At 42.0% G+C, this 60,948-nt stretch overlaps 1 protein-coding gene across 2 annotated transcripts; it reads right to left on the bottom strand.

Moving 5' to 3' along the window:
• Nucleotides 1–15,818: 15,818 nt before the first annotated feature.
• Nucleotides 15,819–56,435, bottom strand: LOC122646633 (factor of DNA methylation 1-like). 2 transcript variants are annotated; one of them, XM_043840222.1, is made up of 8 exons: nucleotides 56,380–56,435; nucleotides 41,943–42,852; nucleotides 41,664–41,845; nucleotides 40,744–40,833; nucleotides 40,346–40,633; nucleotides 39,012–39,224; nucleotides 38,570–38,807; nucleotides 15,819–16,129 (listed from the first exon to the last, which is right to left on the bottom strand). In XM_043840222.1, exons 2-7 carry the CDS (start codon nucleotides 42,844–42,846, stop codon nucleotides 38,580–38,582), a joined length of 1,905 nt encoding a protein of 634 aa, XP_043696157.1. In that variant the 5' UTR covers nucleotides 42,847–42,852; nucleotides 56,380–56,435; the 3' UTR covers nucleotides 15,819–16,129; nucleotides 38,570–38,579. The 2 variants fall into 2 exon arrangements, with proteins under 2 accessions (XP_043696157.1, XP_043696158.1); XM_043840223.1 differs by lacking the exons at nucleotides 15,819–16,129; nucleotides 56,380–56,435 and adding an exon at nucleotides 30,116–30,128 and having other exon boundaries at nucleotides 41,943–42,876.
• Between the last annotated feature and the right edge of the window lie 4,513 nt (nucleotides 56,436–60,948).

The following is a 60,948-nucleotide window of genomic DNA, read 5'->3' on the forward strand; positions in this document are numbered from 1 at the left end:
GTCGATACCATATGGGTTGTCGTTGATGATTGACAAAGACGGCTCACTTCATCCCCATGAAGATTACCTATTCGATGGACAAGTGGCTCACTTTGTACATTGATAATGTAGTTCGTCTACACGGAGTTCCTCACAAGATCATCTCCGATCGGGATCCCGATTTACATCTAAGTTCGGGGGGTTTTGAAGGCAATGGGTACATGTTGAGTTTTAGTACAGCCTTCCACCCTCAAACCGATGGATCGGAGAGGACTATTCGGACATTGGAAGATATGCTCCGAGCTTGTGCCATTGATATGCAGTGGCAGCGGGACGAGCATCTCTCACATATTGAGTTTGCTTACAATATGATTACCGAGTGCTACTATAGGCATGGCACCGTTTGAGGCTCGGTATGGGAAGAAGTGGCGGACACCGTTATATTGGGACGAAGTAGGTGAACGCGTATTCTTGGACCCGAGTTGATTCAGCAACATGCGAGAAGGTGGACTTGATTCGTGAGCGGATCAAGGCGGCTCACCCAAGCGATGGGTTATGCAGACTTGAGGCGGAAAGACCTTGAGTTCACTATCGGCGATAAAGTGTTCCTTAAGGTATCACCCTCCAAAGGGGTGATGCGTCACAAGAAGGGCAAGCCGAGTCCGAGATTTATAGGGCCTTTTGAGATCCTTGCACCGATTGGACGGTGGCATATCGTTAGCACTCCCTCCATCTTTAGAAGGTGTGCACGACGTCTTCCACGTGTCCATGATCCAAGCCATGTATTGACGCATGAACCACCAGAACTTGCGGTCGACATGTCCTATAAAGAGTGCCGAAAAGATTTTTGGACAGCAAGGTTGTTCATCTTCGCAACCGGCCCATTCATTATGTGAAGATAAAATGGTGCAACCATCCGGAAGAGGAAGCTTCTTGGGAGGCAGAGGTAGAGATGCGGGCGAAATACCCTTTTCTTGCCTATCTACGGTACGTCAAATTTCGAGGACGAAATTTCTTATAAGGTGGGGGGATGTTATACCCGCACCAGGGATATAATTAAATATCATTTCTTCTCGTGACGTGTAGATACCCATGCCATGTATGCTTGGTGACCTATTCTCCATGATGGTCAAACCTAGCTACAAAATCGTTGACCACAACACGGGTTTGCCTGTGGAGGAAAGATTCCTCAACCGCTAGTGGGGAAAGTTCGTTGACGGCGACCGTCGACTACCCTCCAAGTACCAGCCCGGAGCGAGGAGTTCGAGAGAGCATCCTGGACCGCTCACCCAGCTGGATAATTTGTTCGGTGATGAGCTTAGCATTGCCGTGGTGAAGCTGTTCGGGGTCATGGGTAATAAACCATGACGGGGAAAAGTAAGTTCTAGCCTCAAGACTTATTAATTATTCTTCCCTTGGTAACCTCGAAGTACGGGTCCGGGCTTGAACCGCTCGAGCTATTTCATGAGAGAAGGGAATAATTTAAGTTCGGATCCCACGTACCTTTAGGAAGTACATTGGGGACTTATACCCATCTCTTATGAACCCATCTAAGAATGGGCTTTTCCCTAATTAAGGTTGTGGGCAGGCCCATTTAACCTATTGACCCAATGATGGGTTATTCCATCCACTTACCCACATAGGACTAATGGGTTGACCCATTAGGCCTCATGACCCATTTGTCTAGAGGTACCCAAATACCCATTTATTATAAATGAGTCCATGAGGGCGAGAGAGAACATTACTTCTCCTTCATCATTCTCTTCTACCCTAAATCGTGGAGGAGAGAAAGAGGAGAGAAAGAGGAAGAGGAAGGTGAAGAGGCTTGGAGGAAGGTGGAGACCCCATCTCTTGGGCCATAAATCATGGAGCTCTCTCATCTTGGGGGTAGGTAAGCTATTGAAGCTTCTTCCTTCTTCTATTTTGGATTTTAAAGGGGGTTGGGTAATGGGAGAGATTGACCTAGATCTCTCTTGGAACCTAGGGAGTCGATGGAGCATTAAAGCCCAAGCTATGGTGGAGTTATTTCACTCCATTATGAACTCTAATGTAAGGGTTCTCATTGCCATTTGAGAGATTTAAGGTTGGACCCTAATGAGCTTAGGATGGAGTTTCCTAGAAGTTCTTGTGCTTTAAAACCACTTGAAAATGGGGTCCTTGGAGGGGAATCCTTGGATTTTGGACTGAAGGTGTGAGTGTTTACATGTGGTTTCGGACTGCAAGAAACCACCTGAAATTACCTTCCCGAGAAGGCCCCCTGAAGCTCGGATTTACACTCGGTTTCAGTTTTGAAACCACATCTCGCATCCGACCTTGACTAAAACGTCCCGAACCCCGGTTTTCTAGGATTTACATGTGGTTGCGAGAATTTGGGCATGAAACCACTCCGCAACCACTTTGTTTCGAAACCTTATACTAAGTGATTATGGGAGACCTTTTGGGAATCCTTTCCTTCGCTCGTTTAACCTTATTTCACTCTTTGTATAGGTTAATATATTCATTTTTGTGGCTTATTGCTTGATCGAGGCGACAACGATAATCGTGGTGCTTGGCGTATACGTAGTGAGTGGGTTTGGTCGTTTGGGCCTGTTATTATTATTGCATTATATATTATGTAATCATTATAATTAATAAGCATGTTGCGCATATTGCATACTCTTATATACAATTGTTATAATGTTGATCGGTAATGTTGTACCTTGATGGGTCGGTGCGGTGGTACGGTGCGGAACCCCGAACACTATATACATTTATGAAGAAATTATGTTGAATGTCATGTTGAATCTGTATGCGCCGTGCGTCGCGATCTTAGGCACTAAACCAGATGAAAAGTTGATGCGCCCGGATTACCTCTCGGGACGATAGGACTTGCATGTAGTATATTGTGGCTAGGATTTCACACCCTTATGCTACGACCCTTACCAACGGGGTTTAGGTGTTGGGTAATCAGTACACGGATTCGTGGAGGTGGGAGAGGCCGATCATGGTAGTATTGGTTATCGGGGTCTGCCACCGAGTGGTCTTGGAGGCTTCGATCGGCGTAGGTCCCACGTGACAATTGAGGTTTCATTGTGGCGATAAATTAAGTGACCCCAGTGTCTCCCGAGTTGTCACGATAGCATATGCCATTGACTTAGTTGTTTGTTAGGTGGAAAAATGGACTTAACATGTGCATGCATCATTGGACTATGTGAATTACGTGTTTGTGCATCCCCATCCCCTCAGGCTCGATGGAGCTAACCCCTCGTGCGCACACTTTTTAGATTATGATGCAGGTGACGGATATCTCGCGGGACTTGGAGTGCAGCCCTCGGGGTACGATGAGATTGGTGAGGAGGAACCGGAGGCCGTGTTTGAGGAACATGGCGACGGGTGTCCTTGCGATGATTGTGCCTACGGGCCGTGAGGATATTCGGGACTCGATCCCTTTTTGATTTACTTTTGAGGCTAAGGCCTATGTTGAAATACTTATTGTTATACCATTTTTGATAGTTATTAGATGGTCATTGGAAATGTAACTAATTACTGTATTTATCATCTAGCCTTTGAACATCTTGTAACTATTCGATTTATACGCTTCCGCAATACTACTGATCCTTGGAATGTAATATTCCTCTTTTTCTGCATTCTAATATTATATTGTGTTAACATTGGTTATGACTGTGCGTTGGGACACTGTGTCAGTGATCCGGGCGGTTTAGTAGGATGACACGCGTCGTCCTAGTCACCCTTTATATGATATTATATTCCTTGTCTGGAATAGGGGCGTGACATATAGAAAACAGAATATCACTTCAATGATCATAAGGGAAAGAATTACTTCAAAGTTGTGCCATGGACATGGATGAGTAGTTGTAAAAGTATCGAATAAGGCCTACCAAATTATAGACCGATGTCCCCCTAAAACCAAAGCAAGACATGAACTTCAGAGAGAAACTAAAATTACAAAATAAGTAACAACCTGTGACAAGATGATGAGTCTGCATAGAGCTTCTCCTGTTTCATCATATCCAAATTCTTGGCGGTGAACTGCTACATTGTGATACAACATGTACAGTATATAAATATGCAATAACTTATAAATGAACAACATTCAAAAGGGGAATATTGGGAAGGGATCAAATTGAAGAGTCAACTAATACAATAGTTGGGAACAAAAAAATTCAAGAAATGTATAAATATACCACTTAGAGAAAGTCAACAGAGACAAATATCAAAATGTTAAATGGGTTCTTCAAAAATCTTGGTTGCTCGATATTGGATAGTAGGGAATGGGACTTGTTATTACCATAAAATGGCCACCCAATGATAGCAAGACATGTGGCATTAATAAAGAGACCCGGTCGAGGGTATCTGAGAGATCTCACCCACGCAGGATTTATCCCTGAGGTTCAAACAACCACCTAGCAGATCGAGAGACAACTAACTAACTTGATGGATAAACTATCCTGGTCAAAGCAAATCTCCATGCCTTGACACATCATTACCCACTTAGTATGGTTATCCAATAAAGGCCTTGGCACATCATTGCCCACTAAGTATGGTTATCCAACAAAGGAAGCCATATCCCACGCCACAATAGCATTAATGAGCATTTAAGGATGCTCACCAAACAAGGCTCCCAGACATGTTAGAGACCTTATCAGATAGGGACTTTCTATAACCTGATAAACAGGAACACTCCACCTCTTGACACCCAAGAGGGCCCTAACGTTTGTCAAATCAGGATCTTCTCGTTACCACATCAATCACATTGATCCAACTATATAAAATGGAAGGTAACACACCATGCAAGGGGATCACACTCTTGAAACTCATACTGTTTCATCTGTTTGCTGGAGAAATCTAACTTAGGCATTAGAGAGTCCACCTTTGGTACCCAATCGACACTCATCTCCTTTGTCTGTATGTCCCTCTGTGCAAGTTCCACCCTTGGAGGGCCCACCGGAGGTTTCTTGATGCAGCAGATTGCCGATATCTGTGGGAATAGTTCTTGCAAGCTAACCCACTTGATCATCCTCTACCAATGGTTGGGACGACTCTGAACTTGCAACCCAGTTCCTCTCATGGAAGAGGTACCAAACGTCCTCCCCAGGGAAACACTAGCAGGATTAGTTGCTCTGGGAGGATAGCTTCACAAGTGGAGCAACAAGTGAACTGGGAGAATCTGGCTACGGAGCCAATAACACCACTTCCGCCAACCTCGCTGGTGGACATGTTGAGAGAGCGGTGGAAGAGCTTCCACCACCACCTATCCATACTATGATGATAACAGAAACTCTTGATCCCAAAGCGCCAACAACTCATGCTCAAGTCCGGGATCTGCAACTCCAGGTCATGCAGGCCAACGCCTTCCTCAAACTCTTTATCAGGCAGGTTAACCCTGCCAGGCTTCCGATGCCATCTTCAATGGCACCCTCACAGAAGATACTATCTTTAGTCCAAAACCCACAAATACCTTTGTCACGGGCCACTACTATAGCCTGAAGATCTAAAAGTTGTGTGGGATCATCACAACCGTTCTGTCACGAAGTGGCAGTCCCCACTATCCGAACGGGAGCCCTTCCTACCCGCTCCCCCCCACACGAGTCCATCATAAAGCGCATGAGACCCACGAGTCAGCCTTAGCACAGCTCAAGACTGAAAGATCCTTGTCTAGAGAGCAACACGTAGAGAGTCAGCCCATGCAGAAGAACAAGGTGTGACATGAGGAGCGCAATGGAGACCACACCCAGTACGATCCACCGAATGGTCATAGGAGGACGAATGATCAAAGTTTTAGGCCAAGTCAACAAATTTTTGTGTCAAGTAGATTGACGAATCTGGACCTCGAGCGGAGGATACATGACCTTGATGCATGGTTCAAGAGTCTAGACAAGCCGACACTATTACCAGGACATTCCCTACGAGGAGACCATCTATTTTTCAGTGGAGATCATGAGCGCCATGTTGCCACACATATTTAAGCCATCGAACTTTGTGTCATACAATGGGACGAAAAATCTAAATGACCATATCAACTATTTCAACTCCATGATGACCATCTATGGCGGCGGCGACGTTGTTTCCTATAGGGCCTTCCCCTGATCATTGAAGGGAGCGGTCACCACCTGATTCTCGTGTCTAAAGTCTGGCTCCATCAAAAGTTTCGTGGAGCTTGAGAAAGCCTTTGTCTTGTGCTTCCAAAGCAGCATAAAGTAGAAGAAGACAGTCGCAAACCTTCTGGCGGTAAGACAAAGAGATGATGAGCCAATCTGTGTTAAGAATAATAGTTTCAGGGGTATACTTGTACATATCCCCATGTTTTTATGTTTTTTTTTATGTTATTTGTATAAGGCTAGGGGCCTCTCTATAATTATTCATTCTTTTGAATATAAACCTGTTAGTCTCTATTTTGAGACATAACACATAATCCCCAACATCGTGTTTGCTCTCTTAGAGCTTCTTCTCTCTTATCTCTTATTCTCCTTCCATTCTAAAACCATACATGGTATCAGAGCATCTTGCTCTTGGAGTTTGAAGGTGGTAGAAGGCTGTTTGGAAGGTGAAGAACAGTTCCTTTGAAGGAAAACCTAGCATACCTTCTTAGATCGATTTCTCTCTTGTTTACAATCCGAATGATGAGTGACCAAGTGCTCTAGTTTCGTTTGGAAGTGCTCTTTCTTTCCCTTGTATCCTCTCAAGCATCTTGGAAGCTCCTAAGGATCGAACTACATCTCGGCCAAGCCATTTTTGTAATTTTTTCCGCGAGGGATCGATTCGAAAGAACTCTTTAATAGAGCTTGATTTGAGAGTTTTTTGGGCTATACCCTGTCGTTTCTTGGTAAGGAAGGTTCTTCTTCTTTGCCCAACTACTGTTTGATGATTGTTTAAAGTTCTACAAGCTGTTTCAAGGTTTTCTGTCCTGGTTTGTATCTGTTTTTTGCTGCTGTCTCTTGAGAACCCACTGTGTTTACTTGTGGTGCTGTTGTTTGGCTCCCAACTGTTTGCTTTGAAGTCACAATGGGTGGAAAAAATGGAGACACAATCATACCTCCATCTGAAATATCTGAGACATCTGAGTTTCCCACTGTTACAGCAGCTTTACCTTTCATCCCTTCACCTTCATATGAGCATCCCAATGTTCAGCTCCCCATTGTCAGACTGGTCATGGTCTATGAAGCTCATTCTTCGGAGTAGAGGGAAGTTGGGGTACATATCTGGGAGCTTTAAGGCTCCTCCCTCCATTGATCCAAGTTACTCCAAATGGGAAACAGAGAACTCCCTTGTGATGACTTGGCTTATTTTTTCGATGAAGTCAGAGATTGGAAGAAGGTTTATGAGCAAGGAGACTGCCGAAGACATTTGGGATAGTGTTGCTCGTATTTTTGATAAAGTGGGAGACTCTACCAAGGTTTATCAACTTCTCCAACAGATTGTTAGCTTGCGCCAGGGTGACAAAAGTATCTCTGAATACTATAGTCTGGTCATAGGACTATGGGAGGAGTATGATTACTATAGAGATCTCCAGTTGTGCCTTGTCGATGAGCCTAAAGTGCATCGGTTGTTTGAGAAGGAGAGGGTCCTGTTCCTCCTTGGAGGTCTTAACCCTGAATTTGAACCTTTAAGGGTCCAGATCCTTTGCCAACCAAGTCTCCCCTCCCTGGAGGAGGTGTGTGGTTATCTACAGAGTGAGGAGACTCGTAGGAGTGCTATGGAGACCACTCCCACTGTTGAGTGCTCTGCTCTTGTTTCTTCCACTCCTCAGGATCGTCCTCCCCTCACCAAGGGGTTTGGTAGGGGTCGATTCTCCTGTGACTATTATGGCAAGTCTGGACATAAGAAGGAGTTTTGTTGGGATCTTCATGGAAAACCATCCTCTGCTTCATCTGGGGGACAGAAAGGACAGAAGAAGAATGGGCCTAAGGCTCACGTTGGAGTTCATGAGCCTGATCCATCCTCTCTCTCTAAGGAAGACATAGTTGCATTTTGCCGGATTGTAGCCCACTTGGATGGTTCCTCCTCTACTGCTACCATTACTTCCACTGCTCTACAGGTCTCTACCTCTTTTGGCACCACTCCCTGGGTCATTGACTCCGGAGCCACAAATCATGACTGGTAGGTCTCAACTTTATAATTCCTACTCTGTTTGTTCTGGGAAAGATAAGGTAAAAATTGCTGATGGTTCCCTTTCTTCCATTTTGGGTAAGGGAGATGTCCAAGTCACTCCACTTATCCCTTTGAAGTCTGTCTTTCATGTTCCCAACTTTACTACTAATCTTTTTTCAGTTAGCCAATTGACTAAATCTTTGAACTGTTTTGTCACTTTCTTTCCTACCCATTGTCTCTTTCAGGATTTAGTGACGAAGAGGGTGATTGGCAGTGGACGTGAAGCTGATGGCTTATATGCTTTGGACACTTGTGCTTCCCCTGTTGCGAAAGCTCAATCTTACGTGTGTGGGCAAGATGGCGGATGTACACAGGAGGATATTTTGCTTTGGCATCGTCATTTGGGATACCCCTCTTTTTTTGTTATGAGAAAACTGTTGCCACATTTATTTACCTCTTTTCCTGTCAATCATGTTTTCCATTGTGAACCTTGTCTTTTTACAAAAAGTTGTAAGACAATTTATCCATCTACTAATAATAGATCTATCTCACCTTTTCACATTGTTCACACTAATGTTTGGGGTCCTTCCCCCGTTACTTCTTTACGTGGCTTCTGCTACTTTGTCTCTTTCATTGATGATTTCTCTTGGGTTACTTGGGTTTACCTCTTGAAACAAAAGAGTGATGTCTATGCTGCGTTTAAAATTTTTTATGAGTTGGTGTATACTTAGTTTCAAACTCATATTCAGATTGTCCGTTCCGATAAAGGTGGAGAGTATATGTATGGTGGTTTGGAAACCTTTTTTTCTGACCATGGCATTGTCCATCAGGTGGCTTGTGTTGATACCCCCCAACAAAATGGGGTTGCTGAGCCAAAAAATTGTCACTTGTTGGAAGTGGCTCGGTCTCTTTGGTTTACAATGCATGTTCCAAAAACTTTTTGGTCTGATGCCTTACTCACTGATGTCTTTCTTATTAATCATATGCCCTCCAGTGTCTTAAACTTCAGAGTCCCTCTTGATGTATTACCCTCACTTTCTTCTTTTTTTTTTTCTCTTCCTCCAAAAGTGTTTGGTTGTATTTGTTATGTCCATATTAGCAAATCTGCTCGCACTAAATTGGACCCTAAGGCCTTGAAGTGTCTCTTTCTTGGGTATTCCTCTACCGCCAAAGGATACAAATGTTATCACTCTCCTACCCGTCGGTGGCTTCTCTCCAAAGATGTCCATTTTTTTGAAACTATTCCGTATTTTCAGTCACCTCTTCAGGGGGAGAGTTCATCCCTTGGTGGTGCGGTTAAAGAGGTTCCTGAGCTTGTTTCCTTTCTCTTACCCTCTCTTGTTCCTATTCCCCCTTTTCAGATTGACAAAGGAAAAAAAAGTTATGTGGATACTCTTGTTGAGGGGGAGAGTTCTATAGATGCTATTATTGAGAAGGAGCCACCTTGTGCACAGGTGAATAGAGAACAAGGGGAGCTACTGGTGTATACAAAGAAGGATGGCAGCCAAAATCCTTCCTCATGGTTTCTCATAAAGAAGACCTGCCAAAACCCCCTTTCGTCTCCTCATCCTGGATCTACATCCATTGAGACAGGTATACCTTCCTCTAGTTCCACATCCTCAGACTTAGATCTCCCCATTGCACATCGCAAGGGAGCACAGGCATGTACTAATCCCATTGCCAAGTTTGTCTCCTATGATTCTATCTCCCCTATAGGTGTTGCCTTCACTGTGGCTATCTCCTCCATACCTATTCCTAAGAACGTAGCAGGGGCTATGGCTGATCCAAAATGGAGAGAAGCAATGAATACAGAGATGGTGGCTCTTGAGAAGAATCACACTTGGGATCTTATTGAACTCCCACAGGGGAGAATTCTTATTGGTTGCAGATGGGTATTTACAGTCAAGTTCAAGTCTGATGGTACTGTGGAGAGCTCTAAGGTAAGACTGGTTGCCAAGGGATATACACAGGTGTATGGCATTGATTATCAGGAAACCTTTGCTCCAGTGGCCAAGCATAATTCCATTCGGGTACTTCTCTCAATGGCTGCAAATCTTGATTGGACATTTTACCAGCTTGATGTAAAGAATGCATTCTTGCATGGTGACTTAGAAGAAGATGTCTATATGCACTCTCCTCCTGGGTTCAAACATCCTAGTAGCAATGGAAAAGTATGTCGTCTTAGGAAGGCTCTTTATGGCCTCAAACAATCTCCTAAGGCTTGGTTTGAGAGGTTTAGACAAGCTATCCTACAGAATGGATACACCCAAAGTCAAGCTGATCACACCTTGTTTATACAAAAGAAGGGCAACACTATTACAACCCTCATTGTATATGTTGATGACATTGTGGTCACGGGAAACAGTGAGGCTGAAATCTCAAAGCTTAAACTTTACTTGGCTCGACAGTTTGAGATCAAAGATCTTGGTCCTTTGAAGTATTTCCTGGGGATTGAAGTTTCAAGATCCAAGCAAGGGATCAATGTTTGTCAAAGGAAGTTTTTCCTTGATCTGCTTATAGAGATAGGATACTTAAGATGTAAACCAGTCTCCTCCCCTATTGAACAAAATCACAAACTAGGGGAAGATTGTGGTGAACCTCTTGTAGATGCTGAGAAATATCAGAGATTAGTAGGCAAGCTGATCTATCTTTCCCTTACCCGACCTGACGTAGCCTATGCTGTTGGAGTGGTAAGTCAGTTTATGCATGCACCCAAAATTGGACATCTTGATGTAGTTTACAGAATTCTTAGATATTTAAAGTCATGCCCTGGAAAAGGTCTTCTCTTCTCTAGGAATGGTCACTTGAGGATAGAAGCATACACTGATGCTGACTGGGCTGGATCTATTTCTGATTGAAGATCTACTTCAGGATATTGTACGTCTGTTGGTGGAAATTTGGTTACTTGGAGAAGTAAGAAGCAACTTGTGGTGGCTAGATCGAGTGTTGAGGCAGAATTTAGAGTCATGGCTCATGGAGTGTGTGAAATCTTGTGGTTGAAGAAACTTGTCCAAGAGTTGGGATTTGAGACTGTTAAACCTATGAGTTTATATTGTGATAACGAGGCAGCCATAAGTATTGCCCACAACCCAGTGCAACATGATAGGACAAAGCATGTTGAGGTTGATAGACATTTTATCAAGGAAAAGATTGAATCAAAGATAATCTGCACTCCTTTTGTGAAGACAAATGAACAAGTGGCCGACATCTTCACCAAAGGCCTTAGCTCTCATCATTTTGACTGTTTGTTGACCAAGCTGGGTATGTATGACATATACCACCCAGCTTGAGGGGGAGTATTAAGAATAGTAGTTTCAAGGGTATACTTGTACATATCTCCATGTTTTTATGTTTTTTTTATGTTATTTGTATAAGGCTAGGGGCCTCTCTATAATTATTCATTCTTTTGAATATAAACTTGTTAGTCTCTAGTTTGAGACATAACACATAATCCCCAACATCGTGCTTGCTCTCTTAGAGCTTCTTCTCCTTCCATTATAAAACCTAACAATCTGTGACTATGTCACTCGGTTTACCAAGGAGTCTTTGGACATCAAGGACTTGGATGACACTATAGCGTACAATGCCTTATACACTGACATAATAGAGAAAGAGCTTGTCAAATCCCTAGCTTTGGAGCACCCCAACAACATGGTTGAGTTGTTAGAAAGGTGTTACCAGTTTGCAAACATGGCGAATAACCTGAAGGCAAGAAAAATAGTCGATTAGGAGATCTAGGAGAAGAAGAGATCGTCACACGAGAAAGGCGACTGCAAAAATGGAGAGAAAAGCAAAGGTCTGAGCAACCAAGTGACAAATCAAGGGCCTGGAGCCCTGATTACATTTCACTGAACACCTCTAGAACGGAGATCCTTATGCAGATCCACAATCGAGGGCTCCTTCAGTGGCCGAAGCCAATGTATTCATAGCCTAGAGAAAGGAACTCAAAGTAATATTGTCGTTTTCACAAAGACAACGGGCATGATACGGAGGACTGCTAGCAGTTGAAGAAGGAGCTCGAGGAGCTGATTCAAGCTGGCCGCCTCCGATGGATTGTGAAAGATGACAAGCAAGCTGCTCAGTGGGCGACGGAGAAAGAACTCAGAAGAAAAGGGAAGAACCAAGAGATTAAAGAGCAGATCAGGAGAACCCTAAAAGGAGAATTGAAGAGTGTCGTTCGGACGCAGAAGCCAATTGACTAGCCAGAGTTGATATTCTCACCATCTTTGATGGACCGGACCAAGAGTCGATTAGAAAAGCAAAAGCCCGTGCCAGGTTCGTTCGCATGGCAGAAGTATAAACAAGAAAGCAAAGAAAAACCTCGTCATCACCTTCACGGATGAAAATTTGGAGGGACTAAACTTCCCCCATGATGATGCAGTAATCATACATGCGGTGATTTCTAAGCGCACCGTGCACCGAGTGCTCGTCGACACGGCGACATTGGTTGACATACTATCGTGCGATGCATATAAGCAGTATGGGTATGGAGATGACAAGCTCCAACGCGAAAATACATCTTTGTATGAATTTTCAGGTTCAATGGCAACCATCGAAGGGTTAATCGAACTACCCATCACTGTGGGGGAGTCTCCTATAGATCTTACTATCATGGTTAACTTCATGGTAGTCAAAGTCAACACAAATTTCAACGCCATTATAGGGTGACTGAGCCTCAACAAGATGGAAGCAGGAGATTTGTGCGTCTTTCTTACATACACTCTGCTACTAATTTGGATCCTCCAGAAGTGAGATTTGGTTGACTCATGCTTGATTTACCAAGAGAGAACAAAGGAGTTTCAAGAAGAGCAGTGGGTCACTCGGTTGGAGATGAAGTTTGAAAGAATGAAGAACATGATGAGTTCGAAGAGATGAAGGGTTTTAAACGCAAGAGTTTAAGTTTTTGGTAGTAAGGATCATAATTATACCTAGGGAAACAGTGAGAAAGTCTACCAAGGATTATGACTGGCAAAGAGGGTGAAGACAAGTGGCACTGATGATGTATTCGCGTCTAATACATCACGTCAAGTACAAAATCCCTTTTTGAAGATATTTTGTGGACCCTGGCCGGCTTATACACAATCTTCAAGAACTTTTTGACCCCGTTCCTGAAGATTGTGAAGGGCATTGTTTACCCTCTAATTTTACTTGTTCTTCAAAAGTGAGTCAAGGAAGATGTAGTACAAGGTCAAGACAATAAAATAAGGCCGCCCGGTTCATCTTAAACCAGGCTAGGCAGTTATCGATTATGACAATTATATCCTAATGCAGTAGTTGTGATTGGTCAAGAAGTTATAGCCGATTCTGACACCTAGAATAGATAGTTATGATCAGTTAAGTAGTTATAACTAGATATTTGAAACCGATTAGGGAAACAACTGCTCTAGTTTAAATAGAAGAAGAGAAGAAAGGAGAGGGACCTTTCGTTAAATCAAATAAACCTGCACTTTTATGTTTCTTAGGAGTAGGAGTAATTTAGGTTAGAGTAGTTCATCCAATGGAAACTCTCCCTTTAAGGGATCATATGCTTTGTGTTCTATCATGTAATCAAATCGGGTTTGGACCCGAGGCCCATATCCACGCCCACTTGAGGTACCTGTTGGTCAAGAGGGCCCACTAGGGTTAGGGTTGGAGGAAGGGGGCCACATGGTGGTCCCTCCATTCTATTTATATAATGAGTGAGGGGGTTGGAAATAAGAACTTCAGCCACAGCTCCTCTCCTTCCCTAATTCCCACGTCTATCTCCTATCTCGGTTCTCACTCTTTCTCTCCCTTTTGTGTGTGAGTGTGTATCCCTAGAGGATTCCATCTTTGCCTCTGGTCTTGGAGTGTGGAGGATTGAGTTATCACAATCACTTGACGAGAACAATACCACCGCGAAGGAGATTGTTCGCTCTCTCGCTGCTCGTGATGTAATCATGCGATTGTTGATCAAGAACGTCATGATCCGTCTTCCGTTGCGTTGTGGATATGATGCTATGAAGGTAATGATTAATATCCCCTCTATATTGTTTTAATATATCATTTTTCCTTATTCCCTGTATATTGAAAAGCCCTTGGAGCAACCGAGGAAGGAGTACAATCAATTATGGCCTAAGAGAAGTTGAAGCAAATCCTTTGATCAAGGCATATCTCTGAGTCACGAAGACTTGGGCATGCTTGCTCATCAAAAACGGTCTTGAGACCGAAAATAGTGGAAACACAATCTCTATTTATTTGGATTGTAAGTAACAGCAAATTCTGGTCTGCTCTATTCCTCTTCTTAAAGGCATCTTGCTTCTCTACTTTATTGTTTAAATCTGACTTACCACATTGGGAACGCTATTCCTATATCACTTACCTGATTAGTCATATTAGTCTTATTAATTGTGAGGGAGAGAATAAGAATATAACCCCTCAAACTACATTAGGATGGAACGTAGTGACTGAATCATGCACTGGAGTAGGATAGAATTGATGGACCATCAAGTTACGAAAGCCCGAAATTTTGGAACATGATGATCATGCCTTTGTATTTGTTGTGATAATTAAAAGCATTCTCAATAGGTACGTAACATTCTCTGACCCTTTTTTTTCAGTTTAAACAGAGATTTCATTCCCCCCCCCCCCCTCTCCTCTTTCTGCTATTTCTCTACATGTAGTTTTCACTTCATACCTACATTTTGCATTAAAGATATGGTCATCTTTTCCACTTTTTGGTAATTAATTATATGGTCCTCTCAAGTAATGGTTCAACAAATTAGTAAAGTAAATGGCATCTATGTAAGACAATAGATGGTATTTAAGAAGTTTTTGTAATTTTATAATACTACTTCAATCTTTTTTTCTAATTTCATTTCATCAAAAAAGATGGTATTTAAGAAGAGAACAAAGAAGATTGCCTTTTTCTTGTAAGTCAAGGGGAAGTGGTCGCATTGAGAACTCAACTCAACTCAGCCTTATCCCAACTAAATGGTGTCGACAAAGTGATCACATTTAAAACAATAAAGATAATTCTAGAAAGCACAATTTTTCCTCTCATCAGAGGCTTGGTCTGAGGTTGCATCCATGAATATCTCAATCCAATGGAATCCCAAACAGCACTTAAGAGCTAAACTTATGATAGACAGCTCTCCATTTAATCATCAATTTTTTGGCAACCAAATTGAGAGGACTAACCCCAAGAGAGGTCACAACCCATGCTGAATCACCACTTATACACAAAAGCCAGATGGTACCAAAAGACCACATGGCAAAAGGCAAGCTTGGGTAATTAGACGATGCCGCTGTGGTCTCACATGCCAATAGAAATAAAAGGAACAAAATGGCAGATCTCTCTAGTAAATATGGTAATCACTGTGAAAATTTTGCCAACATAAGAGAAAGGCCAGTGATTTGGCATCACATGGCAACTGGAGCCAAAACTTACTAGGTAGGAAAGACATGCTGAAAAGAGTGGCAGAGTGCTATATGGACCATTTTGACAGTTTTGGACAAAAGCTTTTAACTGATGTGGTGAACCAATTCTATACTGAAAAGCTAATTTTGGCAGTTAAATGTACCCATTTATTGGCCAAAAATAGGGGTAGTATACTAAATGAAACACATGATAGTTGACTCAGAAATGATAAAGTTTTGCATCTAACGAGAGGAAAAAAAAAGTTAGTTGGATCAGTTCATATTAGAGTTTTCAACTATTCAAAATATATGTCCTCTGAGCATATCAGTTCAGTCATTACATAAAGCAGCAGTGTATAAACAAATAGCTCGGCAACTAGTGTCATCCAGACAAGTCAAACTGGATTAAGGAAACAAAGGAGAAAAGAAGAAGAAGAAATGACAAAATGTTCAGTGACTTCCTTTAAATCAGTGTAGGTTTATGCTGCAAAGGACGGACCTAGAACTTGTTCCCTAGATAATGCTCCAAACTTCATCATTGTTTTTCTTCCATCTTTTCCTTCGATATAAATTGTGGATAATCCCTCGCTCTAAAAATTCACGTCATTAGTAATTTCGATGTTACCATTGAAGCTTTTTGGTCCACCAGTGGGTAAACTCACAGCCATCATATCTCTTAGAGCATCTGAAAATTGTATATCAGAATGCCTGGAATTTAGAGATATAATTTAGAGATATGAAGACAATTGCAAAACAAAAAGCACAGAGAAACCCTCTACATACTAACCTCTCGTGAGAAACAAAAAGGACATACAATAGAATATTGACATCATCCAATTATGAACCTAATTACTAATAGTCAGCTAATTAAGCGTACAAAACCAGAGTATCTACCTCTAGTTTATCAATAACAAACCCAAATTTAAAATTAGTCACCAGTTTAAATGAAAATTTGGAGTGGGGAATGGACAGGAATAAGTTCCTCATGCATAACCATAAGATACTAAAAAGAAAAACTAAATTCATAGGAATAAGTTCCTCATGAAAGTTGTTTGGATGTTGCCCAACATGAGTGAGGTGTGATTGTAACTGTGTGATTCCCTACTATTCTGAGTTCATTCTCAGATTTCTCCCTCCTCTCTAACCGGCCCTCCACCAAGGTGTCCAAGGATGAGTGAGGCATTGAGAAGGATTGAAGAGATTGAGGAAAAGAGCAGCAAAAGTGACAAGAAATGAAGCACAAAACCTCAAAAAGAGAATTCTTGATCATGGGAGAGAGTGAGATCCTAATTACTAATTTAACTATGCTAATCAAATAATTAACTAATATTAAGCAACTAATTAACCGATTAATAAAACTAATTAACTAAAATATAAACCAATTATTTAAAGTAACTAAGCGTTAATTAACTGCTACTAACTAATTAAAACTTAACTAAAAGAAAAGGAAAGAGAATTACCTTAATTAACTCAAGATTAGGGCCAAGAGGGGTGGGCCCTTCGCTCCAAAAGGAGAACCGATAGACCGATTTAGTCTCCCTGCTCAAAGGGGAGCTTAATTCACTCTTTTTCTCACTCTTGGAGAAATCCTGAGTATGGGACTACCTTAGTGGAAATCCTCTTACAAATCAGATTTTAATCTCAATTATGGGGCCTACTCATTCATGGCAACCCTCGTACAAATTGGACTATTTCTCCCAATTCTTGGACTCTGTTTTTGTACGGGAAGGGTCCTATATATAGCAATGTTCGAAGGGGAAAAAATTCATCTTGTTCCATGTGGGACTAAGGCACTCTTTGGTATCATTTTTCAGTTTCATTTTGGCCTATTTAAAAATAAAATCATTACTAAAAACCATCTTGATCAAAAATGAAAAATTGTTTGGTAACTACTAAACATAATAGATTGTAGAATGAAAATAAGTTTGGTAACTACCTATGAGTAAATAATTTTTATTACATTTTTGAACAAATGGGTGAAGAAATTCTCTCATCACCTATCTTCTTTCCCAAATCAACTCTAAATGGTGTAGAATGCAACAATATGACAAAAATCAAAATGGGAGGAACCACCCTCCACTCAATCATTATGATCACCCAGTAGGATAAATTTGGCTAAGAAACCCTCCTAACGATTATTGATCAATTGGAACCCTAAGAATTCGAGGTGTTATCAAGGGTTGCAACTACAGTCTTTACTCTTTAGGTTAGGGAACACTAATATCAAGTGTTAAGGGTCTCAATAACCTACCATCTTCTCTCCACATCACTACACAAAATGCAACAGATCCTATTCAGAAGGTTAACAATGAAACTGTTAATCCCATTATACCGCAAACCAAGAACAACACACCTTTCTTAAGTGCTTCCGGTGATGGCTCCATAGTCTCTACAGTAAAAGGAATGAACGCCAGCTTGTGCCGAGAAATCGAGTCATTGACCTCCTCCATTATTTCCCTCACCGAAACGAACTTATCCGCAGAATTCGTTAGAATTTCTCCACCTTGAATAATAGCAGTGGCATCGACAACAGCAACTGCGATACCTTTGCTCGATTTACAGCCCTCGAAGACTCGAGTCGCAGCACTTTCTTGCTGCTTCAGAGGCGGCTCCTTCTTAACAATATTGCTCCAACAAGGTGTCGATGACAGGACCTCCATTGCTGGACCAGAACTATGTACCTTATAAAGAGAAGTGAACACAGTAAAATAGCTACACCTGTGCAGAATATAATCTGAAACTTAGACGAGAGAATCCAGAGATAGTAGGAGAGAGAGAGAGGGGCGGGTAAGCCGCTTACCTGCAAACGTGCAGTGAAGGTTCCATCTCTCTCTCTCTCTCTCTGTGTTTCAAAAAATGAACACCACCAGAGTTCTCGTTGCAGGAAGAAGAAGGGTGTCACACCCCCAACCACCCCTTGGGAGGATTAGATAGGTGACCCGAATTGCACGGTAGCAATCCGCCAAACCCCAAGGATCCAGAAGCTGTTAATACCATTCACAAACACACACACACCCACAACAATGAACAAGATAGAACACAGAGTGCTGCGGAAGCTAATATTTACATTAAAAATCAAAATAAATATTTACATAATGTTTTTGTTCTTGCTCTCTCTCTCTCTCTCATACACCGGCAGTCCCAACTCTTCCAACCAAAACTTTACAAAATAACAAAAGGGGCAAGACAACCTAGGCCCCGAATAAAGCTATACAAAAGGGGATTGGTTAGTAGATTTCTATCTACAACAAAAGAATCCCGAGGTTAGAAGAAAAGTCAGCTGCCCTCCCATTACGGGTCATCATCTACAATCACTGAAAACACCCGTACCAGAGGAAGGACCTCTGTCCGGCTCCAAACCCACACAGTCATAATAATCATGGCCCGCCTGCGCGAGATGAGCTTCCCCGCTATTGTAACATCCACCTGCAATATCATCTAACAGAAAGACATATACAAGAGTGTGAGCTCCACCGAGCCCGTGAATGAAATATAACCATGCATGCACATGCAAGCACAACCAAACGACTCTTATATGCAATGCAATCCATTTTATTAATTAGCCACCTAACATTACAACTAAGGCAGATAAAAGTGCTATTAAAATCTCCAATACATGTATCCCTGGTGCGGGCTTCTAACCCCTTCCCGCGATACACCCATTGAGTTGTCGGAGATGACCAATCAACTCCCGCATCAATCACCAAGGTCAGCCCGACCAGCCCTCTGGGATTAGTCTTTGTAGTCACCTATCACCATTCCGGTATAACATTTTCTTTCTCTGGCATTTAGCCACAAAATCACCTTTTTGGTGTAACATAATTCTATTCCTTTTTCTCTTTTATATAGGTACTCCCACAGACATCCAACACCTTAACCCCTGTTGGCAAGGGTTCGTAGCACTGGTGATAATACTCTAGCCCAATGCATTCTATATGGCATAGTATGAGTCGAGTGGTGTCAACCGCATCCCATTCTACGGGCTACCACAGGCCTCATTTCCAAGCCGGCTACGGCATCTAATCTAGCAATTCCACATACAAGCATCATTATCCATTCTCAATATTCATCAGACAAGATTCCAGCATTTAGACAGAACATAAGGCAAGTAAAGTAATTGAACACAGTAAATAATGTTGTTGTAATTATCATGACTCATTAGTTATATTACATTTACACACATGGTGTAATTCAACTCACCTTGTTCTAGTCCCGCTTGCTCTGCAGTCAGCTCGGTCCCGGCCGGTATCTGACACTGCACCTCGAGCTCGGGGTCAAAACCTAAGTTAACCGGATCATTAAAGTATGTTAAACAAAGTTCAAAAGTATGTTAATGTATTTTTACATCAAGGTTTGCCTATGTATGGCCCTTTCAATCCCATACAACAGTACCAAGGTTCCCAACCTATGTTGGGCTAGTCTGTGTGTGGGTTCCTGGCTCTGTGGGGCCCACTTGAGCATCCAAGGTGTGGATGACAGCAAGGACCAATGGGGTAGGGTTTCCAGGTCATTTTCATTCTCTCCAGACTGTTCTAGACCTGTTGGTGAAGGTCCAAAAGGCTGGAAACAAATCTGAGCCCAAACCGCACCACTGGGCGTTTGACTGGGTGTTTGGGTCAATCGCCAAGTGCATCGCCCAGTGCCTGTTAAACATGAGTTTTGACTCCAAAACTTGGATTTGGTTGTTGGTTTGGCCAAGATTTCGATCAGGGATGTCCTCAGGAGGATTATGGCCCTAAAATGAAGCTAAATGGACTAGGTTTAAGGGATCCAAGGTTTGGTTATCCAATTGGGAGTTGATTTGGGTTCTGTCAACACAGAGAATGACCTGTCATGGCTATGCTCAGGCTTTGAATTCGAAGTTGACTGCATGCAAGGCATGGATCACCTATGTTTACCTACAACAGGCCTAGTTTTAAGCTAAGACATGAAGAAAACCATATGCATGCAAAGATCTATGCCTACACTGCATGATCAGGGTGTAAATCTGTAGTTTAGCTCATCTCTGAGACTGATTTCTACAGTAACAGATTTGAATCCCATTTTAATAGCTAGATCATGCATGCAGGATCCAGAGCTCCTCTAGGCACCTAGGTGTTGTTCTTAGTACTACTGGTCAGAAACTCGACTTATAGACACAAGAATCAGGTGCAACATTGGATGGACAGCAGTGTTATGAGCTAAAACATATTACCTTCAAGCAATGAGGGTGCTCAATCCAAGCCCAGATCCAATCCCTTACTCCTTCCTTCCTTTCTTCTCTTTCCTTCTCTTCTTCTTCCTTCTCCTTCTCCTTCTCTTTCTTTCTCTCTTTATTGTAGGAACAGTAGAAACGACATAGAGAGGCTGGGCCCTCCTATTTATAGTTCCTATGGCCTTAAGGCCTGTCTGGCCATGCTGCCCTCCTTCAAAAATGCATTTTTAAGTGCATTCTAGCCCATTTCAACTGCATAGGTGGGGTCCACTAGGTTCCAGAGGTGGGTAATGGTTTCTAAAATTCCCATCTACCTCTAAGGGGTGTTCACAAGCTATATGCATTGTTCCCATTTGTTTGGAATAAAAAATGAGTTTCAGTCACTCTGGGCGTTTGGGTCAATCGCCCAGTGCATCGCCCAGAGAATGGATCTTTGCTGTTTTTGCTTTGGCCTTGAACAAGGGTTGAGGCTCCCATTTGGGCACTTCACCAATACCATTTCCAAGACAAAATAAACATCTGAATGGGCATGGCCCCCATGTATTTGTCAGAGAGAGAGATTACCTGGAGTTAGAGCTATACATCAGGCTGTGGGCTGAGCAGCTGCATGGGTCTGCAACCCACCTCCTCACAGGTAAGATGGATGACATCCTTGGAGGTTCTCCACTAGATTCAACCACAGGGGTGACACACCACAGTGTGCTTGGGTGGTTTGTCTCAGGCTCATATCCTTCAAGCAAAGTTCCAATCAGTCTGGGGCAGGTTTAACAAAGGGACCATTTCTATTTTAACGACTAGATGTCTATTTTACCCCTCATATTTGGGTCATATAAGCACATGCTCATTAAAAAGCAAAAAAATGAAGGAAAAACAGATTTTGGCCATAATCCATAATAGACTCGTTTGGGGGTGTTTTCATTTATTTTAAATAAAAACAACTTTCAAAAGTGATACCAAACACAAGAAAAAATGAAAAATTGTCAAAAATGAAAATGAAAAATGATACCAAAGAGGCCCTAAGAAAAGTAGGTTTTGGTGCAAAAAGGAAGGTGCAACGTGGTGCCCCAGCATTACCTTAAAGAGAATCTTTTGAGGGAAATTGTTATTAGAAAGCTTATGCCAAGTGCAACTTCAGTAAGCCATAACTTTTGATCCAACAATCCAGTTTCGACATGCGATATATCGTTGAAAACCTTGTTCTGAGCACTATTCAGTAATCCAAGAATAAGGCATGGCCTTGGTTGGCAACTTTGCCGAAAAAAGTGCGACAAGTGGTGATGCTTTCCTGGCATTGTGTGGAGGTGGTGGATGATTTGCACCGTTCACGCACCAATGTTTGTTAATGCTAAGTCTTAATGATAGAAAAAACTTATCCACACTGTCAAAGCCAGTTTTGAAAATCATTTGGTCGTTAAAATCTTTTGAGAGAAATTTGGTCATTTTTCTCCTATAATTGAACTTCTCAAAGAGTGAATCGTCGAGTACATAGCCTACTTATATCATCATCACCGGGGGGGCTGACTAAATGTTAACAGATTTAGAATTAGAGTAAGGCTTGGATGACTAATGACCATCCCAAGCTTCTTTATTTATATCAATGAGACTAGAGAATAAAAGTACAAATAAGCCATGTGGGACTAAAGCCCACATATTAGAAACATAAAAACATAAGAAAAAGGGGTCTAAAAAACCCCTACGGTTCTAACACTCCCCTTCAAGTTGGAGCAAATATGTCAATCATGCCCAACTTTTTTTTTTAATCCCAAATATTACCTGGGACCTGAGCTGGCCCCTAAGATTTTATTACAATCCTCAACAAAAATAAAGAATATAGGGGGGAACATTCCACCTTACCCCAACCCACGATGCCAAGAGGACACACCCACTCAAGGCAGCCTTACCACCCCTTACAAGAGAAAGAAACTCAACCACTAGCTTCTAAGAACAGGCAAGCCTACTTTGTCCTCACGAAGGATGCCTTGAAGGGTTCCGAAAGGCATGCTACCAGGTTGAAACCCGGCAGATGTCTCCGTATCATAAGAGAGGTTGGCCCGCCAGTCTGTTGCCCTATTGCTCTCCCAAAAAGCAAAGGACATGTGGGCCCGCGTGGAAGCAACTAAATCCAGGATCTCCTTGAAACAGTACCAACCTCCCCACAAGCTACACCTCTTCAGATTAACAACCCTGACAGTTGTCTCTGAATTAGAATTTACCACCACATCCATTAAGCCCATCACCTGGCATAACTTCAATCCATCCCTCAGGGCCCTCAACTCCGCCAACGAGTTAGTGCAAGGACCATAAAAATTAGAGAAAGCAGCCAGAACTTCCCCATTGCGATCTCTGATGATCCCTCCCCCGCAGCCCAGGTCAGGATTGCCACGACACGCACCATCCACATTCAGCTTAACCGAGACAAAAGGGGGGCACCAGTACACTGGGGTAGGGCGTTTCCTCTTGGGGGATGGAGCCGACAAACCAAACCATTGCAATAATAAGCCATCCCTAGTTGAACCATGAATACCAACCTTGGAAGGAAAGGGTAGCTCCCTCACCCAAGTCTTGATGCACTCTATTATGGAGCTAGCTGTCCGCCTCTTTTCCCTGTGCCTTCTGTTGTTTCTTTCCTTCCAGAGTTCCCAAATGATCAGACATGGCAGAATACTTGTGATATATGCACTGAGACAGTGGCAGCCTACCATCCCCTACCAAAGTAAAACCCTGCTTCTAGCATCCTGGGTAGAGAGAGGGGCAATGTCAAAAACACGGGAGAAGTAGCCCAGACTTTGGTAGCTGTACCACCATCAACGAGGCAATGATCCGTCGTCTCCCTCCGAGGCCTACCACAGCAGTAACACTTTGAAGCCAGGGGGATGCCCAATGACATCAGAGAGTCATCAGTAGGAATCTTCCCATTCAAGAGCTGCCACGAAAAGAAACCCACTTTCACCGAAAGTGTTTGATTCCAGATCCACTTCGCATAGGAAACTGTTGGGGCCCCACCCCACACTTCATTCCAAACAGCCTTTGTAGAGAACAAGCCGTTACTAGAGGGGGCCCAAACAACAAATCCTCGCATTCAGACAGGAAAAAGGAACCTGACGAGATACAATCCCTAATAGCAGCTGAATCAATGTTGTCCAACAAGCCCTGCCTCCAGGAACCATCCTCACAAATAGCATCCTTTACCCGCAGCCCCAAGTCAACCAGGAGCCCATTGTCCACAGCGTCTATCAGCGGACCATTCCCCGTCCAGTTATCCAGCCAAAAGTATATGTTACCAGCTCCCAGTAACCATCTGGAGTTGTTCAACAGGAGATCCATGTAAGCCAGCGTGTTCCGCCAGGATTTTGAACCAGCCCCAGGCGACCCCGATAACGCCACACGCTGACTCCTAAAGAACTTGGCCTTAAAAAAATCACTCCACAAAGACCTACATCCTCCAACAACCTAATTCCCAGTCCACCTTCCTCGAGCGGCCTACAGACCTTCTGCCATCCAACCCAGTGCTTCTGCTTTCCCCACTCTGAACTGCCCCAAAGAAAATCAGCAAAGACCCCATAAATTCTCCGAATGACTGCTTTAGGCGGAACCAACGTAGCAAGCACATGGATGGGGATCGAAGAGAGCACATGTTTTAAGAGGGTGACCCTGCCGCCCGCGGACAGCAACCTTCCCTGCCAGCCTGCAACTTTGTTTCTTATCTTTTCAACCAACCCATCAAACAAATAGATCTTCAGTCTTCCCGAGTAGAGAGGTGCCCCCAAGAAGGTGATAGGCAAAGACTTCCGCGAGAACCCAGTGATCTCCCCTACCATGTAGGCTCTAGATGGCGACGCCCTGCCGCTCAAAACAAAACAGCTCTTCTGCCTATTGACAAGCTGACCCAAGAAACCTTCATATCTGCTGAGAAACCCAATAATCTGCTTAAGAGAGCCCTTCAACGCCCTAGAGAAAATAATAGTATCATCTACGAATAGGGAATGAGAAACCCCAGGGCACCCTCTCGGCAGCTTGAAGTAGGAGGCATGCCCTTCTGCAAACAAATTTTTAATGCCCCTGCTAAGTACCTCCTCTGCTAGGATAAAAGAGCCGGGGATAGGGGATCCCCTTGCCTCATCCCTCTAGTTGACTTGAAGAAGCGCGACTGTCTGCCCCCAGAACTGTAGAGCACCAACAGTTAACCACCATCTTCTTGATTAAGTTGATCCAGTCATCGCTAAACCCAAAGCTAGAGAGGACCTGCCAAAGAAACATCCATTCCAGCCAATCATAGGCCTTAGCCATGTCAAGCTTAAGTATCACATTGCCCCCCCTAGTTTTTCTGTTGATATCTTGGGCTACCTCTTCAACTATGGAGATATCGTCATGTATGCTTTTGCCCTGCACAAATGCCCCTTGCTCCTCCGCTACAACAGAAGGAAGGATACCTGCCAGCCTGGATGCAAAAATCTTGGCAATAATCTTGTAAGCAAAGTTGCACAGGCTAATGAGTCGAAGATCAGACATTACCTCAGGGTTCTCCTTTTTGGGAATGAGCACCAAGTTTGGTGGATGTAAAGCTCCTGGGCAGCTCACCTCCAGCAAAAAAATCCTTGACAACTGCCCAAACATCCTTCCCCACCACATCCCAGCAAGACGTAAAAAAATATCCTGAGAAGCCATCAGGACCCGGCGTACTATCGCAAGACAAGGAGAAGACAGCCCCTTCAACCTTGTCCATCGAGAAGAGCTGCATTATCAGCATCAGAAATGACCTTGGGAATCAGAGAGAGCAGGCCCTTGTCTACCAAACAGCCCTAAGAGGTAAAAATGTCCGAGAAATGCCGCACCGCCTCCTCCTGAACCCCCTCCGGGTCCGTAATCCATGCTCCATCCCCCCTTTAATTCTCTGGATATTGGCCTGCCTCCTTCTAATGTTAACTATAGAGTGGAAGAACTTTGTGTTCGATCCCTCTCCTTTAGCCAAGTCACTCTGGATTTTTGCTTCCAGAAAATTTCCTCTAGCAACAACATCTCCTGCAAGGCTTCCCTGGCAGTCATCAGAGCATCCCTGGAGACATCGAAGGCCTGCTGATCAAAAACAGTTTCTGCCCTACTCATCGAGTCCTTCGCATCCCTAACCTTCTGATGTGTATTGCCATAGACCTCCTTGTTCCACTTTCGTAGCGCACTGCGAAGCAACTTGAGCTTCATAAAAAAAATAATTAGAGGCGAACTAGAAACCGCCAAAACCCACTAATCCTTAACAAAGTCATGAAAACCTGGATGCCGAAGCCACATCTGCTGAAATTTGAAGCTTGAGTAGGTATGATGGCCAGTAGCCAAGAAAGATAGGCCAATGGACGCATGGTCTGAACAAGTCCTGTTTTAATGGGAGACAGTGCACCTGGGGAAAGCATTAATCCAAGTTGTACTTACCAGGAACCGATCTAGCCTGGCCAGCACCCTACCAGCACCAACCTGGTTATTAGACCAGGTAAACCTGTTACCAACATAACCCACATTAACTAGGCCAGCCCTACTCACAAAATTCCCAAACTCCTCCAAAGAAAGAGCGCAAGCCGGTCTACCACCCGTCTTTTCTAAAGGGGACACCACTGCATTAAAGTCTCCACCCACCGCCCAAGGCAGAGTGACAGTCCGAGAGAAGAGCTCAAGCCTCTCCCACAAATCCCTTCGCTCCATGGTTGAACACCGGCCATGGACAAAAGTCACAAAAAAAATCCCCCTGCTGGCATCGTCACATTCGAGAGTAATAAACTGATCATGTTCATCCACCACTCTGACCTTCAAGGAAGCCCTCCAAAAGACCCAAAACCTGTCCAATAAATGCAAAGAATCCGGCCCAATTCTTTGTAGCACCATGCGTGCTTTCGCCACCTAAGCCTTAGGTTCAGCTACAGCTACAATGTCAACTTTATGCAAGCTCACTAAAGTTTTCAACCGCCTGATCCTAGGCTTATTTCCAATTCCCCGGGCATTCCAAAAAACACAGCTCATTAGGAATTATTATAAGGGGCGACTGTAGATCGCATCGATCTCGTGACACGCTGTTGGGCTCCCTCCTTGATCTGTCTCCCATGCCTTGCCTTCTTAATTTTCTTCCGTTTATACACCAGTGCCGCACTAAGAAAAGCAGGTTTTTGGGGCGCTCGGCTCCTTACGCGACGTCCAGCAGGCACTGAGGCACTGCTCCCTGGTTCCAGCCTCTCTAAAGTGTTGCGAATCCTCCCTTCTAGTGTAACATTGAACCCCTTTAAGCTTTCCAGAATAGCCTGACGCTCCAATAGAGGGCCAGCCAAGCTCAAGACGAAACCATCATCCTTCGAACTAAGGGGTATAGCTCCGTTATAAAAAAAAGACTGAGGCCGATCACAAGCAGACTGCAATCGCACACCAGTCAAGCCGTTGCCGTGGCCTAACATGGTGCCAGCAGCCCTTGAGTCCACCATCGCCATGGTCAGTTCTTCCAACCTGCTTTCGCCCTCCATGGCCTCTTCGGCTTTAGCACAAGTAATCTCCCCCTCCTCCACTGGCTGGAGAGCGCCACCCATATCTGCTGCAGGAATCTCCTCCTCACGTGCCATAACCTCTTCATTGCCATTCGAGCCTAACCCCCCAACAACAGGGTTAGCGAGATGGCCTCCACCTTCAGTCAAGGCCAAATTGGCTCCACCGACTGCTGAGCAACAGGCCTCCATAGTCCTCCCCTCCGGAGAGGTGGCATCGTTTGCCCCTGAGAAGGCTCACCGATAACACCTGCACCTCCACGAGAAGAGCCTTCACCCCTGGGAATGAAAACACCATCCCTATCTCTATCTCCAGTCCCTCCCATCTCCGCTGCTGGGGTCGCGCCAGTGCCGTCGACTGCAATACCCTCATCTGTCCACCAGCAGGCTTCCTCCGTAAAGCTCTTCTGCAGGTCTATTTCTGATGCCCAATCTTTGAGCAAGTTTCACAATAGGTTGGGCGTCTCGGGTAAACCACATTTTGATAAAACCCTGAGGCCCCACAACCAATCCATATTTTCGTTGGAAGTGAGGCTCACAAGTCGACCTCCACACATACCCGTGTTGCCACCGTCCTAATGCAATTTGTCGTTACTCCATCGACTTTGAGGACCCTGCCAATTGCTCCAGCAATCGAAATCAAGAAGTTCCCTTGGTAGAGATTAACCGGAAGCCCCGTCAAAGAAACCCATAGCGGCGCCAGTGGAGACTCCCAGCCAGAGACGAAGTCTGAAGACCATCTCATAAAACAAAACAGAAACCCCTGGATGTACATCTGCACCTTCAACCATACCTTGACAAAATCAGCCTGAATAGCAAACCGAAGAAGAACATGTCTGGGATCCAAGATCGAAACGATCACGTTGCCCTGCAAGAATAGCGACTTCTGAATATGCTCCTTGATCTGAAAGAGAGCAGGCTTCCCATAGCTGCACTTGGCCACAAGCGTGGTTGCGAAAGTCCTTTCCGAAACTTCAAGTTCCTCCTTGGAGAAAAAAATCGCATGTTCTCCAAAATATGTTGATGGTTTTTTAACTTCCACATTGACAGATGGCAACGCCATTGACCTAGACACCTCCAAGGCAAAACTCTATCCCACCTGCAACAATCCCTAGGTGGGGAGGGGGATCAGGGGGGAACCTCCCTAGGAAGAGAGACCACCATTGCAGAATCCCAAGTGAGAGAAAACCCTAAACGACGTCACCAGAGCTAATCCTACGCACCCCCGAAAAAAAAAAAAAGGCCTATTAACTTTATCTTAATGCCCAACTTGACTAGATCAGGATGGAACAATTTTTCAGACAATCCCTTGGTGAAAATATCAACAACCTGATCAGTAGACTTCACAAAGGGAACACAAATCAATCCGTCTTCTAACTTTTCCTTTATGAAATGTCTGTCCACTTCAACATGCTTGGTGCGATCATGTTGTACTGGATTGTGAGCAATGCTGATATTGTCACAGTACAACATCATAGGGAGATGAACAAGAATACCAAGGTCTTGTAGCAAGCCTTTCAGCCAAAGTAACTCACAAATGCCCTGTGCCATAGCACGAAACTCTGCTTCAGCACTAGACTGAGCCACCACATTCTGCTTCTTGCTACGCCAAGTGACAAGATTGCCTCTTACGAAAGAACAATACCCAGAGATAGATTTCCGATTAGTAGAACCAGCCCAGTTAGCATCAGTATATGCCTCTATCCGTAGGTGACCCTAAGGAGACAGAAGAATGCCTTTTTCAAGAGTTAATTTCAAGTAGTGAAGGATCCAAAGGACAGCCTCCATATGAGAAGAATAGGGGTCATGCATAAACTGACTCACAGTACTCACAGCAACAGCAATGTCTGGACGTGTGTGTGAGAGATAAATCAGCTTCCCCACCAGTTACCGGCCTTTATCAACAAGTTCACCCTCCTTTTCTTTGAGACGAACAGTAGCCTCCATAGGAGTATCAGAAGAGTGACATCCTAACAAACCAGTTTCAGACAATAAGTCCAGGATATACTTCCTTTGGGAGAGAAAGATGCCTTTAGAAGACCTGGCAACCTCAATCCCTAGAAAGTACCGTAGCTTCCCTAGATCTTTAATCTCAAACTCTTGCCCAAGAAACTTCTTCAACCGGTTGATCTCATCACCATCGTTGCCAGTAACCACAATGTCATCCACATAGACTATAAGAATAGTGATGGTTTTTCCAACCCTCTTTATAAAGAGAGTATGATCAGCATTACTCTGTTTATAGCCTACAGAAATCATGGCCTTGTGAAACCAACCAAACCAAGCTCTAGGTGACTACTTCAGCCCGTAAAGTGCTCACTTCAACTTGCACACTTTACCTTGATTACTGTCACAAGAAAAACCTGGTGGAATATCCATGCACACCACCTCACTAAGTTCTCCATTAAGGAAGGCACATCCAGCTGTTGTAGATCCCACCCAAGATTGACTGCACAAGATAGCAAAACCCGAACTGTATTCAACTTTGCAACAAGAGCAAAAGTCTCCTGGTAGTTAATCCCATATGTCTGAGTAAAGCCTCTTGCAACCAGACATGCCTTATACCGATCCACAGTGCCATCAACCTTCTGTTTGACCACAAACACCCATTTACATCCCCCTGGTTTTTTCCCTGGAGGAAGATCTACAAGATCCCAAGTATTATTTTTAAGGCTTTCATTTCTTCCAACATAGCTGCCTTCCACTTTCCATCTGCATAAGCTTCCTGCCAATTTTTAGGAACAGAAACAGAAGAAAGAGAAGACACAAATGCATGAAAAGACGGAGAAAGAGAACTATAAGAAACATAGCGAGAAATGGGATGCAAGGTGCAAGTCCTAGTACCTTTGCGAAGGGCAATAGGTAGTTCGGAAGAAGAAGTCTCACCAAGAAGAGGAGGACGAGGATCTAGATCCTGGGCCGGCAATTGGATAGGTATGGGTGCCACAGTGGATTGATGCTGCCCTCTTTTGGAGCATCTCTTTTGGTAGGTGATAACATTCAAGTTGTCAATTCTCTTTTGAAATTCACTGATGGTCTTCTGGACTGGATTCAACTCCCCCTGACTAGGAACATGACCATCATTAGTTTCTACAAGCTCCCCCTGTAAAGGAATCCCTATGGAAGAAGGGCCAGCAGCCAAAGTAGGCTCCAAAGTAGGCTGGACAGCAGCCATAGGAGAAGGGGCAGCAGCCAAAGTAGGCTGGATAACAGCCATAGGCTCCAAAGTAGGAGGAGACTCAGGAGACTTGGAAACTCAAGGGGAGAAAGCACAAACACATCTTCACTAGAACCAGAATTCTCCCCTTGAAGATGTGGAGATGGATAATACTCACACGCGGGGATATGCACATGGTGCAAGTAGTGCGGGCGTGCCAGAACCTTTGCGCAGGTTCAAACGAGGCCAAGAACGGCCTAATCTGACTCCTTACCAGGCTAGTAGGTTTCCCTCCTGCTTGAGTAGCTCTAAGGTCTTTGGGGTTAAGCCAACAGCTACGGCCTACAGCCCAAGATGCTATTGATCTGTGAGAAGAAGAGAATGATTTGGGACACAAACAATAATGAAACTGAAATACTGAATACACTAATCAATCATACCAGATACAAGCGTGAACTCTGTGCATACACCCTCGTCTCCCTTAGCATGTGATTGTACATTCCTTCAGCCCCAGATAAAGACAAGAATAGCAATAAAGAATGCAAAAACAAAACAAGTAAAGCAGAAACGTAAAGAAGATAAAGCAAATGCTGGTTGTCAGTTGTGTTTGTGTGTCCCTTTTAGATCTGTTGCCTCCCTTATATAAGATAGGCACCAGCAGTTATCAGTCCGTATGGTTACCCCCACGAGGGCTACTCTTTTTGGTCCATGCTCCTCAGCCCCAACCAGGCACCGCCACTTGTGTCACTATCCCTACTCTGCCTCCAACTGCCAAAGTAGTGATGGGCCCAGTACCGTGAGACCTCTCCACACTCCCCGAACGACGCAGCTCTGCGTTCATCGATGCCTGCGTCACTAACACGTGGGCCAGCCCATAACTGACAGGGCGTAACCACGTTCCAACGTCTCCCCGTGCTTTCGGCCCCAACGACGCCCTCCAACCCTGGCCCCTCTGGCCCAGCCTGACCAGAACCAGTGGGTTTGGGCCGCAAATAGGTATCAACACAACTAGTCTGGTGAATAATCCCATTATCAGCCAATACTTCTGAAATTGGTGTTCCTTATCCTCGGTGCCATTATCGCTTCTCAAAACCTTGAGATTAGCCTAGAACTGAGTTTGGACCATTCTATGGAAATGCTGAAAACAGGCAAAAACTTAACTCTTAGTGTGCATAAGATAAACCCATGTATGCCTAGAATGACAATCAATAAAAGAAACAAACCAACGATGACCAGAGAGGGAGGTTTTACGACTAGGGCCCCAAACATCAAAATGCATCATTTGAAAAAGTGAGAACTCCTTTTAGTTGATACCGAATAAGTAGAACGTGTCTGTTTGGCCAAAACACAAGCCTCACAAAAAAAATCAGTCTTATCGCATGATTTGACAAAAGTAGGAATTAAAGATGCTAATATTCCTAATGGAGGGTAACCTAATTTAGAGTGTCACTGGAAAATTTCAGAAGAGACTAAGGAGCTCTAATGTGGAGATGGTAACAGTGGTGAAGTGAGATGACCATCATCAAGCAGGTACAAGCCGCCATGCCCTTTACCCAATCCAATCGTCTTCCCAGAAGCCAGATTCTGAAACACACAATGGGAAGAAAAAAAAATCACTTTACAGTTAAGGTCACGAGTAAGACTACTAATAGAAAGAAGGTTAGTAGTAAAATTAGGAATATGCAAAACTGAAGACAAAGTAAGGGAGGAAGTGCAGCTGATGATTCCTTTTCCAGATATGGAGGAAAGGGAACCATCAACTACTTTGACCTTGTCTTTCCCAGAAGTGGGAGAATACCGATGGAACAGGCTAGAGGAACCGGTCATGTGATCCGCAACCCCAGAATCTATGTTCCAAGGATGAGAAGGTACAAAAACACAATGACCACCAAATGGAATACCTGACTGGGCAAAGTGTGAACCTGAAGGAGCAGAACAGGTGGCAGGAGCTGATGTAGTAGAGGCAGCAGCAGCAAAAGACCTTAGCAATCGTAGGAAAGCTTGTAGATCATCCTCGGATAGGCCAGTGTCAGTAGCTGGGGCTGTAGGAACAGATTCAAAGTGGTTTGCCTTATTTTTCGTCTTTTTCTTGGCAGCCCATTTAACCTCAAAGTCAGTTGGCTTCCCGTGAAGTTTCCAGCACTTCTCTTTGGTGTGGTAAGGCTTGTGACAATGCTCACAAGTAACAGTCCCTGTAGTAGAATCACCAAGAGAAACATGTGGCAGGAGTAGCCTGGGCAGCAGGCTGAAGGGCTGATTTGTTGATAACAGGAGGGTGGAGCATAGCAGCCCGACGGTTCTCTTCAGAGGAGACCAAAGCATAGGATTGTTCAAGTGTGGGAAAAGGTGAATGATCCAATACTTGAATGCGAATTTGGTCATACTCCATGTTCAAACCAGCCAAAAAATTATAGACCCTGGTTTTGTCCAGATGTTTCTTATATGCAGTAATATCAGCAGTTGTAGTGGAATGGTAATCAGAAAAATGGTCCAGTTGCTGCCAGAGACTACGCAAAGTAGCATAGTATTTGGAGACAGATAACTCCCCCTGAGTATTATTATTCACCTTCTTCTGGAGCTCATACACCTATGCATCATTACCGAGCTATCCATATGTCTCCTTGCAAGCAGACCAAATTTGATGGGCTGTATTAAGGAGAAGAAAACCATCGGCAAGGTCTGAGTGCATTGAGCCAATCAAATAGGACATAAGTACACCATTGTTGGAGATCTACCTGGTCAGAGAAGGGCCAGCTTCAGCTGGCATGATAGTAGTGCCATCAATATGGCCAGTAAGCCCACGGCCAGCAACGGCAAAGTAGGCAGAGCGAGACCATATCAGGTAATTGCTCCCATCCAATTTAATAGGACCAGGGAGAAGATCACGAGTATCATTCCTACTATACCCATTGTTAGTAGAAGTTCCATTAGAAATCTCAGATTCAGCCATAAGTACAGCAGAACAAATCAAATCGCAGAGAAGGCTGTGGTAATAAGAAACACAAGATATCCTCCAAGTTAAAGGTTGAAAATTGGTGGAGAATCTCCTTTGAATGTCACAAAATGTGTCTCCAAAAATCAGCAGCAGCAGACAAGTGTAGCCCCTATATCGAATTTTTCAGGGTTTTGAAAAAAGAAAAAAAAACCCTGCTAGGCTGAAATAGATATAGGGAAAAGAATAAGCCCAAAAACTTAATAGATGAGGCTCAAATTTGGGGCAGATATGTCATTATAAGTGGAGAACCAACCTGCAAAAGACCAGCACCAACAAAGTTTTGTTGAGATTCAATGTAGGGAGAGAAACCTGCAAAAATAGCACTGGATTGAGCTGAAACTTGGCTCGAGTGTGTGTCTAGAAGAGACAAAGAACCCCTCCAAATATCAGCCCCAACAGAGGACAGCAGCCCCTAGATCAATATTTGTCAGGGTTTTGAAAAAAACCCTATTTTTTGCAGCAAGTCCCTGTGAAATCAATCTATTTTTTGGAGAAATCAACACAGGGACTTGCTGCAGTTCTTGATCTTCAATAAGGTAGATTGATTCCTTATAGTGGAGGTGAAATCAATCAAATATAGAAGCTTCAAATATCGCAGCCAAGGTGTTGTTGATATGGAAACTTATCTAAACATGGAAAGAGGTGAGAAAGGGCAGCAGCAGGATCTATGGATCACCTCATCAGTGCTGCCCTATTGAAGAATAGAAAGCAAAAGAAGAAAAGAGAGACAAAAAGAGGAAATCGAGAGAGAGAGAGATAGAAGAGAAAGAAAGAGCTGAATGCTCCAATGCCATGTTAACAGATTTAGAATTAGAGTAAGGCTTGGATGATTAATGACCATCCCAAGCTTCTTTATTTATATCAATGAGACTAGAGAATAAAAGTACAAACAAGCAATGTGGGACTAAAGCCCACATATTAGAAACATAAAAACATAAGAATAAGGGGTCTAAAATGCCCCTACAGTTCTAACACTAAATGAGGTGTCTACACAAACCCAAACCTATACTAAAACCTTGCCTAAATTTAAAAACAGACTTAAACTGTGCTTGCATTATTCCCTCCTAGTTAGAGAAGACTCGTCTTCGAGTCTTATTATGAGGACAATCTCTACCACTTGATCAACATCCATGATTGTCAGTTTTGATGATACGGCGATCCAATGCATCTCACGATCAATCAGCAACGATTGCCTTTCTCACATCCAAGATTTGTGGAGGAAGAAGAAATTCAACCGTCTTGATCTCCTTATGAATAACGTCAAGTGGTATCTGTCCGATTGAAATCTGTTCTTAGGGCTCCACATCTTTAATTGGACTGTTGATCAATTCCTCTGCTTCAATCTCGTCTTTGGAATAATAATCGGGTTGATCTGGATCAGGAGGAATAGGATCATAACATTCAATTACGGTTCTTGGTCGTGGATATTCAAATATAAACGGCCTCTTCATACTCTCTTTGAGTGTACGAATATCATCTTTCATCGAAAGTAATGTCATAGATATATTAATCAACCTCCATGATGAAAGCTTCAGGTTCGGCTTTGATACCAAACTGATGCAGGATATATCAAATCTGATGGCTCTAATTGGCCTGCAAGTAATGGCTCCAATCCCGAGCTGACAGCTAGATATAGGCCAGATCTGATCTCAGATCTAACGGTCAGAATTTAACATGGTAACTACAAGATCTTAATAACTAATTTCCAGAATTTAAATCAATTATAAATACTCTAATCTTTGAATTTGATGAGGTGGAATAGAGGAGAGAATGGATGATCGATGGTATGGAGAGAGGTAATATTGTGTGAAAGAGAAAGAGATAAGCTTCCCTAAAAAGTGGATCTGAAATTTAAAGCAAATCAAGAAAGAGAGACAAGACAAGAAAGAAATAATGAGAGAACTGTGGGGGAGAAGAAATAAAAAGGAGAGAAAAAGTCCCTTGCCATGGGAGAAAAAGAAGAGACATTACATTGCTTATTTATAGAAACTGAAATAAAATCTCCTACATTGACTCAACTATTAAGACTTTTCTAACTAGACAGCTAAGGACTCTAAATTTCCTAAACTAACTCAAAGACTTAACTTAGGATAAGATAAATCCTTATCCAACGACACCAACATGGAACCCACTAATAAAATAATAATTTTGTGCGCCCCCTTAAAACTCTACTTTTGGGCTTTATCTTTCAGCCCATTATAACAATAAAACCCCAAAATTAAGATCCAACCCAAACCTATACTAAAACCTGGCCCAAATTTCGGTCGGGACTGCATTAACATCTTATTTTATAATGCCTACAAAAAATGAGAGAGAAGGGGGGAATCCCCTATCCTCATAGCTTATACAACTAAAGGCATGTTGGAACCGTGTATCCTCAAACCAGGATCAAGGACTCTAAGCCCAAACTTTTAGCCCTAGGGAACCAACAACCAACTGAAATTTTGGGATGCGTAAGATATAGTTGAAGATTAAGACTGGAAATTTTTCCAATGCTTCCCAAGATCATTCCACCTTCACTTCCCGTAGTCAGGGCACTTCGCAAACAAGCACTAATCAATGCTCAACTCACCTCATTCCCTGTATTTCTCTCAAATTGAGAAAGCGGTCAACATTTTCCTATTAGCTCAGTGTTAGATAGGTCATTAGGTTCCCAATGGGTGCTTCAACCGTGGGTCCATTTATTCACCGGTTATGGATTTGCATTGGCATCTGCCGTTGGTGGTTATGGATCTCGGTCTCTAGTTCGGAAGGTGACCCTTTATTGAGAAAGTCTCAATGCTATCTTCAAAAGTCTTTGATTTCAATTGCCATCATTTAGTATTTATTTTTTGGATCAGTGTCGTATGAGTTGGTAATGGTTTGTTTATGGGCGTACGTACTTACTATAATATTAATACCAAAACCCTCCCTCTTTGATTATGGGAGCATTCTGAGCCTGTTACTGATCTTGCCCCAAGATGGCCGGGGAGCATGGCAGTGACTATAGCTGGAAACTTCTTCCTTCTCTTAGAGGTGGGTGGGCCAAAACTCATTGAAATGAGACTCCGATCTGCCCGAAGTTAGTCCAGTCCTATTAGAGATGGACAAGCAACTTTTATAGATGGGAAGGAAGAACCACTGATAGCATTTGCAGCTTCTTTCCGATCAAAAGGGGTTGGACGCTGTGGTTCTTCTGTTCTTACAGCCGTGGCAAGAGAGGTTGATTATCCAATAGCAGGTGTTATTGGGGTAGGGGACTCACTCTTTCTTCGAAATGGTATGGGGACAGCGGAGACTACTAGAGATGGGAGGTCGACCCAATTTCACTCATTTGCTGAAAAGGTTAACCACTTTCTCCTGGCTGGATGCAGAAAAAAACTCTCATCGAGGAAGTGATGAAGCAGTAAGCTGAGAGTAAGAATTGAACTATTCCATCAAGGTGCACTTTAGATATGATCTGGTCTTCTTAGTAGTGCTCTTCTGTCAAGGTTTTCAGATATGATCTGGTCTTCGTAGTGCTCAGGAGAGCACAAAAATGAATCAAATATAGAAGGCAAGCAGTATGAACAACTGTGTTCAAACAAAAGAAATGCTCTAGGGGCCATTCAGAAACCAAGTCATACCTCAAAATGTACCTCCCAATCCACATCAGTATGCCGACCATGACAATGGGCTACCAACATAGATCAAAATGCATTCTATAATAACTTGTCCGACAGAAACAGAAATGCCTAAATTCTAACAGCATGCATGCTGATTAGCTCAGTTTTTACAACTTGATCATTGTGGCTCCGTTTAGGTTAGATATACTGGTGTACATTGACAAGCTGAAGTTCAAATAGAGTAGACAATTTTTTGTGGTGTTAGGGACCTTCCTTTGTTTGGATGCAGTTCCACTCAGAGTTTTAGAACCCTTACCAGACATCAAACCAGATGGGGCTTGGTCTGCTTAAACATGGTTTAGCTGTGCCATTTTTATTGAAACCACAAAAACTACATCCATTAGGGAGTGGCAATGGTTTAACATTGTTTGATTGCCCAGTCCTGTCCACTTTTCAAAAATTATGGTTCTCCGCACTTACTTATTTGGGTCCTATGCATATTTCCATCTGCTAAAGCTATAGGAATGAATACAAATGCATATGGTTGTACTAGTAATAGAACAAGGCTGAGATGTAATGTAGAACCAATTCAGGGTAGAACTAGTCCCAAATAACCCTGGAATAACCAGCAACTCAGATTAGGGGTTGAACCAGAAATTATGGGGTTAAGAGTTTTGTTATACCAGCCAATGGAAAGGGGGTAAAAGGGGATCGAGGGAGGTGGAAGGTGAAGTGGAATGATGGTCAAAACCCAGCAGGGTTTGATGGAAGGATATGGAGATATGGGGGTTCAGTTATGGGAGCAACCTTCAACTCGCAAGAGCAGCACAAAGGCCCTCAATCAAGTGGACACAGCAGCAGCAGCTCTGGAACCTGATTGTTGCTTGACTCAGGCTTCAAGAGGTCTTCACAGCACTTGTATAAGCTTCAGATGAAAGCAGCAATAAGAGGAAATCGAGCAGGAATAGGGGAAAAAGGAAGGAGAAAAGAGAAAGGGGGATAGCTCTCCCAGCCAGGCTCCTAACAGCCCTTCAAGTCATGAACACTTGATAAGGAACCATATTTTTGCAGCTAGCAAATATTCTTCATTCATAAAATCGTCGGGAGGCTGAGAACAGCCTTTACAATATAAAGAGGGCATGACTTGCACCTCAAGAAAATAGAAACTTACAAATTAAGAAATTACTTGCAAAATAAGATAGTAACTAATCTAGGAAAGAAATAAAATAAAATCCAAGTGATAGCTGGGATCTTATATGGTCCCCACAAAGAAAGAAATCAGCCAGCACTTAAGAAATAAAATAAAATCCAAGTGATAACTGGGATCTTCAGATGGCCCCCACAAAGAAAGAAATCAGCCAGCACATAAATCAATATTGTGTCAAAGAGTTGACACTTTTACCCCCACGATCTGGGTTTGAGAGAACCAGCAACTCCCAGCCCAGTTGGGCTGGCCCAACTTAAACTTGGTTGGCTCTATGACCCAAGGGACTGGTCCACCGATTGGTGAAGTGAACCAGTCCTTCTCCCCTGACTGTTCCTAGAGTATTTCTTGCCAAACAACTTGGCTTCTACATCAAGATGACAACAGCTAATGGATAGAATTCACACCAAGTACAACTCTAAAGAAACCATAAAGCATTGTTAGGAGTACATATAAAGTACAAGATTTTAAGTGCTAACCTTTGCCTGCTCATCTTTTGCGCTTCAATACCCTTAAGTGCTTCAATATATAACTGACAACCTCCTTTAATGTGGCTTTTCTTCCTTCTTTAAAGTTCCAAAGCTCGGGTATAGGATACCTTCCACTGGGATTGTGCTCATTGATCTCCAGCAAGGCCGTAATAACAGCATTATGAACCTCATCACCCCACTCTTCCCTTAGATTTTTTAACTTTTCGTCGTCTTCATCTACTGTGTCCTGAAGCATGAGACAGAAATTTCATGTTTTAATCTCCCAATGTTTTCTGTAAACTCTACACCAAACAAAATGATTCCCAATAATTTACGTGAGGTTAAAAGAAATAAGTTCTAAGTTTCCAAACATGAAGTCATGAATACATGATGATTGCATAGGAAGTTAATTCTAGAAGTGAAGAAGAAAATGATGGAGATTGGTACATACTTTTTCTTTACCGTTGACAGTGACAATTTTAAATGGATACCATCCTGAATTCCTGATTTCTTCTTGCCATAAGCTGCAAAGTTCCATAGATTTAACTAATGCTTCTGAACAAGGAAATGTTTGCTTGCATGTATTTTGAAATGGTTTTGGGTTGACCTCCCCCATTTTCTTGATTCCAATCAATGTTTTCCCACTTAACATATCTTGTAAACCCTAAAGAACCAAAAAATAATTGCATCAGATAATTCAGAGCCATACTGTCAACTGGATTATGGGGGACAAAAAGTTTGCATAGGATATTAAGGTTCATAATTTATAGATTTAATGGCATCTATTGCAGAGTAAAAGTACATAGTTCTCACAATTGAAATGATCCCACCTAAAAAGTCTCCAAGATCAAACCAATTGATTTTTATAATGACTGTTTGACAAAATATAGTGCTGTTGACTATCTAAAACTAAAAGATTGGTATATCATGCACTGGTCTAACTCACAGTCTAGGAAAACTCTTGAATGGTTGTTTTTCACCCTTGCATGGTTCTATTATAGATTGATATTCTATATATAGAAATCAGTTCTAGATCATATACAAGCAGAGGATGGCTTTGGCAATTCTTAACCTGACCGGCCAACCCACCCTCTTTTTCCGGATCAGGTTGGCATACCAATGGATTATATTTGAGACACTGTTTCTTAGCTGTGTAGCGTGGTATTAAACCTTTAGGGTTAAGTTGGCCAACTACTGGCTACAAAAAACTGGACTGACCACCTATTTCCAAGGTTCAGGTTGCAGATTGAAGTTAAATCAGATCACAATATTGTTGAGCTTTTTTTTTTTTTTCATTTCTTTTCTTTCTGATCCAATATGGATCCAACAGGAACCACTACAAACCTAGGCTGAGATGCTTAGAGAAAAAAAGTAAAACATAATAACCAACAGGGTCCTTCTAGGCGTCCCTATGTCTAGTGAAGCATACTGCTTCACTATTTGCCACTTGGCAGTACATGGTTTAGTCCATGTGATGGAGGACTCCACATACATCTTAATGGCCTAATTTTAATCCAAAGTATGCAACGAAAGTTGCTAAAACTCTGATTCAAAGTTTTAGTAAAATTACCTAAATGCCATCAAATGGAGATCAATATAAAATACAAAATGGCATCATTTGTAATTGAGCTACTTCGTCCACTCATTTTAGGCTAAAATTGTACGAATGAGATGCTTGCCTGGTTCTCCATCGCATGGGCTAACCCATGTACTGCTATGTGGCAAATAGTGAAACGTTAACATAAAATATCAAAAAGAAAAACATAATAACCAACAATATCATACTTCAATCAATTCTTTACGAGCATCTTGTAGCTCATCATTACTCTGCCGCTCTTTAACTATAAGAGCTTGATGCATATCTTCCACATCTTTCAAGTCCCCTATCTTTTCATTCAATTCGTCGTTCATCTCAATCATCTTTTTTTGAACACCCGTATCATCTTCACCTACCATATGTTTCATCACCTCTAAATTCCCTTTCAACTCCTCAATTTCTAACTCCAATTTCTGTTTTGCATCCAACTGCTTCTCCAGCTCAAGTATCTTACTCAAAGCTGCCTCTTTCTCCCACTGCACATTTGTAATTCCAGTCAAATGAAGAGTTAAATTATCTAAAAGAAGGGATAATATTAATGTTTTGAAGGATAACTTTGGGTCAAGGTTTACAACATGCAGCATACCTTTTGCTCTTCAATCAGCCTCAAGACATTCTCATCAGCCTTTTTCTGCTCCATGGATGCCATGTGAAGTGAATTGTTTCTAGAAACATTCTAAAAGGACAGAAAGATATTTGTATCAAACCAACAAGCATCTTCATACATTGTTACAGCTAAAGATATGTCAGAAAACTTTTACCACAACTAGTCATCTGCTGCTTTGGTTGCCATACCTCCTCTCATAACACGGTTACACTAATTTTAGTTGATCTGAGGACATAGGATGCTGAAACAGATGGACTAGAACTTTTATTGTTCTGATTGACATTTGAACAATGTAAGGTGATAGCCTATCCTATTTATGGGTTAAAAATGCAACAAAAGGAACTGTGTTTAATGGTCTCATTCAGAATTATTTTGGCACACCAATTTACAGGGGAAAAAAACTGATCTTTCAATAGTTAAAAATGTTAGGGCTGCCTAATCCATACGATATATTGTTTACTGCAAGCCAATCTAGATTCAATTGACTCAGATCCCATTTATTGGTGGAAAGAAATATATGTAGAGTGGGACATAGAAATTACAATGATGTGAACAAATTTATTTGCATTAATCAGTGAGAAAAAGGGTATTTTTTCCCTTCAGTCGCCAACCTGATGTGTCAAGAAATAACATGAACTGAAAGGAAGAGGAGAGTGATTTAGCCATTAATTCTTTTCAGTAGTTGATAATATTATTTAGAGAAAAGGTTGGGAATGCTAGCAGTATACCGTATGCTAGCACCCTATGTGTCTATATCTCTCTTCCTCCCTTTGAGAGGTAAGGGAGTCAATTCAAAGGGGGGAAGAGAGAGAGAGAGATAGGGTGCTAGCATACCCATCCCTCTCCCTATTATTTATCAGATCTCAAATATGATCGATATTTTGACCAGGGAGTCTCACCTTCTCAATCTCCTCATCGTGTTTTTTCCTCTCAAGTTCATTTAGGGCTTCCTGCTTGTTCAGTTCTTTAGACCGCTTCTCAAGTTTTCTTCTTTGAGAATCCAACTGATATCTCAACATTTCATTCTCCTCGAGAATCCTAAGAGAATGATCATGTGACATGCGTTGCAACCTCCTCATTTCTGATGAAGAGATAAATATGCAACATTGTAAGTACATTTTAGTCATAATAGGGAGGGGAGAACAGAGAGAAGTGAGATGGCCAAGGGGGTTATAGACCTTCATTGTAAGATTGATGTAGCCTGTCCTTCTCTTCTATTGTCCAGCTCAAGGACATACTCTTCTCATTGTACTTGTACTCTAGTTCATCAATAGTTTCATTTGTGACATCAAGTTTGTTGGTTAGGTTTGCCACGATACTGTTTGTTTGTTCTGTTGCTTCTTGTGCAATGTCAGCAATGGTTTTCAAGTCCCCATTTTCGTGGAGATAATCCCCAACTGGGCCTTCTGAATTATAATCGTCCGCACGTGCAAACCAACCATAAATGTTTGAATTAGGGTCTGTTCTGCATTCATTCCAGTCCTTTTTGCCATGATGATCAGCTTCAAATGCTTTCTCAAATTCTATAGCATCCTTGAACCCAGTCCAGTCTTTACTGAAATCCACTATAGCATATCCTATACAATCTTCTTTTTTCCATAATGTATGAACTCCTAAAGGTCTATATTTAGAAAATTCTTCTTTAAACCATGATGCATATAAACTTGGGTCTTTTCCATTCTGCAGCTTGGCGAGAAGGTTAACAATGATTCCTTTCCAAGGCCAAACAAACAGATCATCTTGCTCGGGGGGCTTAGTATCTGGCTCCTGCACAACCGCCAATTGTGATTGCTCTGATGCATCAGCCAGGTCTATTTCCAAGTATTTGGCTAAGGCGAGATGGTTTGCCTTTTGCTTTGCACTTCTGTTAGATGAACCTTTACCTACTCCAGAAGCATGTTGGAGGAGGTCCTTGTAATGATAATCTTGTTTCTTCTTCCCCTTACAGAAGGGGCATCGAAAGGCAACATCTGAATACTTTACCTTGTGCTTTCCAATCTTTAGTTGTTCATATGGTTTCTCTGTGTACTCATCAATCTCGGATTCACTTATATCTGAGTCTTCTTCTGAATCGTAGTCCATTTAACTAACAAATTATAACTTGGTAGTAGGCACCAGTACTAAATAGGGACTGCATGAAATAATTAAATAAAAAGGAATATCAATACAATTCAGCATGAGGGTGAAAAGAGAGAAACAAAAAAATAAGATAACAAATTGGTCACGAGTAGCAGACAGATTAACTGTCTTAGTAAGGGGAAGGTGGGGGAGGGCAACAATAAAAAGGGACGGCTTTTTTCCTTTTAATCTGAAGGTGCCAGCCATATAGGAGAGTCCAAGGTCTAAGGAAACACAAATGACATATCCAAACAAATAAGGAGATGGTAATCTAGACTGAATCCCAATCTTCTATAGCAAACCTAACTCTAGAAAAGGCCAATTGGAAATTATAGGCAGAAGGGCACAACTAAGACCAAAGAATATATGGACATATGTATATTGGATAGAGAAGAATGGCCAAGGTGGATATGCATGTACAGAGTGCTATGTGATCAATGAATAACTATCAAACTAAAAAAAAAATTCTCTTGCCAGCACCAAGATCTGTCATGTGCAATTGCATGAAATGCTGAAATTTCAAAAAAATAAAATCTTCAGTAAATGAACAAAATTGGGATAAAGAAGATGAAGTGACCAATGAAAAGATTACACAAAAAAATTTCAGGAATGAGCACACTGAAATAAAGTTAGCACTTAGCCAAATAGGGGATTGCAAAAGTTGATTAAACTAATGTTTTGAACATGTATAATGAGATCAAGTAAAACACTTGTGGGAAAGAGCAGTTTGTTGTAGTTTGTTTCAACATTTATAGAATAACAAGGCGGAAAGCAAAATGGAAATGGAAACGGAAGTGCATTGCTTTAAAACAGATGGCCCTAGATAAGTCAGAATGGAAGAAAAAGAATCCTGATGGGAACCCAAATAGTTTAGAGAAGGCAATTAGGATGACAACTCAAAAAATGGTCACGGTAAAGGGGACGGATATATAAATAAAAATGAAAAGTTTTAAAAGGAGATACAGAAACAGCAGTGGAGATCAGTTGAATGAAATATGAAAAATGTTCACTGTCACAGGCAATAAGCTGCTTAAGTAGAAGATTTTATCACTGCAGTTTGCATTAGGATGGCTTGAGAGAACAACTCTCTAAGCCTGATCCCAACTACTTAGACTCGGGATGTACAAATCCTGTGTGGTTCCACATTAATTAAGGCCATATGAGTTATTAACTCAAATATTCATTTTTTCTCACCACTTGAAACCCCGCTCTTCATCAGATTTCCTTTTGCTTCTTAAAACCTCCTGTTAACCCATATCACTCTTTTCAGCCAGTGCATTCATTGGACTTTGCTGCACATGGCAAGCCATCTGACAGAATTCAAGATAGTTCATTATACATGTGGGATCAATAGGAAACAAAATAGAAGGGGTGAATTGAAAACCTTAAGCATAGACTAAAGGGTACAAAATTTTTCTGACAATTTCATAGCGGAAGCTAATGCAAGTTTGACCACACACTGAAGAACCAAGTAAGGTGAGGAGAGTATAGAGAGAGAGAGAGACACACAAAGATTTATGGTGGTTTGGCAACCTTGTCTACATCCACTCTCAAGTAGATACTCACACTCCAAGGCTTTTTTCACTATCTCAATTGTTGTACCCAGTAGAATTCAAACCTTACAATGTGTAGGATTCCAAATGGCTCACTACCAGCCTTCTTTGTAGTTTTCCAATGGCTAACTACGAACCTTCAACAATCACCTTAGTGATTCTACTTGTGTAGGACACACCCTACACATAAGGACAACAATCTCTAAATGTAGAGAGTTACAACATAATACCTCTAAGAAGGGAAGATGTATAAGGTAATAACAAGACTCTCTATCTAAAAAACTTACAGCTCAAAGGATCATAATATATCTCAAATTAAAGATCAGAAGTAAATGTATTGAATTGTAGTAAAAGGCCCCACAACAACAACTAAGCCTTATCCCAACCAAATGGGGTCGGCGATCCTTTTCAAAACAAAGTAGAGAAAAACTGAGGTCCTCACAAAGGGAAAGGAAAGTAAGAGGATGAAGAATAAAAGTGAAGAAATGGGATAAGAAAAGTGAGTAATGAAAAATGAAAGTAAAAGGAAAGAGGATAGCCCAGAAAAATCTCAGCTACATGGTGTCGATAACGTGGATCCTTGCCCTCCAATAGGCTCTATCTGAGGTCATACTTGGCACAAGACCCAAACTATGCATGTCATTCTTCACAACTTCACCTATGGTCATCTTAGGCCTGCCCCTAACTCTTTTAGCTCCTTCGATCGGAATCAGATCACTCCTCCTTACTAGGGCGTCCCCAGGCCTCCGTTGCACATGGCCAAACCACCTCAGACGATATTCTCGGAGCTTGTCGCTGATCGGGGAACTCCCACATCAGCTCTAATACGTTCGTTCCTTACTTTATTCCTAGTTTTGCTGCACATCCACCTTAACATCCTATCTCTACAACACATAGCTTCGCTATATGGCACTTTTTAATTGCCCAACATTCTGCCCCATCCATCATAGCAGGTCGGACAACAATCTTGTAGCAGTTTCCTTTAAGCTTTACAGGAATGTGTCTGTCATACAGTACTTCGATCACACAGTACTTCAATCACACCCCTCCACTTCATCCATCCCACTTTAACTCTTTGTGAGACATCATCATCTATGTCACCTTCTTTGTGTATGATAGACCCCAGATATTTGAAATAGTCACTTGGTGGTATCTCTCTCTCCTCAAATTTCACCATGTCATCATTCATCAAAGTGTGAATAAATTTACACCTCATATATTCCGTCTTTGATCTACTAATCTTAAAGCCTCTTGTGTCCAAGGTCGACCTCCACATCTCTAACTTAGCGTTAATCCCTACTTTTGAATCATCCACCAAAACGATATCATCCGCGAAGAGCATACTCCAAAGTCAAGGTTCGAAAACTCGGGTCTCGTTGCCAACTCGGACCCTTGAAAAACCGAGTCGAGTCGAGATCTCGCCGAGTTGGTGCACTTTTTTTTGTCAACTCGAAGCCTCATCTCGGTGGGTTTTAGACCTAGTTTGGGTCTGAAACTCGGTATTCAGCCTATTTTAGGCCATTTAAACACAACGGCACTATCAGATTTTGCAAAAACAAAGTCCAAATAGGAGTTTCACTTAGTGGGAAAGCAGGACAGACACTTATGCTAGAAACCAGGACAAACACACTTATTTATGCCTAATATCATTTAAGTAAGCATTTACTTAAGATATTATTCATAAATAAGCAAATACCCCCTATTTGAATCCAATAAAAATAGTTAAAAAATAAAATTCCAAAAGGAAAAAAATTCAAACCCCCTGTTCAAGAACAAAAACTGGATTTTCGGCAGTAGGTGCAATTTTCAACTTTCTAATGCTGGGGTTTTCTCAAATCTAAAAATTCCATAAATCTTATTATGGTAAAACATTGCTAAAAACCAAAAGTGCGGTAAAATATTCATTTGATTTATATTGAAAGAGTTATGTACCAGTCAAACTTAATTCGGTGCACGCGAATGCTGTCAAAATCGCTCTGAATGAAAATAGTTTTTTGGACATCAAAACAAATGAATATTTTACCACACTTTTGGTTTTTAGCAATGTTTGACCATAATAAGATTTATGAAATTTTTAGATTTGACAAAACCCCAGCATTAGAAAATTGAAAATTGCACCTACCGCCAAAAATCCAGTTTTTGTTCTTGAACTGAGGGTTTTAATTTTTTTTCTTTTGGAATTTTATTTTTTAACTATTTTTATTGGATTCAAATAGATGATATTTGCTTATTTATGAATAATAACTTAGGTAAATGAAATATTAGGCATAAATAAGTGTCTGTCTTGGTTCCTGGCACAGATAGGTGTCTGTATACCAAGATTTTCCAGCTAGATCTCGAGATCTGGCACTCATATAAAGGACCTAGATGGGCATTTTCCTATGTCAAACCGAGATCTCGACCGAGATCCAAGATCTCTCCGAGATCTTGCCGAGATAGTGGCTAGATCAAGTGCAGAATCAGAGTACCGAGCCATGGCTCTTGCTACTTGTGAATTAGTGTGGTTGAAGATGTTGTTGACTGAACTTGGGTTTGAGAGCTCTACACCAATGCAACTGAGGTGTGACAACCAGGCAGCAATACATATTACCTCAAACCCCGTGTTCAATGAGAGAACCAAACACATTGAGGTGGATTGTCACTTTGTAAGAGAAAAACTCCAACAGGACGTCATCTCTTCAAAGTATGTCAAGACTGGAGAACAACTTGCTGACATTTTTACTAAGTCTCTAGTAAGTGGGAGGGTTGACTATATTTGTAACAAGCTGGGCATGATTGATACATATGCTCCAGCTTGAGGGGGAGTGTTAGAAGTATGTCTGAGGGTAGAAAGGGAAAGCAGGCCTCTCGGGATTAGTGTCAGCTTGTTGGCGGCCTGGCGCTAAGTCCCAAGAGGGCTTCCCTCCTCTCTTCTAGTTCCCAATTTGCCCCTGTAAAGTTATCCTTATATATTGATATTGCTGGCCTCTCTTTCACTTCAGAGAGACGAGCCCCTTTTCCCTCACTTTTCTCCTTCTTCTTCTTCTTCTCTATTTCTTCCCCTCTTCTCCTACTTTGCTGTTATTTACATTTTCCATGCCAACTGTCCATATGGGCCCACAACTAAAGCATGTGATAATCACATATGGTCCCATACAGCTGGCCTAAAGGCTAGCTTGACTAAGAACCATGTACCACTGTTCACGTGAACAGTTTTCTTCCTTGAACTGCATCAACCTTGCACAAGGACAACAATCTCTAAATGTAGAGAAATATAAGGGGAAAGATGTAAAAGTTAAGAAGACACTCTTTTAAAACCCTTAAAGCTCAAAGGATCACAATATATCTCAAGTTAAAGCTCAGAAGTAAAGGCATTGTATTCTTGTAAAAGGTCCCACAAAGTCCCTTTATATAACCAAAGAAGCGCTCACAACAAATGACCACGATTTGGCTTTTCAAGCTATCTGCAGACATCCGTTGCGTCACCTCAGACGTCCGTAGGGCTCCAACATTCATAAATAGAATTGTTGAACTCCTATGGTCACATTAATGACTCTTTTCCACAGATGTCCATGAGTTAACTCTCACATCCATCAGATCTATCGGACATCCATGATTTCTCGAGGATGTCTCCCAGACCTGGGGACTAAGAAGATCTAAGATCCACTTCTCTCAGCTCTATGCTGTCCTTCAGACATCTGTAATACCTCACAGACAGCCTCAAGACAGATGACCTGAGAGTGTAATTTAACAAACTATTCGGATCGGACGTCCATGACACAGGGTATTTGTGTCCAGATCAAGTTAAATCACTAGAGTCAACCTCCTATCATGGGGGTTTATTCTATTAGGACTTAGGTGACTTAATTATGAGCATTTTAGGCTTAAAGAGAGAGACACATAAAAGATTGAAAAGAATTACAAGTATAAAATCCTGCCTATGGAGCTTGAATTCTCCATGATGCTCCCATGTTTTCTAGTCTTCGATCATTGATGGATTTGGGACTTGATGAAGTTTTCCAATTGTATTCCTCAAGCTTCCATACCACTTTGCTCATTACTAATGGAATGGCTTGCAATTAATCAATTGAACCCTTCTTTGATACATGACAATCCACTTGTATACTTGGGATTGTATAAATCCTTTCACATTCACACACATATTAGTAATCCCATGGACGATCATCGCATTGTGAGTTTTGTCACCAAAACCTAAGGTAGAATAGTTAGACACCCATATGTCAACAACAACGTCACAACAAAATTCTGTCAGCTCTATCATCAAATAGTTTGCACACATTTGGACTCTACATTTCACGAGGCCACTACAAGCTAGAATTTATACTTCTGCAGTGTTATCATGAGCTTGGTATTAGCGCAAAGAGCTAATACCGAGAGAGGTGTGAGGACGGTAGTTTAGTACTTTGAGGTGTTTAAGTTATTTCTTTTATTTTTTATTTTGTTTCCTGTTCTGCCCTTAAGTGAATATATATATATTTGAGGTTTAGAGGAGAGTTACACATATCATGTGACTCCCCAAAGTTACATATTCTCTTCTCCTCTTCTCCCTCTCGGTTTCTCTTCTTCTTCTTCTTTTTCTCCATTAATTCACATGGTATCAGAGCTGTAAGAACTGCTACAGATTTCGTAGATCACTGCTTCCCTTATCTGCAGCACTCAATTGAAGATTTAAAATTTTTTTGAAGATTTGAAGACCCTGCGGTTTCTTCTATTTTCTGCTTGAAGGGGTGCAACACCCTATGCTGTATTTTGGGATTGTTTTTGGGATGGTTAGAGACTAGTTCATGATATAAATTAAGAACTAGGTCTCTCTTTTAGTTTGAGGAATATTTGAAGGAGTTTTTTCGATGAAGTGAAGGTTTTGTCAGGGTTTTGGTTGAAAGAATCGATTGCTACCTCTACTATCTGTATCAATTTTGTGTCAGGGTATTATTTGAGGGGATCAATTGCTACCTTTGCTGCATCTTTTGACCTTTATCAGGATTTTATTTGAGGGGATCGATTGCTGCCATTGCTGCCTCTATCGACTTCTATCAGGGTTTTTCACCTTTGTCAATTTCTGTCCCTGCTTCCAGTATTTTTCATTCTATTTATCCTTCACTTCATCAAGTACATAATGGGCGATGAATTAAAATCTGCTGAAGGTTCAAAGTCAGTAACAACAGAAATTTTTTCTTCCTCTTCAAATCGTATTACCGAGAAGAAGTTGGAAGGGATTACAAATTTTTTGCAGTGGAAGAAAATTGTTAGGCTAGTGTTGACTGGCCGTGATCAGCACCAACACCTCGTCAACACTAAGCCTGAGAATGACCCTTCGTGGGATACAATTGATGCTCGTATCTTGGGACAGATGTTGAATTCCATGTATCACCAAATTGTGGATTTGGTAACACACATTGATACAGTGAAAGAGTTGTGGGACTATCTTAATGTTTTGTATTCTGGACAAAACAATCTTTCCCGCATCTATAACTTGTCCTAAGAGTTCTACATGGTTGATTGAAAGGGTCGTACTTTGACCCAATATTTTGCTGATTTTAAGAGAATGTATGAAGAGCTCAATTCCTTACTTCCTATCACTTCCAATGTGGAACAGATGCAGAACCAGCGGGAACAACTTGCTGTTATGGATTTTTTGGGAGGCCTTGGGAAGGAATTTGACTCTGTTCGTTCCCAAATTTTTGGTGGTGACAAGGTAGCCACTTTGTCTGAAACTTTTTCCAGGGTTCTTCGTGTTTCTAGGGAGAATACTACTGATGGTGATACTTCAGCCCTGGCTTCTTTCCCATCCAACCGTGGGCCCAACAGTGGGGCTGGTAGTGGTGGTAATGTCAATTCTGGTGGTGGTGATGGTGGTGGTGGTGGCCGTGGTCGTGGTGGTGGGGCTGGTTCTTCTAATAAGGCACCTACCTTGAGTACTCAAGGTAATTCTGATGTTTCTGGTGGTTCAGTGCGCACTTGCCATCATTGTGGTCTTCCGGGACATATCCAACGTTTCTATTGGAAACTTCATGGCAAACCAAATCAGCAACAGTTTGCCAACTCTACTACAGCTGATTCTCCTGTATCTCCACAGCCTGAAGGTAAGACTGTGAAGATGTCTGATGATGAATATGCCCGCTATACACAGTTTCAGATTTCTCAGTCAGCCCAGCCTCCAACTGCGACCTTTGTTCAGACAGGTAATGCCACTACATGCCTTTCGACTGTCTCTTCCCGTCCCTGGATTATTGATTCAGGGGCCTCCGAGCACATGACTGGCGTTTCAGGTATACTTTCTTCTTTTCAGAAATCCTCTTCAAGTGTCACTTTAGCTAATGGTTCCTTGGCTAAAGTGACTGGTACTGGTACTACCCATATTACGCCTTCTCTTTCTTTGTCTTCCGTTCTTTATGTACCTGATTTTCCTTTTAACCTTTTATCTGTTAGTCAGTTTATTAAAACCCATAACTGTTCTGTAACCTTTTCTTCTGACTCTTGTGTATTTCAGAATCTTTCGTCGAAGAGGATGATTGGTAGAGGTTGTGCATCGGGGGGACTTTACATACTTGAGGACACTTCATCTATGGCATGTACCGGTATGGCGTCACCCCACTAGATTCATTGTCGTTTGGGTCATCCTTCGTTGGAGAGTTTGAAGCTTCTTGATGGACGTTTTCGGTCAATTTCTAGTTTTAATTGTGAGTCATGTCAGTTTGGGAAACTCCACCGTGCGAGTTATCCTCCCAGAGTCAATAAACGGTCTGACCAACCACTTTCTTTAGTTCATTCAGATGTTTGGGGTCCATGTCCTGTCGTTTCTACTTTGGGTTTTCGTTACTTTGTAACTTTTGTTGATGATTATTCCAGGGTTACCTGGATCTACTTAATGAAACAGCGTTCTGAGTTATTTTCTATCTTCTGTGCATTTGTGAATGAAGTAAATAATCAATTTTCACACCCTTTGCGTGTTCTTCGTAGTGATAATGCTAAGGAATATTTTTCTGCTCCTTTTGCTGATTTTATGACTCAGTGTGGTATTATTCATCAGTCATCTTGTGCTTACACCCCACAGCAAAATGGTGTGGCCGAGAGGAAAAATAGACATTTGATGGAGGTTACTCGTTGTTTATTGTTTGAAATGAAGGTACCTAAATCCTTTTGGGCTGATGCTGTTTTAACCTCGTGTTATCTCATTAATCGTATGCCTTCTTCAGTTTTACGTGGTGGTATTCCCTTTTCTTTGTTGTTTCCTTCTGCACCACTGTTTGCTTTGCCACTTCGTGTGTTTAGTAGTGTTTGCTTTATTCATGATCATCACCCTGGTGGTTCCAAGTTGGATCCCAAGCTCTCAAGTGCATGTTTGTTGGTTATTCTCGCACTCAAAAGGGTTATTGTTGTTATTCTTTTGACTTGCGAAAATATTTTGTTACCGCTGATGTTTCTTTCTCTGAGTCTACACCGTTTGTTCATTCTTCTTGAACTGTGTCTGACTTGGATGATGATATTCCTGTTACTGTTGTTCGGTCTACTGTTCACCATGCTCCGCAGGCTGCCTCATTACCGGCACCTCAACCTAGTGTGTATCAACGTCACCAATGGAAAGTATGTGCTTGGACCCCCGCTACATCGACTTCCACCCAATCTCCTCCTTTGCTAACAGATCCTGCAATAGGTAATGATCCTCCTCCTTTGGAACCTTCTTCTGATCTTGATATTCCTATTGCTCGTCGTAAGGGGGTTAGGGCTTGTACCCAACACCCCATTTCTAACTTTGTTTCCTATGAAGGTTTGTCTTCCACTTTTCATTCTTGTTTGCATACTGTTGAGAACCATCCTGTTCCTAAGTCTGTCGCAGAGGCATTGTCTAGTCCAGGTTGGAGGGCTGCTATGGATGAGGAATTATTGGCATTGGAAGAAAATCAGACTTGGGATCTTGTTCCCTTACCTTTAAGGAAGACTACTATCGGTTGTCGCTGGGTGTATGTGGTGAAGGCGAACCCAGATGGGTCATTGGCTCGCTTGAAAGCACGTCTCGTTGCCAAGGGTTATGCCCAAGTATATGGTGTGGATTACTTGGATACTTTTCTCCTGTGGTAAAACTTACTTCTGTTCGTATTTTGATCTCTCTTGCTGCCACTACCATTGGCCCCTATATCAGCTTGATGTCAAGAATGCATTCTTGCATGGTGATTTGCATGAAGAGGTTTATATGGAGCAACCTCCTGGGTTTGTTGCTCAGGGGGAGTCTGGCTTGGTGTGTAAATTGAAGAAGTCTCTATATGGGCTGAAACAGTCCCCTAGAGCTTGGTTCGGCAGGTTCACTGAAGTTGTGTTAGAGTTTGGGCTGACACGGTGTGATAGTGATCATTCTGTATTTTTCCGCCGTTCTGAGGTTGGAAAATTGTTTCTTGTGGTTTATGTTGATGATATAGTTATTACAGGAGATGATGTTTCTGGAATTGATGATTTGAAGACACACTTGCAGCAGAAATTTCAGACCAAGGACCTGGGAAGGTTGAAATATTTTTTGGGTGTGGAAGTTGCTCAGTCAAAGAAAGGGATTTCGCTCTCACAGCAGAAATATGTTCTTGATCTTCTGTCAGAAACAGGAATGCTAGGTTCTAAACCTCTAGATACTCCTATGGATCCTAATTTAAAACTTGTTGCAGAGGATGGTAAAGTCTTAGGTGATCCAGAGAAGTATCAGAGGCTTGTTGGGAAGTTGAACTATCTCACAGTGACTAGGCCTAATATAGCTTTTCCTTTTAGTGTGGTGAGCCAATTTTTGTCTGCTCCTCGGACGTCTCATTGGGAGGTTGTTATGCATATCTTACGCTATCTTAAAAAGGCTCCTGGACGTGGTCTTCTCTACAGTGATCATGGTCATGGATGGATAGTAGGTTTTTCAGATGCTGACTGGGCTGGATCTCCGGTTGATAGGCGATCCACTACAGGTTATTGTGTATTTGTTGGTGGATATTTGGTGTCCTGGAAGAGTAAGAAATAGACAGTTGTTGCTCGCTCCAGTGCAGAGTCAGAGTACAGGGCTATGGCACATGTTACCTGTGAGTTGATGTGGGTAAAACAATTAATGACTGAACTTGGCTTTGTTGATGGTGCTCCAATGAAACTGTGGTGTGATAATCAAGCTGCTATCCATATTGCTTCAAATCCGGTGTTTCATGAAAGGACGAAACACATTGAGGTTGACTGCCATTTCGTTCGAGAAAAGTTACAACAAGGTTTAATTTCTCTTGGCCATGTCCGTACAGGAGAACAACTTGCAGATGTGTTCACAAAGTCTTTGGGAAGTGCAAGAGTGGATTATATTTGTAACAAGCTGGGCATGATTGACATCTACGCTCCAGCTTGAGGGGGAGAGTTATCATGAGCTTGTTTGCGCTAATACCGAGAGAGCTGTGAGGAGGGTAGTTTAGTACTTTGAGGTGTTTAAGTTATTTCTTTTATTTTTTATTTTGTTTCCTGTTCTGCCCTTAAGTGAATATATATATTTGAGGTTTAGAGGAGAGTTACGCATATCGTGTGACTCCCCAAAGTTACATATTCTCTTCTCCTCTTCTCCCTCTCGGTTTCTCTTCTTCTTCTTCTTTTTCTCCATTAATTCACATGCAGGTACTTTAATTCAGCCATTTTACTTAACGGAGCCATGAATGTGAAGTTGTTCAACCGAAAAACAAGAAGAAATGCATCCGGAGTTCCTACTTGCTTTACTATCTCAGTTACATAGAACCAAAAAACTAAGAGGGCAACTAAGGGAGCCAAAGTAAATAGAAATAAAAATCATCAAAAAAAAAATAAACACCCCCCAAAACAGAGAACTATTTTGCATCTTACAATCTAAACGTACAAACAAAAATCATACGAGGAAACAAGAAAAAAAATCAACACCTATATTACAGATTGAAGTTCAAGAGAAAGATTAGGTCCAAATGGAAATATCAAAATGCAACAGAAAATGGGCTTGATGAAGAAAGAATTTAATATATATGGAGAAATATTAACATGTATGCACGAAGAAATGAAAGAAAGATCATACAGCAGAGAACTGTGAAGAAGAGCTAAGTGAGCTGTCAGATGTGCAGTTTTGCAGAAAGATACCAAGCAGCTTCAGCTTAGCACTAACAAGAGCAGAGTAACAGACTAGCGGTCCAACTAGAGTGGAGGATGACTGAATAGATGACCAGGGCAAGACAGTAAAGCTCTCAGGAATCATGTACATTTTCCAAGATTTAGACTTACAAAAGAGCATGATTTTAGTGCATCTTGACCGTCCAAATGCTTGCCAGTATTCATATAGAAGATCGGAACCAAATCTGACACAACTGACATGTGGCAATTAGAGGGTCTCAAATTTAATGTGTATGTCATAATTTTGGAGACCAAGGTAGCTTATCTAGTCAAAATTATGTCTTGAAAATTAACGATAGGAATAGCCTCACACTTGGTGGGCCATAAGGTTGATATGGGTATCCATATTCCACACGTGACGGATCCAAAGTATTCTCTATATATCCAACCATCAGATTAACCAATTGGCACTACCATACGGCAATTACACCGATTGTGCTGGAGTAGTCTTTAGTACAGAATGTATCGGAATCCATCCATGTAATTTTCTGAAATAAAAGGGGATCTAATCACATAGTCAATACTGATACGGCAAAAGAAGGGCCCAGATACGTACGGGTATAAAATAGCCCTGGACTTCAAGTACTACTTTTAAACATTTTGTGTGAAAAAGGACACAGGTAAAATACAACATGTGTTTAAAACGCTTCCTATTTAAAAATTAGAGAGCAAACATACGGGCATTATATCAAAATGCAATAGACATGTACTTCCAAAGTTCATCTCTTTGTCTAACCATTTTTTGTATAGTATCCCATAAACAAAAAAATATATACAGGAAAATGAAAATTCCACAAAAAAGTCGCAGCATCAACAAACTGATGTCAAGAAGAATTAGGAGGAGCAACTTAGCAATGCAAGATCCTCAAAAACTTACAACATTAATAATCAACTATTTGCTTATAATTACAAACTCGAAGGATATATACAGGAAAGAAATCTACACCAATATATATAGGAAATAAATCTACACCAAATGAAAAAACTATCAACGTATCCTTTAGCCACCATATTTCATTAACATGTCAATTTATTAGAAGGATAAAGGTTTAGCCATTGAGTTGAGGTTTCATATTAATGAAAATTTTCTAAATCTGAAATCCACCGATCCCTGTATATCATTGAATTGGGGAAGGAAAGGTAGGAAATCCCAAGTACTTAGTTTTTTATTAAAAAAAAGGGGCAGATTTGTGAATTTTTGAGTTTAAATTCAAGGGAAACAGACTCTCCCTGAAGCGGGGTAGGCTGCATACATTATGACGTCCTCTGCCATTCGTTCTAAGATACCAAGGGTGGTTGATAACCGGTTAGAATGAAATAAAGAAGAAAACGAAACCATAATCTTGTCTTTGTGGGGAAGAAAAAATAAAGTCCCCAACATGAAGGTTGGATCAAACCCGCAAAATCATAAGGACGAGGACATCAAAACGAGCAGAGATGAGGACCCTGTTTGTACCATGCGTCCTCTCTCTCTCTCAAAACGACAAAATCAGAGAAGAACACTTTAAAAGGAATTGAGAAACCTTAAGGAAAGGAAGGGATTAGGAGAAACCCAGGCTAAGCACAGGAAGATATATAATAGTGCTGCAGAGTGAACATTTCACAAAAATAAGAACCCTGAAGCTCAATGTTCACCCGTAATAACCTGCACAAGACAATCTTCCATTTCAGTAAGAGAGAGAAAGGGAGAAAGAGGCTCACCTCCAGCAACTCCCACAAACGGCGACTCTGATTAACGACGCGATCGGCGAAAGAAGAAGAAAGTTAGGAAATCAGAACTCAAAGGAAGTGAAAGAGAGAAAGAGAAACACGCGATGGCCGGTGATTTCTCCTGCGAAGGCAGCAAAGAGCGACTGAGCCAGCGATGAGTGTGCCAGTGCGACGGCGCAATGCTGGAAGTCCAAGTGGAAGTGTCGAACTCTAATCAACACGTGAACGGTGATTTGGCACGTATATAAAGCCATGTAGGAGATGCTAGAGATATATGGACCGTTCGATCGGAATTTTAGGACCTTCGTGATGATAAAGAAGAGTTTCAAGCGCTACGTTGCCATGTTGGATATCAACCTGACAGTCGACAGCTCCTGACCCATGCTCTTCGCGGTCATCTAGGAAGCGCAGATCTCGTTGTGTGGAATTTCTGGATAAAGACGAAGCAACTTGGTCAGGGTATTTCTGTCATTCCAATAATGCATTGGATTTTGTTTTCCACCTTAATAAAGCAAATTTTCAATACTTACTATTTACAATGTGTCACAAGTAGGGGTGTAAATGAATAGTCGAAATCCGTTGCCGTATCCGTTTAGCACTATTCAAATCCGTCCAAAAGCTAAACGGATGCGGATACGGATAGGCTTCAGCTATCCGAAAAGCTATGTTTACATGTAAACGGATAAAATATCCGATCCGTATCCGTGTCTGTATCCATTTAGCACTATCCGAATCCATCTGATAGCTAATTGGATGCGGATGAGGATATAGCACTATCAGAGCCGAATCCGATCCGTTTACAGCCCTAGTCACAAGTCACAACCCCGTGCCTTAAAGGGCAAAAAAATTGTCCCAACCCGAGTACGGCTCTCTGGCTTCGCTTATAGTCTCATCGTGGCTTGGCTTATAATCTCAGGCTGTGTTTAGTTGTCTAGAGATGGATAGAACCATAGAAGGAAAGAAAAGAAAAAATTAGAAGATTTTGGTGTTTTGCGAGATGCCTAACTAAGAGGGACAAAGATGCTAACCGAAAAGAGACTGTTTCCACTAAATTCAGCATCGACAACGTGAATTGATGATGTCACAAAATGAATTGAATCAAAGAGTGGGTTCTACCAGTGCCTTGGTAATTCAAGGGCTTTTTAAAAATGGAAAGAGTGCAATGCCAAGAAGAAAGACATATATGGTAAAATGTTTACAACCCTCCATTAACGCACCGCCGATGCTTCAATGTGATGCCATCACCAAATCTCCATTAAACTGTGCTAACAACACCCAATTACCGAATCGAAGTCTCAATTTGATGTTGGCACCAAATCTCCATTAAACTGTGCTAACAACATCCTGCCGACTGCCAATAGCCAATGACACCTCTTTTGAGATGCTCTCATCTTGCCATTGAAAGACTGCAGAGATCTTCAATTTGACTTGGAATGATGCATCATTGCATCTGATAGTACTGTTGGAGAGTAACCCCAACAGGTTTTTTAAAGAAAAGAACATAAACCATTTACAACTAAGAATAAAAGGAAATAAAAGATAAAAGTAAAGACTTGTTTGATTGATTTGTGGATCCTGTCCTTTGTTTTGAATTTTTCTTTTTCTAGGCATCCATGGCAGTTCAGGTGGTTTCTGTAGTTACCTGGTAGTTTCATAACTACCCACTTCTTTGATAGTTGGTTGTAACCACCTTGCTAATCTTTCGCCGGCCACTAACCGTTCATCAATCACTGACCTCTTATTGGTCACTGACCGTTCTCTAACCATTTTCTGTCATTGATTGTTTTTTACCGTTTTCGATCACTCACCGTTTTTCGGTCCTTGATCATTTTTTATCACTAACCGTTTTCTGACTGTTTTCAGTCACTGATCATTTTCCGTTCACGAATTAACATGTTAGTCTTGACTGAAATAGATTTCGATCAATTTCTCTATTAACCGAAATAGACCAAAAATAGGGTGTAAACAGAGACACTGGTAAGGAAATCGGTACATGATCTACTGTTTAGAGAGGTTCTACGAGGGGAAATTATCTACTCCATTTCCTGTCCGGTCCAGTTCCCCAAGTCCCTCTAATAGGAGGTGGACCCCACCCGAGCAGAGTGTTCAGGCAGGGGGTAGGGTGGTCATTTTTGCCCCCTATTAGAGGGACTTGGGGAAATGGAGTGGGCAAGGAAATGGAGCAGATAATGATCCTTCTACTAGGGGGAAAGAGATTTAATCTGTTTCCAAAAAGATAAAGCAAGTTTTGTTTGGCATTGTTGGAGAATGGGTGAGAAATCAGAGATAAGACATTCCAACTCCTTCATTTTTGGCATCGTTGATCCATCAATGGTGGAGCCATGGGAGGAGGAACGATGCTAGTTGCAGGTTGTAACATCGTAATTTTCAATAATATCAAACAACTCCTAATCCTAAGGACTAGAAACTACAAAATGAAAGACGACGAAAGGCCACTAACTCAAACAAGCACCTCTCTTTCGTCTTTCTCTTACTCTTATTTTATTAATGAAAGTTTGTCTTTTCATGAAATCATCTTCACTGACATTCATTCTGTTGGCTAGGTCATCTCAAACTTTTTCCCATAAGAATTAGGGCAAATACAAGAAAATTAAAAAAAAAAAAATCTCTTTCCATCTTTCCATGGAAAAAGGTAAACATCCCATACCCGGATGCACGGTGGAAAGAGAGCAATTTAGGTTTCTTTTACATCCCATGAATACCAAACCATTTAAGTTTAAACACAAAAGAGTTAGTTAGATTTCCCACCTTCGAGAGCCACAAATGTTGCTCCTCCTCCATATAGTGGTTCTTCCTCCAATGAGCATATAGAGAAAGATATTCTTGAACCTTTCTTGGTGCAGCCAAGATTCTTCAAGTCAACACACTCTAAATCGAGGGAACAAGAGAAGAAACAAGAAGAGAGAGAGACAAGAGACTTTGGCTAGGGGATAGGGCCAAGCTTTGACATGTGCGGCTCCCTTTTCTGGCCGATCATTTTAGAACATACCTTGGTGGGTGTAGCTCCAATCCCAGCCCTAGCCAGCCTTGAAGGTCCACCTCCTCCTTTGTCCTTCTCCCCTTTTTTCTTCTTTTCTTTAATCCTTGTCCGGACAGCAAGAGGAGGGAAGGTAGGGCAGTCAAACCCCTTATTTTCCCCTCCCATTCCTCTTCCTTGCTTCTTCTTCTTCTTCCTCTCCTCTTCTCCTCCACGATTTTGGCATGGAGGGGGAGAGATGGGAGAATATGAGGCTAAGCCCTATCTTTTAAAGACCAAAAGAGGCCTTAGGGCTTGTTTGCCTAGGTGCCCTTAAGACTAAGGATGGTCCTTTAGGTCTAAATGGGCCTCAAGGCCTGTTTGGCTAAGGTCACATTCTTATTAAATCAAATTTGTTAGGACACATTTGGCTTAGCCTAAGGTCCTATAAGGGCATATTGGTTTTAGGGCTTGTTTGACTCAAGCTAATTAGAGGAGCCCATTATTCATTTAAGTTAAATCTTGTGGGCCCACTTTCATGGCCCAACTAACCAAAAGAAAATAAGGGTGGGAGTCCACCTTGTCCGAGGACCTAGTTAGGGTGTGCAAGACACAGGGGTGTGGGTCCCACAAGAAAATACAACAAAAGGACAAGAAACAGTACGGACGGATTCACAAACGGAACCAGTCTTGTGAGTCCGTTTGTGACCCTGTTGCTGTTGTCAAGGCCCAAACCTTAAGAAAAGTTGCGGGGCTTTGACCCGTACTTTCAGGACTTCAAGGGGAGCCTGTAATAGGATTTAGGGTCCAAGGTCACAGGTGTTGACCATTGCCATCGTGGCATTACCCGTTAAGTGAAAGTCTAATTTGACCCAGGTATTATGATGCATTTCGGGTGTGGGTGTAACAATATCGCCACCAATAATTCGGGCTTCTCAGGTTCTCCTTTGGGCAGCACTTTGTCGTCCATACTCGAAGATCACTCAATATGAGTTAACTAGACAAGATAGGACTTAGAGAGTTGTCCAAGGATTCAAGGGAGATCCTAGTCAACATGAGAGGGGGTATATTTATAGTTGTAGAGGGATGCGCACACTCCCAAATTCGTGCTAAGTGGTGAGGTTTGATCCAGATCATTGGTAAAGCATCAAAATAGGTGTATTTTCATCAACGATGGGTGTTTGATCAAAGTTTTGGCCAATGAGATGTGAGCAACTGGTTTATTACCAAAGGAGGAGTTATTTGGGGCCTAAGAAAGCCAAAATTTGCATCCAAGTTGCCAAATATAAGTGTGGGTGTGAAAGAAAGTGAAATTGAAGCTAAACATGGCAAGTTTGGGTCTCTCAGATTTACACAGGATTAACAGTGAACTGAGATCGAATTGACATCGAGAAGGGGCTAGATCGACATCAAGCTACTGTCGATGATTTTGACATCGGTGGAAATGCTTCGGGTGTCAATGAATGTTTTAAATGTCGATATGAGATTGACAATAAAATGGTTCTGAACAACATTCAAGGAAGATGGGTCGATGTCAATGGAAGGTAGGGTCGATGTCGACTCGGGGCCTTTGGATGTCAGCTCCAAGTATGGGTGTCGACAGAGAGGTTTTAGGCTATTTGGGCTAGTTTTGTGCTGGGCTAGGTTGGTTCCAAAGGAGTCTGTGTCAGGGCTAGCCTTTCTAGGGGATCTTGG

This window comes from Telopea speciosissima, chromosome 11, assembly GCF_018873765.1.
Source record: "Telopea speciosissima isolate NSW1024214 ecotype Mountain lineage chromosome 11, Tspe_v1, whole genome shotgun sequence".
Lineage (NCBI taxonomy): Eukaryota > Viridiplantae > Streptophyta > Magnoliopsida > Proteales > Proteaceae > Telopea > Telopea speciosissima.

Coding starts and splice junctions, on each gene's coding strand:
- LOC122646633 (XM_043840222.1), bottom strand. CDS start 42,846: ATGGACTACGATTCAGAAGAAGACTCAGATATAAGTGAATCCGAGATT. Junction 40,634..40,743: donor GGCTGATTGAAGAGCAAAAG/GTATGCTGCATG, acceptor ACAAATGTGCAG/TGGGAGAAAGAGGCAGCTTT. Junction 38,808..39,011: donor CTGTCAACGGTAAAGAAAAA/GTATGTACCAAT, acceptor CTCATGCTTCAG/GACACAGTAGATGAAGACGA.